The sequence below is a fragment of the Dipodomys spectabilis genome, unplaced genomic scaffold (assembly GCF_019054845.1).
Source record: "Dipodomys spectabilis isolate Male_0828 unplaced genomic scaffold, ASM1905484v1 ptg000187l, whole genome shotgun sequence".
NCBI lineage: Eukaryota > Metazoa > Chordata > Mammalia > Rodentia > Heteromyidae > Dipodomys > Dipodomys spectabilis.
This window is the reverse complement of record NW_024870864.1, coordinates 292996-365084: the sequence shown is the minus strand read 5'-3', so window position 1 is coordinate 365084 and position 72089 is coordinate 292996. Positions and strand designations below refer to the sequence as shown.

Sequence of the window (72089 nt, the reverse complement as noted above, 5' to 3'; positions counted from 1 at the left end):
TCCTGAGTTTAAGTCCCAGGACTGGCACACATATAGAAATTCTTTTTTTTTTTGGGGGGGGGGGTCAGGTTGTGGGGCCTGAACTCTGGGCTTTGGCGCTGTCCCTCAGCTCTTCAGCTCAAGGCTAGTGCTCTACCACTTGAGCCACAGCGCCACTTCTGGCTTTTTTTCTTTTTGCTTATGTGGTGCTGAGGAATCGAACCCAGGGCCTCATGCATGCAAGGCAAGCGCTCTACCACTGAGCCACATTCCCAGCCCCACATATACAAATTCTTGATCAACTTCTGTGCTGGTTTTTGGCTAAGATGAAGTAAATAAAGTTCATTTTCATAATATCACAGGTATGATAATGTAACTTCATTAGTAAATATATTATATTTGGATGTTTGGTACATAGCCAAATTTCCAATAATATCTTTCTATTTTTTAGTTCTTTACATCATATATTTTGTCTACCTTTATAAAACTTACTAAATCTTCCTATCAATCATGTATGATATACCACTTTTATTCATTATTTCTTTTTCATATTTTTATTATCATTATAAAGGTGGTATACAGAAGGGTTACATTTATATGTCAGGTAAAGAGTACATTTGTTTTTGAACAATGTCATCCCTTCCCTTGCTTTCTCCCAGTTTTTCCTTCCCATCCCCACTAAAAGTTGTATAGTTCATTTTCAACGTAGTGTCTAGTGAGTACCACTGTTCACCCTTTGTACCTCCATTTCTGTGTCCCCTTTCCCCTCCCAAAGACAGATGAGCAAGCAAGACAAAAGGAAAAGAGAACAAAAATAGCAACAAAAAAAACCTCGTTTCCATTTTCTGTTTATTTTGATAAATATTATTTTAAATGATCAGATGCACGTAGGTATTGTACCTTTGTGTTCCTCTCTTAAGAATATCTTCCTTTGGGCTGGGAAGGTGGCTCAGTGGTAAAGTGCTCGCCTTGCATGCATGAGGCCCTGGGTTTGATTTCTCAGCACCACATAAGCAAAAAGATAAAAGCCAGAAGTGGCGCTGTGGCTCAAGTGGTAGAGCGCTAGCCTTGAGCTGAAGAGCTGAAGGACAGCACTCAGGCCCAGAGTTCAGGCCCCACGACTGGAGCCAAAAAAAAAAGAATATCTTCCTTTGGTTTCACTGTGCATAAATGCCCAGAGATCTGTGTAATTTACCATATTCCAGTGTATTTTTTAAAAAACCATCCAGTGTGCTTGCTTATAGATTTTCAGGCACATTCTAGAAATTCCGCCTCACCTCAGTTAGAATGGCCAATATCAAGAAAACTAACAAGAAATGCTGGCATGGATGTGGCCAAAAAGGGAACTCTTATACTTTTGGTGGGAATGTAAACTTGTTCAACCACTATGGAAAACAGTGTGGAGGCTCCTCAAAACACTAAACATAAAGCTTCCCTATGACTGAGCAATTCCACTCCTGGGCATTTACCCAATAGAACACCAACAAGGCCACACTAAAGCTACCAGCACAACCATGTTGCGCACTATTTACCATAGTCAAGATATGGAATTAGCCCAGATGCCCTTCAGTGGACAGATAAATCAAGAAAATGCGGTATATACAAACAAAGGAATTCTACTCATCCATCAGAAAAAATGCTAATGTACCATTTCTAAGGAAATGGAAAGACTTGGGAAAAAATATATTAAGCAAAGTAAGCCAGACCCAGAGAAACACATGATCACGTATCCATTATTTCTGGTATTGTTTTTATTATCATCATGACAATGATTATATTTAATGCATTACTGATGAGTGAGTAGATGCATAGAAAGTTTAACATTTTTCTTCCAAAAAGCACTTCTGGAGAAGCTGTTAGGTAGTCATTGTGACTTTGGATCAGAAATCAGAACTGAAAGGATAAATATTATTTAGCATTTTACAAGTGAATTCTCCAAAATGTGAATTCTCCACAAGGGCATGGGACTTGCATAAGATCAGACACAAACAATAACACAGCAGTACTGTTTTCTATTGAAGAACATCAAGTGACCTATATGAAAAGTTCAGTTCCTCCCAGTTTCTGGTCTTTCCTTAGAGCACAGAGTCCTGGAAAAGGAGTCAGGCCTTCTAACCTGATGCTGAAACTTACATGATGGGATTACCTGAACCCATCAGCCTGACCTCTGACCCTCAATTTCCTCATTCCTGAAGTGCTGATGTTGCAAGTTCTCTAAGGATATCCTAGTTCTGAAATGCTTCCATGCGGATACAATTATGAGTTAGTACAAGTGCAGACTCTGGGAAAGACAGATTATGGCACTAACATATGAACTAGACCATGTTAGGGCTTCAGTGGGCCAGCTTGGGCAAGTTCATTAGAAGAATGTCAAATGGCTTCAACACTTATAACCATTGGAGACTGATGATTGCTGTGTCTGTGATTGTTGGTATTAAAGGGTTCTTGAGCATAGCAACCTAAAATACCTCTGTTCCTCAAATAAAGTGAAATTTTGGAAACCACATATATTTTTCCACCACCCTCTTGCTGCTTATGATTTCCACAATCCATCTTGACTTGGAGCTGTAAACTCTGCATCTCTCTCTTCCTGTGGTGAGCAATGCCATTTCTCTAGAAGGCAGTGTCTGCAACTTTTCCAGTCTCAGTTTCAGCTGTCACATAAGCAGTGCTACTGCTATTAACCTATGGCACTGCTTTCCAGCAACTCTTTGGTAGTGCCTTGCTTTGCCAACATTCTAGTACAAACATGTTGTCAAGGGTTACTGGACAGAACCAGACCTCCACTTCAGCTGTCCCCTGGATGAGATATCACAGGAAACAAAGGGAAGTCATCTGCACCTGGAGACTTCACTGTGACTCTTATTGAGAAAATGTTGTCCATAAAAATATACTAAGAAGAGCATTTTCAGATTAGGAATCTGATTTTTTATATTTATGTATTTTTTTGGATTGTGAGAATACTGGGGCTTTAACTCAAGTAAGTGTTGCCTCTCAGCATTTTATCTCATGGCAAGCACTCTACCATTGAGCCATAGCATCACTTCCAGTTTGCTTGTAGTTAATTGGAGACAAGTATTCTGGGCTGGCTTCAAACTTCAGTCCTCAGATCTCAGCCTCCTGAGTATGTGGGATTACAAATATTAGCCACAGGTGCCTGAGATGTTTTTTGTTGTTTTTGTTGTGTTTTTGTAATGAAATATTCTAAGTTCCATTAAAAGTTGGTTTTATCTAAAAGTTGCTTTTTATCATTACTCTTTTTAGACCCCAAACACAAAAAGACTTCTAAGAATAAAAAGTTAATCTCCATATCTAAAATTATTTTGAAGTTCATTGTGATTTCCTATAATTAAAGAGTTTTGGGGGCTGGGATGCTGCTCAGTGTCACAGTTCATGCTTAAAATATAAAAGGTCTTGGTTCTATCCCCAGTACAGAAAATAATAATAATAATAATAAAGCCGTTTGAATTGGATTCCAATAGGGATTATTTTTTCAGACCTTTGTGGTGATATTTTCCTCAAGCTTAAAATGATTACTAGCTAGGTTTTCAAAATAAGTAAGAAAACTTTCCCAATATTAAAAAAATTTGCTGCTTCTGTGTATGGCTATATTAATGAAAATACCTACTTTAAATGGCTGATATCTATCTAGAAATTACTGGGTAATACTCAAGATATATGAATGCATACAATAATAGGATTCTGATTTGCTATCTACTGTACTACTTTATTAGTTTTTTCTTGGCTTTAATTTTGTTTTTATGCTATGTTACCTAAACTGGTCTCAAACAGCCTGATACAGCTGATTCTCATACCTTGGCATACTTTGTGCTAGAAAGACATATATGCATAACTTCCTATTCATTTTTATCAAAATATCAGTCTATAAGAATCATAACTGCTTAATATGGGCATTTACTGTATTTGGTAATTTATTTTATTTTTATTTTTTTGTCAGTCATGGGCCTGAACTCTGGGCCTGGCTGCTGTCCTTCAGCTTTTCAACTCAAGGCTAGTGCTCTACCACTTGAGCTACAGTGCCACTTCCTGCTTATGTGGTTCTGAGGAATCGAACCCAGGGCCTCATGCATTCGAGGCAAGCACTCTACCACTGAGCCACCTTCCCAGCTCCTTGGCTGCTTTCTATATAGCAAATCTTATTCTCATTTTTTACAGAATAAGATTTCCTGTAAGTTGGTGCTGGCAAGAAACTCATTTAAAAACAGGCCAAGTGAGGTGGCTTATAATTATAATCTACTTGGAAATCCAGCTACTTCACAGGTTGAGGTGGAAGATTTCAAGATTGATGTCAGCCTTGGAAACTTATGACAAACTGTCTCAAAAAAAAGTTCTTAGCTAGGCACCAGTGGATCATGCTTGTAATCCTAGCTACTCAGGTACCAGTAGCTCAAGCCTCCTGAATAGGAAGCTGAGATCTGCAGATCCCAGTGTGAAGCCAGCCAAGACAGGAAAGTCTGTGAGACCTTTATCTTCTGTTAACCACCAAAACACCAGAAGGGTTCTGTGGCATAAGTGGTAGAATGCTACTCCTGAGTGAAAAAGCTAAGGGACAGTGTTCAGGCTCTGAATTCAAGTCTCAGGTTCCAAATCATCTTCTATTTGTGTGCTGTTTTGGGCTAACATGAAGTAAAGTTCATTTCTATAATATTGAGTGTATTATAACAAAACTTCATTTATTAGTAAACATACTATACTTGGATGCTTGACATAGATTCAAATTTTCATTAATATCTCTATTTTTACTTCTTGAAGTCATATATTCAATTTTGTCTTTTGTCTTTTTTTTTTTTTTTTTTGTCGGTCACGGGGCTTAAACTCTGGGCTTAGGCACTGTCCCTACACTCTCCAGCTCAAGGCAAGTGTTCTACTGCTTGAGCTACAGCGCCACTTCTGGTTTTCTGGTGGTTTATTGGAGATAAGAGTCTCACGGACTTTCCTGCCCTGCCTGGCTTTGAACCATGATCCTCAGATCTCAGCCTCCTGAGTAGCTAGGATTACAGGCATGAGCCAACAGCACCTATTTTTTCTACCTTTACCAAACTTACACAATATCTTCCTCCATGTCAATCATGTATAATATACCATTTTTATTTGTTATTCCTGGTATTATTTTTATTATTATCACTATTACTATGATTATATATAAATATATTCTCCCCATTTCTGGTCTTTCCTCCAAGCACAGAGTCCTGGCAAGGGAGTCGGGATTTGTAACTTGGTGTTGATACTAAGAGGATGGAAGTACTTGAACCAATCAGGCTGACCTGTAACCCTGTTTCCTCCTCCTGAAATGCTGATAGTACAAGTATCTAGGGATAGCCTCATTCTAAAATGCACATATACTAGGACATGGCTACAAGTTAGTAAGAGAGCAAACTCAGGAGATAACAGAGCAGGAGAGGAGAAGACTGCTTCTAGCCCATTCTTCATGAGAAGAATGCCAAATGGCTTCAGCATGTATAGCCATTCTAAACTGATTGTTGGTACATAGATGATTATTGGTATTAGAGGGTTCCTGATCATAGCAACCTAAAATAATACTATGAGACTTTGTCAACCTCATCCATTTTTCCACTACTCTCTTGCTTCTTACAAATTCCATCATCTATCTTTACTTGGAGCTACAAACTCTCTATAGTTCCCTCTTCCTGTGGTGAGCAATGCTACTTCTCTAACAGGCAGGTCTACAACTTCTCAGTCTCAGCGCTAGCTAGCCATTACATCAGCATGTTTACTGACATTAACCTCTGGCACTGCTTTCCAGCAACTCTTGGGTAGTGCCTTGCTTTGCCAACATTCTAGCACAATCATGTTGTCAAGGGTTACTGGCCAGAACCAGATCTCTACTTCAGCTGCTTCCTATCACAGTTGTTTTGAATGATTATCTCAGGAAATATATCTGACTTGGAGACTTCATTGTGACCCTCATGGACCAGGGCAAACAGTCTCTTCAGTGATTATGACATCATAGTGATAAAACTACAGATATCAATGCAGGTATTAATAGTCCTTCTGTATCCATCACCGTCTGCCATCCTGGTTTAGGGGACAGCATCTCATTCTAAACCCAGTACTGAGCCTCTCTCATTTCCTTGAGAGGAGGGTGATTAGGTCTATTTCTATAATCAAAATACACTGTTAGCCCTTATCTAGAAAACTTGGTCCTGCCCTCAATTTTGTGGCTCTGTGTCATACACTGAGCAGAAATGGTGATGATGTTTAAAGAGGTTCAGTACAGGGCTGGGAAGGTGGCTCAGTGGTAGAATGCTTGCCTTGCATGCATGAATGCCCTGGGTTTAATTCCTCAGCACCACATAAGCAGAAAAAGCTAGAAGTGGTGCTGTGGCTCAAGTGGTAGAGTGCTAGCCTTAAGCTGAAAAGCTGAGGGATAGCACCCGGCCCAGAGCCCAGGCTCCATGACGGACAAAAATAAAAATAATAAAAAAAAAGAGGTTCAGTCCACAAATGTCCTAATACTGGTATACACCTCTGGAATCTAGTTCTCTATTCAATGTATCATAGAGACAAATTTTCATAAGTACACACAATAAAAAAGGAATAAAGTTGGAGGCATACAAAAGAGGCATCAAATCTGCAGCTGAGCAGTGGTGATCTACCGATGGGTAGAGTTTAATTCCTGTGCCTGAACCAATACCCTTACTTGGTACTCTCCAATTGCAGACTTGACTTAAGGAATAGAAGTCTGATGGATCAAATGGTACAGCATACACTTCAGTTCAAATGGTAGTACTACCATAAAATGAATTTAATAAATAAGTAAATGAGGAAAAATGGAACAGTATAATATCCATCTGTACTGCACTTAAGTGACCACCCAAGCACAAAGAGTGAGGCCATGCTTTTCCATTTCTTCAAAATCCAATCCCTATAATTAAACCACTTCCTTGAGTTCCTTTGCTTTCTTTGGAAAATATTTCAAAAAGTTTTGTAAGAGGTAAATTTTTCTTTATTTTCTTGTGTTCAGAGATACTGTCTAAAGAAAGCAGGCTCAAAGCCAGGAACAGAAAATAAGGATTTGGATGAAATTCAAAACAAGCTTTGAAAGCCTCTGGCTCCCTTCCAGATAACCACAGAAAGCCAAGACCCTCCACTACTCCCTTTAGAAACTCCTGACATTGACCATCTTCAAGTCTACATTAATTCTTAAGGCCATGAGGTCTACTCGTGATAGGCCCATTTGAAATACAGCAGCCTGAGTCTTGAGAACCAAGGAACACTTGAAAGGGGAACTGAGGGTAGCAATAGTCTTGCTTTGCTGGTGGAGGACATTCACTTTAACCAGATTTTGACTCACTGACAGATCATGACCAAAGGATAGTTTCTACAACAATGTAAGCCAAAAACATGTGAACTATCAATATAACTCAGTTGCAGGAAACTCAAGTGTTACCAATATTCCCAGTGAACACATTAGAAAGAACCAGCAAGAAGCTTTTGGGATTGTCAATGGAGCTTTAAGGCCAAAATCAGCATCAGAACCCCCAGGGCCTGTTGGAGGAAGAAGTGATTATGTACACTGCCTTCACCAGTGACCAGGCTCCTATGCACACTGCCAAGCACTTTTCCAGCCAACCTCCAAAAGCCTTGCCTTTCAGATAACCACAGAAAGCAAAGATCCTCTGATACTCCCATTAGAAACTCGACATTGACCATGTTCAGGTCTACACGAATCCTTAGGGCCATGAGGAAAAGTCTACTTGTGATATGCCAGGGTCAGACAAACTAAGAGTCACTGGCAAGACAAGACCAAAAGAGTCAGAGAAAATAACCTCAAGAAATGTGAAGAAGCCAAGCAGTCATAGAACAAAGTCAAAACAGAAATCAACCTGAGCTTAGCCAAGAGTTCTTCAAAAGACTTCCATTCACCCTAGACAGCTCATGTTGGAGACAGGGCAGGTTTGTCCTGTACTGGGGAAGAAGAATGATAAGTGAGCTGTCTTTCTCCAGGGCTTTGGGAAATGTAAGCAGCACCAAAGACAGCAAGTTTCCCTCAGATGTCACATCATGGCTGGATACTCCATAGAAGGGTAAAAGATCTAAGGAAACTCAGATCAAGAAAATATAGTGGTGATGAAAACAAGCATCCATCAGCATCGTAGGATAAGATGCTTCTATCTGGGAAGGTCAGGTTGGTTCCTTTGCCTTTTCTAGCCCCAGAGAAGCCTTAAGCTTGACCAACTTCTCACAGGCCAAAGCCTCTGGCCTCCTAGTGTCCCACTGTAGCTTACCCCCTTCCTGGCTTCATTCTAGTGTGTGGCTCAGCCTACTGCAGTCATCTTATCTCAACCAGCTCTACTGCCAGCACATGTTTGACCCACTAAAACATGTCAGCCAAATCAACCAATGCAATCCAGTCTAGTGTGTTTCAGTCTGCCTTTACTAGGTCTGTACCCTACAATGTATCTTCTTTCACTTCTCTCCAGTACAAGTCTGTTTCTCCTGATTGTACCAAGATGCAGTCACTGACTAAGCCTCCAAATCCTTTCACCCTCCAACATTTAAGTTTCCAATCAGTTCAATGGAGGAAATCTGATATTCCCGGTCCAGTTCTATGAAATCCCATCACCGAGGAACAGACACTGAAGTGTGTTGGAAAGGCACAAGAATGATGCTAAATATCTCTTTTGGGGGAGAGAAAAATATACAGAAATTGCTCAATGCTATGACTATGTAATATAAGAGCTTCTAAGACTGTAAATACTTTGAGTACTGTATGTCTATCCACATATATATGAAGATATAGACACTAATATAAACATAAAGATATATAGACATATTGGTATAAATATACAAATGATAGGAAAAGCCTATTTTCATATTTTAAAATAAGTGTGAATAATGGAATGTAATGAAATTGATATTTGATTAATAATCCATTTCAGTTCTCTGATATTGCTAACATTGGATTTTTTAATAGAGGTGTGTATAAAAGGCTGCACTGGAAAGAAGAAACTGAAAGTTGTGTGGGATAACAGGGTAGAAGATGGAGAAAAATTAAGGATAGAGGAAGGGTATGGTCCAGGAATAGGCAGGACAAAAAGGAGAGATTATACAGGCTTACTAGGAGAATCACAAAGGGGCAAAATTGCACAAGTAAGATATGAAATCTGAAGGTCAAGTTCAAAGAAAACAATATGTTAAAAAGGGAAGAAGGTCTAATTTGACTTGAAAAAATGTAAGCTATCTCTCATAGAGAATAGCCTTATGACTCACAAGCAGACATAGATGCCTCATCTATTCAGGAGGCTGAAAAATGAGTTTCCAAGTTCAATGCCAGGTAGAACAGACTAATCACTGAGACATTTACATGTAATTAGCCAGCCCCAAACTAGATTTTTGTGCTGTGATTACGGTAGTGGAGCACCAGCCTTGAGCAGATAAGCTAAATGATAACACCAGTCTGGACCTGACATATATCCTCACTATTGACACACTTCATACACATACACTAAAATTTAGTACACAGTTCCAAGAGTTATATACCATTAGAAGTGAGCAAGGCAATACATAATATGGGGAAAATCTATCACAGAAAAGTGGAGGGTTCATGGTTATCCTGGGGACAGTGGCAAACCTGGGATATAAACAAGTAAACTACAGCACCATATGGACCACTCAGAACATGGCCAGACTTTTTGTTTACTCAGTACCCATGCCTAGGGCAGCAAAGATGTTTTAGTTCAATTAGCCTTCAAACACACAAGGCCAATATCACTTTCTACTTGACTAGTGATTTTTAGCTGGGAGCTAGGATCCCATTATATGCAAAGGTTCAAGGCCTTCATGGAGGCCTATGTCTCAAGTTCTCAGAGATTTCAAGTGCTCATAGGTGTCCAACCTAGCTTCCTGAGCAGAGTAACTGGAGCTTATAGGTGGACAAGACCAAATATCTGAATACAAAATGAAGTGCTGCTCCCAGTGTCCATTCCTGGTCAGGGAAAACACATTGGCACATGTGCAGTGAGTTGCCCTCCAAGCTGCATGTGTTTATGCCCAAATGTAGAAGCAACTTGAGACACAGTTCGAGGGAGACTGAATGGTGAGTACTAAGGGAGGACTGGGAAGCTTTATAGACTAGTAGATAGGGTGAAGGGTCATGATGGACCTTTACTAAATTGCATTTAACACCTAATTCTTAAGATATAATTAATCAAATTCACCATTTCAAGTGTATGATTGATATAGTAGTACATTCCCCAAAAGAAAACACGTGTGTGTGTGTGTGTGTGTGTGTGTGTGTGTGTGTGTGTGTGTGTGTACACTTGTATGAGGCATAGATTCAGCACCTGGGGCCTGTCCTTTAGCTTTTTCACTCAAGGCCAGCGTCCTTCCATTACTGGCATTTTATTGGAGATAAGAGTCTCAAGAATTTGTCTATGCAACCTGGCATGGAATAGTGACCCTCAGATCTCAGCCTCTTGAGGAGCTAGGATTACAGCCATGAGCCACTGTGCCTGGCTACTCTTTCTTTTCTTTTTTGCCAGTCCTTGGGTCTGGGCACTATTCCTGAGCTGCTTTTGCTCAACACTAGCACTCTACCACTTAAACCACAGTGCCATGTCTAACTTTTTTGTTTATGTGGTACAAACCAGCTTGGATTTCCTACATTTTATACAGTTGTAAAATCCTCGTCAAGATTACTAACATTGAATATGAAGTACATTCAGAAGTCAGAAAGTGAGCTGAGAATGTGGCTGAGTGGTAAAGTGCTTGCCTAGCATGCATGAAGCCCTAAGTTTGATTCCTCAGTCCCATATAAACAGAAAAAGCTGGAAGTGGTGCTATGGCTCAAGGCTAGCACTCTACCACTTGAGCAAAAGGACAGTTCTATTGCAACCAACCATAAATCCACAAAGTTACAACTTCTGAAAAATTTCTCCTAATTCAAAAATGCTTATATTAATAAGTTGCTAATTAGACAATGAAAAGATAGAGTTTGTTTGACATAATTAGGCACAGTCAGAGCTATACTGTATATTATAAATTAATCTTCTGGAATCTATAAGAGTTGATAGTCACATCCTGGCCCAAAAGAACAAAGGGTCACAATGTTTATAAACATGGTTGAAGTAGGCTGGGAATGTGGCTCAGTGGTAGAGTGTTTGCCTTACATGCATGAGGCTCTGGGTTCGATTCCTCAGTACCACATAAGCAGAAAAAGCTGGACGTGGCACTGTGGCTCAAGTGGTAGAGTGCTAGCTTCGAGATGAAGAGCTGAGGGACAGTGCCCAGAGTTCAGGCCCCATGACCAACCAAAAAACAACCACAACCAAAAACATGGCTGAAGTATATGAAATATGACATTTACCCACCAGAAATTAGAAGAAATTGGTTTTGCCCTTCAAATTTGCTAAAAAGTTACAAATGCAGGGTAAGAACACTCTCAATTATGGTTGACATAAGAAATCCAGACCTAGGCAGAATATAGAGTTTCTAAAAATTATGGCAAAAAGCAAGCCTTTGTATGGGAGTAGGTCCACTAAGAGATAAAAGAATGCCTCCACAATTCCACAGTACTGTACTGAATAGAAGATTCAATAACAATGGCTATTTGGAGCAGCGACCCATACAATGGTTTATACTAACAAAAATTTGTTCATCATTGATTTAGTTCCCCATACCATATAGAGAGATTGGGGGGGGTTCCAGTCTTGAATTAAAACCAAAAACAATAAGGAAGGGGGCTGGGAATGTGGCTCAGTGTTAGAGTGCTTGCCTAGCATGCATGAAGCACTGGGTTCAATTCCTCAGTACCACATAAACAGAAAAATCCAGAAGTGGCTCTGTAGTTCAAGTGATAGAGTGCTCGCCTTGAGCAAAAGCAGCTCAGGCAGAGTGCCAGGCCAAGTTCAAATCCCAGGACTGGTCAAAAACCAAAATAAAATAAAATAAGGGTCTCAGGAATAAATGATCTGGGTATGTTATACTAATGCAATTTGCAATTATCCTGAAGGATAAAACATACAAATGGGCATCCCTGGGAAGCAGAGGTATGGCTCAAGTGGTAGAACACTACTCTTGAGCGATAAAGGTGAAGGCCATCACTTGGAGGCATGACTCTGGTTATAGAGTGCCAGGCACTGAATGAAACTATCAGATACCAAGTTCAAGTCCTGGTCTGTAACAAAAACAAAACAGTTAAAAGCAAAAACAAAAACACCTAAAACACTGGATTCTTAAAGAAGAGGCAACAACCAACAAAACAGACAATTATCTGGTACAATTAATGCTACAGTGAAAAGGTAGCATAATTATAAATCAATAGATATAAAAAAGCTGCCAATAAAATACTAACTATAATTTGAAAATCTCAGCATGGGCAACTATTTTAAGAATTTATATAAATATTCATCTATACATAATGTATACTTTCTAAAATGCAGTAGTGGTACTCACTAGCCACTATGTTGAAGATGAACTATTCAACTTGTGGGTGGGCATGGAACAGAAAAACTAGGAGCCAGTGAAGGAAGAATTTTTTATTAAAAAAAAATTTTTTTAAAGGTTAGCACCAGGCATGGTGGTACATGCCTGTATCCCCAACATTGGGAGACAAAAGGTGGAGGATTATTAGTTTGAGACCAATCTGGGCTACATAGAAAGACTTTGTCTCAAAACAAATGGAAAAAGATTCTCTTTGCATCCTTTTCTTTCCATTTACCACCTTCGCTGTTGGGTAAAATAATACATACTAAGGTATTTGTTTATTTGCCTGGTTCTGAATGTCATGTTGTTTTGTTATAACTTTGTAATAAGTTATTGTATCAAGCATTTCCACCCTTCTCAAGTTGTTCTAATTGAACTATCCACTTGTTTTATTATGCTACCAAAAAAGTAAATTCCATGTATTGTCATCAGCTAATTTCAAAAGAATTTTGATCTAAACTCTCTAAGTTCCAACGTAGACAACTGGTTATACTTTATTTTTTAACCTTTGTCTTAAAAATAAATTAAAATTAAAACAAAAAGAACAAACCTCTTTTGAATATTTCTGAAACTAGTTAATTGAAGCAATGATTTGAAAAATCTTTCCAGAATGGAAACGTAATGTTCAAAGCTCTACTTGCAAATTCTTCTCCACCTTCCCAGGAATGGAACATCTCTAGCCAGTCTCTTTCAAATGATCAAAATAATAAAAAAAAAGACACATTCTCCATTTCATTCTATAAACTACAAAGCCTGGTGGTGGTGGTGGCTCATGGCTGTAATCCTCCCTGCCCAGAAGGCTGAGATGCGCGGGAAAGCCCAGGGGACTGTTACTCCAATTAACCTCCACAAGGCCGCAAGTGGAGCTGTGGTTAGCTTTCAGCAAAGTAACCCAGGGGCAGCGCTTAGGCCGAGTTAAGCCCCGGGACTGGCACACGCACGCGCAGACACGTAATAACTGCTCGACAAGCTATTTCCCTGAAAAATGCAAACGAGCACCAAACATGATGGAGGCAATCGCCACACCCTGGCTGTTTCAGCAGCAAAGGTTTTCTTTTCTTAGAAGAACTGACAGTGGTGCGAACCGTGTTAGCCCAACCCTGTCACTGATATGGGGGACGCCTGATTTCCCAGGCATTCCTTGGCCAAGGCCCGCGGACTACCTACCACCCTCCCTCCCCCAGAAGCTGCGCGAAGAACCAACCGGTCGCGTCCCTCACCGCCGGGTCTCAGAACCAGGCTGCCGCCTCCGCCGCGGCACCCAGCGGGAAGAAGGCTCGCCCCCCCCAGGGATGATTGACAGGCAGTCTCCTCCAATAGACTTCGCGCTCAGCCCCGGAGGGCTGGGCAAGGGCCCTGGCTCGCGGAGGAATCTCCCTTGCCCTTTAGTCCCGGGCTAGGTGTTGCGGCGGGCGCCATTTTGTGGAGTCGCTTGTTTCGGGTGCCGCCATGTTGGTGAAGAGAAATCACCGTTACGGCCACTGTCCAAATCCCCGCGTCGCCGCACGCCGCCCGGCCGCTCCCACGCCTCAGCCACCAGCGGCGAATAGAGACTAGAGCGGCAGCGCCGGCAGCGCGGGGCCGTGGCCCAGTGTTTGCAGTTAGAGCCCCACCTCTCTGGCGTGGTTGTTAATAGACTGGAAAGTCTGTGTCTGTGTCGCTCACTAGTAACCGTGAGTTTTTACCACCTCGTCACCCGTCGGCGGCGGCCGGGGCAGGCTCCCGCGGGCGGCGCCGGGCTGCTCCCCGCGCCCCGCCGCCGCCGGCCTGCAGACCTGCCCTCCAGCCCCGCCCCGTTCTTGACCAAACATGACAGACTGTGAACATGCAGGGCACGACAGGTCGGGAACCCTTCTTGTCTGTCTTTCTGTCGGATGAGAGGAGGGGGCGGGCGGCGGGAGGGCCGGGGCCGGGCGCCTCCTGCATGACTTAGACGTCTCTGTGTGGCTCCATCACTTCCTTCCAGGACGCGCACCTTCGGAAGCCTTGGCCTGGCCGGCGGCCGCGGGGGAGGGAAGGTCGCCCGCCGCCGTCCCTTCTACCCCCTCCCACCCTCCCCCCACGCCTTCCCTCCCGCGCCCCGCCGCTCCCCGGAGCCGGGGTCGCCGCTCGCCGTTGCCGCCCCGCCCCCCGCGGGCACGAACGAGCCCCCGGGCCAGCCGGGCTTCCGCTTTCCTGGCCTACATCTGCTATTCGCGCCCCCCCCCCCCCTCCCGCGGGACCTGCCGCGGAGTTTTCAGTGTCGGGCGCCTGGATGGTGGACTGCTACCTGAGTACACCACCTCTGAAAATAAACATATTTAGTTTTTAGGGGAAAAAAAAATAATTTCCCGCCTCCCCCTGCCACGTGTTAGCTGCTGTCTGACCCCCACCCCCCCTAGAATTGGATCTGGCAAGTCAAGTACGGGAACATGAAATACTTTCCTTCTTAAAGTAAATAAACTCCATGGGTGGTTAAGTGTAGTCCGGTTTCCTAGGTGGTAGGTAGCAATCACTTGTACATTGAATCTGAAATTCTGATGATTTTCTGTTACTTTTGATTTTGATGTGCCTTGAACTTCACATTTGGGGCATTTATAGTTTAGCATCTGTTAAGGTGGCTAGATTTCAAATAGGAGCTTTCATTTATTAAAATTCCTGTAACAAAAATCCCTTGCATCGGATTCTAAGAATATAAAATTTGTAAATCGAGAACCTCACAATTACCCTTTGCAAATAGAAGTAGTCAAAAGTATAAAAGTATACATTGTATACTAGTATAGACCATAACACTAAGAGCTGCTGGAGTTACATCAGAGGAGTAAGGTGATCTGCTTTTGATAAAGCATGATGGACGCTTTTTTTGAACCTAGAAACCAAACAAGCAAAAAATCCACAAACGTTGAGATTTGAAGTATCTAAATATCTGGCAGTTTTGAGAGGGGGGTGGTGGGAAACAATATCAGTACTTCAGTAATAAAGTAGTTACCTTGAAAGCAAGTCAATCAAAATGTAATTTTTAGAAAGCAAAATATACTCTCAAAATCATAGGTGCTTGCACCTAACATGTTTTTCATGATAAAAAAAAAAGTATCTGTGTGTGTGTTGCCTGAGATTGAACCCAGGGCCTCATGCGTGGTAGTCAAAGTAATCTTATCACTGAGCCCCTAGAATTTTTTTTTTTTTAAATTAAAAGACAATTCTTAGAGTGGGTAAACTAGTGTCTTGAGAAGTCTGTGGAGAAACCAATGGTGGGGTTTTGCAAAGTCAGTATATAGTTCATCCTTTTGTATGTAGAGGGAAATCTGTTCTCACCTGTGAGTAGATAGTAACTTCAATATGTGGAGTTATATTAAGGGAGAAGCCTGGTTACAAATTTGGCATATTATTTTATATAATTTTTTTTTTTTTTGGTCATGGAGCTTGAACTCTGGGCGTGGACGCTCTCTCCGCTCTGCAGCTCAAGGCTGGTGCTCTGCCACTTGAGCCACAGTGCCACTTCCAGTTTTCTGGCAGTTTATTGGAGAGTCTCAAGGACTTTCCTGCCTGGGCTGGCTTTGAACTGTGTTCATTAGATCTTAGCCACCTGCGCACCTAGGAGTACAGGCATAAGCCACAGGCACCCAGCTTTATTTTATATAATTATGCTAGTCAGGATCTATGATATCAGATTTTTTTAAAAAACTGAGGCAAAACATGGTGGTGAAGGTCTATAATCCCAGAACTCCTCAGGCTGAGGCAGAAAGAAATGAGTTCAAGCCACCCTGGCTTACAACAGAGACTCTTTCAATAATACTTTGTTTTGCAATCTATTTTAATAGTTTAGTTGGATCTGAACAGTAGTGATATTTAGTCTACTTTTAGATTAGGGCTAAAAATATTTTCCACTTAGCTCCATTTTAACATCCTTTTTTTCCTTCGGTACTTGGGTTTGTTATAACCTTGTACTAGTTAGGCAGGTGTTTTATTATTGAGTCACACCTTCACCCCTGAACTTATTCAGTTATTAAGTGGCAGTATTAATCTGAGATAAAAGACGAGGTGGGTTGTTGTTGTTGTTTGTTTTTTGTATTTTTTTCTTGTCAAATCACATAAAAATTATATCACCAAACAGTGAAATAGGAGTCAAAGCTGGAATAGCTCCAGCTTTGTAACACCTTAGCTTATTAACAAGCCTTCTTAACTTGATAAAAAGGTTCTATGAGAAATTCTCAAATTCTTCCAAATTGGTGGTTCTGAACCTTCTCTGGAGAGTCTTTTAAGCTGGATACATTGGCCCAAGTTGTAAGTTTTCAGGGTTCCCCAGGTAATTATAAAATGTGACAAATTGTGCAAATGACTAGAGCAAATGAAGCAGAATTTCTAGGGTAAATGTGGTAATCTGTAGTTTTAGTAGGTTTCTAGATGATTCTTAGGAAGTTTGAGGGAGAACTTGAGACTCATTAGATATTATACCAGTGTCTGAATTAGGTTGAGAAAAATATATGAAATTTGATATACAGAGATAGATATTGTCTCAAGGATATTTTTCCTGTGCATACAGAAAAAATGAAATCTATTATTTACATTTACAACAGCTTTGGTTTTATACTAATTAAAGTATTACTATTATAATTTATATGAGATTAAAATTCTAAATATAAATGGAATTTACAGAATGCATAATTTTTTTCTGTAAAATATTACCTTTCTGTACTCAATGTTCTACATTAGATTTGTTTGCCAAATAATTAACTTTTTTTTTTTTTTTTTTTTGTCGTGGGGCTTGAACTCTGGGCCTAGACACTGTCCCTGAGATCTTCAGATCAAGGCTAGGTACCACTTAGCTACACTGCCACTTCCCGGTTGCTCATGGTTAATTGAAGAGTCTCATGGACTTTCCTAAAGCCCAGGCTGGCTTTGAACCATGATCCTCAGATCTCTGCCTCCTGAGTAGCTAGGATTACAGGTGTGAGCCACTGGTGTCCTGCAAACTTTTTTTTTTTTTTAAGTGGTCATGGGGCTTAAACTTAGGGCCTAGGCACTGTCCCTGAGCTTTTTTGCTCGACTAGTGTTCTACCACTTGAAGCACATCTCCAGCTGTTTTGGTTCCTCATTGAAGATAAGGGTCTTCAGGACTTTCTTGCCTTGGCTGGCTTCCAACTGCAGTCCTCAAATCTCAGCCTTTTGGGGTTGGGAAGGTGACAGTGGTAGAGCACTTGCCTTGCATGCCTGAGGCCATCCTGGGTTCGATTCCTCAGCACCACATAAGCAAAAAGAAAAAAGCCAGAAGTGGCACTGTGGCTCAAGTGGTAGAGTGCCAGCCTTGAGCTGAATTGCTGAGGGACAGTGCCCAGGCCCAGAGTTCAGCTCCCCCCCACCAAAAAAAAAAGAAATCTCAGCCTCTTGAGTAGCTAGGATTACAGAAGTGAGCCAGCAGCACCTGGCCAAGATTAACTTGTAAAACATATTCATTTGATATACTTTAATATTTTTAATACCTGAAGCAAAGTTGTGTTTTAAAAACTTGTTACTGTAATGATACCTACGATTATACCTATAATAATACCTATGAAAACACTTGAGACAGAGAGAAAGAAATTGGAGGAAGTGTCAATGTTAGGAATAACCTCTCTTTTCACTCAATTCTTTGCCTTTTTACTTCTTTGAGAAACAGCTCAAACAACCTAGATTTGTGTTTTCAGCTGGCTCTTGTCCGGTCCTCTCTCCTTCCCCCCAACCCCTGCCCCTACATAGGGCTTCATGCATATTTGTGCTGTACCACTATCCCACACGTAATTTTTGAAGATTAAGTACTGAGTCCCTATTTAAACACATCTCCATCAGAACAGCAATGTTTATTTGTGTATATGTGAATATATATACATATATATATACACATATATATCCCAAATAACCATGATAAAATTTATTGAAATACGCCAGTAGTAAAAAGTCTTATAGAACCTGCAGTATAGGAGAAAACAATAGCATGAATTATAAAGAGTTTGTGTTTATAAAGATTATATTATGAAGATTATAAAGAACTTAATTATAAAGAGCTTGTGATTATTTAATTACAGGTATGGATTTTTTTAGGTGGAGTTTATTTGACCACTAAACAACTTATCTTTTCCTCTTCTTTCTGCTTTCTTGGTCCTGTAAAACGAGAACAAAACTCCCATTAGTCATAATTGCAGTGGTTTTAACAGTTCCTATGGCTCCTACAGATGGATTGAAATCTTCCCAAGACACAGCACTGGAGAATCTGACATGATGAGAATGGAGATGATCACAGTTTCCATTTGTAACAGAACTTTCATTTGGCTCTTGCATTAATTGCAATTGGTGGGAAATGATGGTAGAGTAGTATGATGTTCAGTGATTGTCCAAGATCCCACAAAGGCAGCTTAGCTAAGAACACATGTATTCAAACTTCTTTGAATTTTCATTCTTTAAATTTGCACGGGTAAGTAATGGAATAAGTTTTGAAAAATTTGGCATTGTGTTGTGGTACATTTGTGAGGCCCTTCATTTTTAATAAAACCTGATCTGATCCTAATCTTCCTGTAAACTTGGTTAATCTCTTCTTCATTATTTTTCTCATTTGTAAAATAAGATAGTTGACCTAGATTATCTCCAATTTCCCTCCTTACTTTAAAAAGTTTCACATTTTAAAAATTTAAAGACCTATTTTCTCTTGATTATAGTGCACTTTATTTATTTATTTATTTTTGGGTCCGGTCATGGGGCCTGAACTCTGGCCTGGGCACTGTCCCTCAGCTCTTCAGCTCAAGGCTAGCGCTCTACCACTTGAGCCACAGCGCCATTTCCGGCTTTTTTCTTTTTGCATATGTGGTGCTGAGGAATCGAACCCAGGGCCTTGAGCATGCAAGGCAAGCGCTCTACCACTGAGCCACCTCCCCAGCCCCAGTGCACTTTATTTTGTATTCAACATATGACCCCAAAATTAGTATGTTTAGTGGAGTAATTACCTTTCCTGACTAGTCACTAACTTATTTTTAATTTCTGAATACACTGACTTGACTTGCTGAAATGATCAGATTTTGTTTAGCAAGTACAAATTATATGTCAGATTTATGTTTGGTGTTGGAAAGCATTGTGGCTCATAAGAAGATATATTTTTTTCTCAGTGTTGAATAAGGAAAGCCCTTCACATTCTAAGAAGTTTCATTCTGCTGAATTTTCTTTCAGCAGGCTTAACTGTTTCCTCTCTGCTAAGAGTAATGTTTAAAACTAGCAAAAAAAAAAAAAAACCCAAAACAAAAAACTTGCTCTCCAGGATTGTAAAGTCTTGTTAGAGGAACAGATTTGTCAGTGCATAGTTGTGTCACAAATATGATGGAAGAGATACAAACAGAGGTGCTGATGAGAGCCATAAGGGAGCCATAATGGAATAACTAGGTCTACAGGATGCTGAGGTACTTGTATGGAAAGCACAGAAAAGGAAACAGCATAGTAGCTTTAGAGATCATTAAAGAATTAATTATGTAGAGAATATACAACTATTCAGAGATAATTAAAGGGTAAGAATATAGACTATATAACTTTTGAGAAATGGGGAAAAAAGGCTTAAGTAAATTTGGGGTCAGACCCATTTTTGATGAGATGTGATGATCCTATAAAAAATTTTATAACAGGATAATGATTATATATATATATATATATATATATATATTTGTTGTTGGTGGTGGTGGTCGTGGGGCTTGAACTCTGGGCCTGGACACTGTCCCTCAGCTCTTCAGTTCAAGGTTAGCTCTCTACTACTTGAGCCACACCACCACTTCTGGTTTTCTGTGGTTTATTGTAGTTAAGAGTCTTTCCTGCCCAGGCTGGCTTTGAGATCCTCAACCTCAGCCTCCTGAATAGCTAGGATTACAGGTGTGAGCCACCAGTACCTGGCTTAAACTGGGAGACCAGACGAAGTGGATTATAGAAGGGGAGGTCAGTAGAAGGAAAATTAATGAGGAGCCTTTTCAATATTTTTTCAAAAATTATACACCTAATATATGTACTGTTCCTGACATGGAGAATACAGCAATAAAAATATTCTTACTGGGCTAGAAATATGGCTTAATGGTAGAGTGCTTGACTAGCATGCATGAAGCCCTGGGTTCAATTCCTAAGTACTACATAAACAGAAAAAGCTGAAAATAATGCTGTGGCTCAAGTGGTAGAGTGCTAGCTTTGAGCAAAAAGCATTTCAGGGAGAGTGCCCAGGCCCTGAGTTCAAGCCCCAGTACTAGCCAAAAAAAAAAAAAAAAGGTTTTTCCTGAAATGGACATTACATTATCTTGGAGAGAGCAAAAACAAACATCTGTCCACATTTACGCATTAGATGATGAAGTAGAAAAGGGTAGGATATTTCTCTTTTCAGTAGGGTATTTTTAGGGAACACTTACTAGAAGTAAGATTTGTATAGCCCTGAAAGTAGATCAAAGTCAATCCAAGTCCAGGATATTTGTGAAATCAGAATTCCAGATTAGGGAATGGGAATTACAAAAGACCTAGAGAGCCAGGAATTAATTTAGTATGATTATGGAAAAGACAAAGCAACAATGTGGCAGAGAGGAGTAAGAATAAGCAAGGAAGATGAACTTAGGGAGGTATAGGCCTTGTAAGTTATTTTAAAAAAGGACTTATATTTCACTCTTGAGTGATAATGGGAGCCACCGGGGGTGAACAGAAGAGGGAAAGGATGAGTCTAATAACTAAATGGAAAAAAGTAATCTGGGTGATTGGTGATGATACTGTTGTCCAGCGGTGAACGTGGATGGATTTAGATGTGGAGAGTATACAGCTATTTTTAGAAATGGAAATAGAAAGTTTAAAACTTGAAAAATTTAAATTTGAGGACAGGTCTATCCCTGCTGTGATGTGGGGAATCAAAGTTTTTTTTTAAAGTAAAAATGATGACCAGCTGCATATTTTGAGTATGATATAGAAGAAGTTTGATTGTAGGTAGAACATGGAATTTGTTGGTGGATGGGAGTACAATAGGAGAGAAATGAGCCAAAACTACTGTAAAAATCTAGAAATTGGTTGATAAAAACCTGATCAAGGCAATGGCAATAAGGAAGCAAACAAGGTAAAATGAGTTATTTATTAATATTGGTAGAGTTAGAGTGCCAGAAGTATTAGTTGACATGAATGAGATCACTCAGTATTATTGGTCATGGAGAAAAGTACAGAGGATTTTAAAAGCTAAAGAAAGTAACAGTTTCAAAGAAAGGGTGATACTAGAGCAATAATGGAAAATAAGAGTTAAAAACAAGTTCCTGGATTTACATTCTCCTAATTAGAACATTTTAATATTTAGAAGGATCCTGGAGAAAAGGTTTGCAAACAGTTCCTTAAGGCTCAAAAATCTGCCCATTGGTATGCTATTTGAATATATTAAGGATTAACTTTTATTCTCTACCCTCTAGTCTTAGCACTTACACATATTCTGCAAATTTACCACCCAATGTGTGCTTCACTCATTAGGTGACCTGCTTGATTACTACAGACCTTTACATTTGTGGCCCATTGTTATATATTAAGTAATTGTGTCCTCTCCCAACACCTCCCCCTCAAAAAAAAAAAAAAAAAAAAAAGCAAACCAGTCTCAAAACCTCAAAGAGTAGGTGACCATAAATTCACCAAGTTAAGACCAGTTCAGGAACTATCAGCATACTCTTTTTTTTTTTTTTTTATCAGCATACTCTTATGTGCACTAGTATTCCTTATCATGGTGTAACATAGTAGCCTTGCATTAATTTTTCAGATTTAGTAACTGACCTATCTCAGAGCTTTTCGGATTCAGAAATATTAACACATGCCAAAGGCTAGCAACATGGCAAATATTTATTTGTTACTGTTATATACAGGTAATGTTTTAATGGCTTCATAGAAATTAATTATTACAAAAATTGGTTCCCCTTTTGCAAATGAGGAAGGAAATAGATAAGAATACGTAATTATGTTTTCCAAGTCACAAAGAAGTCAGTAAGAACTCAAATAATGGAACTACATGGCCACACTTTGATCCAGTACTACAAGAAAATGTGTGTGTGCATGAGAATACCCATTTATGTAAAATTGAAGACTAAATATTTGCATCAGTGCATTCTTTCCATTTAGAATAAATGGTATATGGAATATAAAATTATCAAGCGTTGCCTAATGAATTAGAGCATAAGAGTTCTAAATGACTGATATTTCAGTGACATAGTTTAAGGAACATTAAGCTCTGATAAAGTGATATTCAGGTCCCTATAATATATCTGTCAGTTACCACAATCCATCTGCATTACAGGATATTTTTTCCCAGATACTGCTTTCATGGGCACTGCCCACATTCTTCATTGTCCTTCTTTTTCATTGAATCCATGGTTGACTAGCCCCTTCCTCGCTAATTACAGTTCTTTTCATTGCACGTTAATGTCTTCATCTTGCCATCTTTTAGTTGGTCTTATATGCCTAGCTTCTTAATCTCTATTATGGTTTATTTTCCTTTAGATTTTTTGGGGGGGTGGGTGCGAGGGAGCATATGGCTTGAACTTAAGGCCTGGGTGCTGTCCCTGAGCTTTTTTGGTCAGGGCTAGCACTTTACCACTTTGTGCAACAAGTGCCACTTCTGGTTTTCTGGTGGTTAATTGGAGATAAGAGTTTCACAGACTTTCCTTGTCCAGGCTGGCTTTGACCTTGATCCTTAGATCTCAGCCTCCTGAGAAGCTAGTATTAAGGCATAAGCCACCTTTCTGGGAATGCTACCAGAGCTTTTTTTTTTTTTTTTAAACTAAGTTAATCTGCTAGCTGGCTAAGAAACAAATTTGGTCTATCCAACCAAAAAGTAGAAATAAAGAGAAAAAAGTTCATTACATGTTGGGAAGGATTCTAATTTATTTTTTGCTAAGGTCACAAAGGCAAAGGTGTTACTTAAAAAGGAGGTTTGAAGGGTATATGAGTATCAGGCTCAAGGACGCATGATTGTCTTTGTACACACACAGTGGAATCTTGGTTTAATTTAAACAATCCCCAGCTTTTGATTTTCAATTCTATAATAATGTAACAAAAGGTTATATATTCATTGCTATGTAGCTCATAAGTTTGTAGATGAACTGATTACAGATCCTTTACTTTATGAAGAATAAGTTTCTGTGTCATCTGTAGTATAGCAAGTTGTAGCAGCATGTGTGACTCCTGAGACTAATAAAAGTAACTGACTTTTTTCTTTCTTTTTCATTGCTGGATTTGAGCTCAAGGCTTGCTTGCTTAGCTGGCATTCTACCACTTAAGCCACTCCTCCAGCTGAGGGATTTTTTTTGGTGTACTGTACTGGGGATTGAACTTGGGGTCTGAGCGCTGTTCCTGAGCTCTTTTGCTTAAGGCTAGTGTTCTATCACTTGAGCCACAGATCCACTTTTGGTGTGTTGGTGGTTAATCAGACATGCTGGTGGCTATTGGACCTAAAAGGCTTGCGGACTTTTCCTGCCTGGACTGGCTTTTGAACCAGGATCCTCAGATCGCAGCCTCCTGAGTAGCTAGAATTACAGGTGTGAGCCAATGGCTCCCAGCTCAGCGCGTGTGTGTGTGTGTGTGTGTGTGTGTGTGTGTGTGTGTGTGTGTGTGTGTGTGTGTGTGTGTGTGTGTTGAATTCTGCCAGCTCAAAGGGAGCACTTTACCACTTGAGCCACAGCGCCACTTCCGGTTTTCTGGTGGTTTATTGGAGATAAGAGTCTCACAGACTTTCCTGCCCGGGCTGCTTTGAACCGTGATCCTCAGATCTCAGCCTCCTGAGTTGCTAGGATTACAAGCAAGAGCCACTGGTGCCTGGCTTCAGCCTAGATTTTTTTTTGATTATTTTGGAGATGGTACTAGTAGATATTTATTCTCTGAGCTGATCTTGAACCACCATCTTCTGATTTCAGCCCCCTGAGTAGCTAGGATTATAAGCATGAGCCACTAGTACCTGATTATAATAACCATGACTCCTATATGGAGATACTGAAAAGCTTCTTAGATTGCCTACTAAAGAAAGACTCCCTTACTTTGACCAGGAATTGGAGTTGCTCTTTTCTTTTCTTTTTTTTTTTTGGGTCCGGTCGTGGAGCCTGAACTCTGGGCCTGGGCACTGTCCCTCAGTTCTTCAGCTCAAGGCTAGCGCTCTGCCACTTGAGCCACAGCGCCACTTCTGGCTTTTTTCTTTTTTCTTATGTGGTGCTGAAGAATCGAACCCAGGGCCTCATGCATGCAAGGCAAGCGCTCTACCGCTGAGCCACCTTCCCAGCCCCGGAGTTGCTCTTTTCTGTGTGTGCTTAAACTCAGTCTTTCTCCCTTGGCTGTTTTGGTCACAGCTAGTGCTCTACTACTTGAAGCATGTCTATGGTTTTGAATCATAATTCTCAGCATCCTGATTAGCTAGGATTTACAAGCATGAGCCACTGGTACCTGGTTCCTCAGTTACTTTTGATAGCCTAGTTGTCTTTTTTTTTTTTAGACTATAGGTTAGTCTTCTTTGTAGTATTATGCCACATACAACAGGAGTTATTAGTATTAGTATTTTGTCAGTCCTGGGGCTCGAACTCAGGGCCTGGGCACTATCCCGGAGCTAGCCTTCTTACCACTTGAGCCATAGTGCCATTTCTGGCTTTTTCTGTTTATGCAGTACTATGGAATCGAACCCCATGGCTTCATGCATGCTAGGAAAACCTCTACCATTAAGCAACATTCCCAGCCCCACAACAAGAATTATTACCAGTATTTTATATGCTTTCTTAGCATGCCAGTAAGAAATCTAGGGCTTCACTGTTTTCCATAGCCATATGTATCAATGATTTTATAGGTTGGTTGTATTTTTTTTTTTTTTCTTTTTTTTCCAGGGCTGAGGACCGAACCCAGGGCCTTGCGCGTGCTAGGCGGACGCCCTTCCGCTGGGCTAAACCCCCAGCCCCATTTGGTTGTATTTCTAGGACTAAATTTTATTTAGCTTTTCAGTCAATGTTATTAACAAAGTTTTGATAACTTTTCAAGATAATTGTTTGACCCATCCTAGAAGATAAAGTCCTTTAATACATTTTTATTTATTTATTTATTTATTTATTTTTGTTGGTCGTGGGGCGTGAATTCTGGGCCTGAGTGCTGTCCTTCAGCTCTTCAGCTCAAGGCTAGTGCTCTACCACTTGAGCGTTACTTCCGGTTTTCTGGTGGTTTATTGGAGATAAGAGTCTCACGGTCTTTCCTGCCCGGGCTGGCTTTGAACCAAGATCCTCAGATCTCAGCCTCCTGAGTAGCTAGGATTACCGGCATGAGCCACCAGCACTCAGCCTTTAATACATTTTTAGAGAAGCATGTTCTCCTAAAAATCTTCAGAAGAACATACTAAAATGGCTATTACATAGAATTACTATGTAAGAAGATATTATGCAAATTAGGTTTTGATGAGACAAATGAGTAAATGTGTTACTGATTTAGAAAATAAAGATTTGGAGGACCAGACTTTTTTTGTCATTTGTGTTTTATTGTGGAATAAGTATATACAGTAACATAATTTTTAAATGGGACTATTGGATAAATTTTTACAAAAACTTATTTATGTATATGTATCTACAGAATAGATCAATATACAGAATATTTCAACATCCTAAAAGTCTCTTAGTAACCTTTTATTGTCAGTTAAATTCTTCTAAGAGGTAATCACCATTCTGGTTTCTCTTGCTGTAAATTAGTTTTATCTGTTCTTGAGCTACATACAAATAGAATCATAGACTAGTATTTTGTGTATGGTTTTTAAAATTCATTGTGTCATTTTAATTCATCATATTATTCATCATTATTTATCTTCATCTGTAATGTTAATCCATGTTTTTTTTGTTACAACAGTTAATATTGTTATATAAATAAAGCATAATCAGTTTGTCTGTTGAGGATATGAGTTTATAGGGTTTTTTTTTAAACTGTTATGACATATTCAAATGTTGTTATACATTTCTTTTGGTGAATATATCATTGGTTTTCTTTTTCTTTTGATTCTAGTCATGGGGCTTGAACTCTGGGCCAGGGCACTGTCCCTCAGCTCTTTAGCTCAAGGCTAGCACTCTACCACTTGAGCCACAGCACCACTTCTGGCTTTTTCTGTTTATGTGGTGCTGATGAATCGAATCCAGGGCACATGGGTGCAAGGCCAGCACTCTACCACTGAGCCACCTTCCCAGCACTGCACTGGTTCTCTTGGGCATAAAGTTGCCTACTTGTCAAAAGTTTAGAACATTGTTTATTAAGATAGAATGCCAAGTCTATCTCACAAGAAATTATCAAGTTCTTTAATAACAATTATAGCCAGCTTAGGATGTTATCATTCACCTGTTTTATAGTGCAAGAGTAATGGAGATTATACATCTGTTCATTAAGTAAACAATAAAGTATCATGCTAGATGCTAGAAATACATCTCTAAAGGACAGTTATATACCCTGCTTTCACCAAGCAATAAACATATCATTTGAACTTGTACATGGTGCAATGATAAGAAAAGAGGTAGAAGAGTACTAGAATGAAGCATCTCACCTAAACTTGGGTTATAGGGATCAAGGAAGAAATAGCTAAATTGAGTCCTAAATATTGTTTTAGAATTAGTCAGGTGAAAGAAAATTGGTAGAGAAGGCATTAAGAGTTATTTTAAGACTATGTCTAAGGATTGGAAACTTGAAAAATTGCAAGTAGTTGTTTAAGCAGGGACTAAATTATAAAGGGCCTTTTGCTAATATCAAGATTTGATATTGGCTGAGTGCTGGTGCCTCATGCCTGTAATGCTAGCCACTCAAGAGGCTGAGATCTGAGGATTACAGATCAAAGCCAGCCCAGACAGAAAAGTCCATGAAATTCTTTACCACCAGAAAACCAGAAGTGGCTCTGTGGCTCAAGGGCACAAACCTTGAGCTGAAGAGCTGTGGGACAGAGCCTAGGCCCAGAGTTCAAGCCCCATGACCACCAAAAAAGAAAAAAAAAAAAGATTTGATATTGTCTTCATTCCAGAACAGAACTGTTAAAGATTATCTTTTTATTGTAGAAAGTTTTAAGCATATAAAGAATAGTAGAATTAGTCTTGGTACATAAGCTTTTTACAGTTTCAGTGATAATCAACTTATAGCCAATCTTTTTTTCTTCTGCTAGTGCTGAGGATAGAATTCAGGACATCACACTCTCAATTAGAGCTAGCACTCTACCACTTGAGTCACACTTCCACTCTGGCTTTTTGCTGGTTAATTGGCAACAAGAGTCTCACAGGTCGTTCTGCCTTGGCTAGCTTCAAACCATGATTCTTCAATCTCAGCTTCCTATGTAACTAGAATTAAAAGTATGAGTCACCAGTATTCAGCTCATGACCAGTCTTATAGAGACTCACTCCTTCCTGTATCCCCAGTGAACTATTTTGAAGCAAATTTAATATATTATTGAAGATTTTTAACAGGAGAGTAACGTGATCCATTTTGTATTTAACAAATCACATATTAGCTGGGTGCCTGTAATCTTAACTCCTTAGGAGGCTGAGATCTGAGGATTGAGATTTGAAGCCAGCATGCAGGAAAGTCTGTGAGACTCTTATATCCAGCTGACCACCAAAAATCCAGAAATAGAGGGATGGCTCAAGTATTAGGGCTTAGACTTGAACAAAAAAGCTCAGGGACCCTGAGTGTCAGGCTTAGGACTAGCATATGTGCGTGTGCGTGCACACCTACACACATACACAATCACATATTGTTGGTATTTTTTACTTTATTTTAAATGCACACATAATACATAGTTTGTTGTTTCCAATTTGCTGCTGTCTTTCTTGTAGTTTGAATTTTGAAAACTGTAGCTAGTGTTATGGAAACATTTAAATATTAAAATTATGTATTCTCTCATGTATACCATTTAGTTTATCTATATTTAACAATACTATCAAAGAATATTTTGGCTTCTTTAACTATAAAATGTCATAATAAATATAAAACTCAGTTTCTAGGATTCACCTTTTGTAATTAATAGCAAAACTAATATTTGCAACATGGATGTGTACTTTACTATGAAGGTTTTGTGGATTTTTTGTTGTTGGTGGTGATGGGGCTTGAACTCTGGGCTTGGATGCTGTCCCTGAGCTTTTCAGCTCAAGACTAGGGCTCTACCACTTGAGCCACAGTGCCACTTCTGGTTTTCTGGTGGTTAATTGGAGAGTCTCAGGACTTTCCTGCCCGGGTTGTCTTTGAACCGTGATCCTCAGATCTCAGCCTCCTGAGTAGCGAGGATTATAGGCGTGAGCCTATAATTAACCACCAGAAAACCAGAAGTGTTGCTGTGGCTCAAGTGATAAAGCTCTCGCCTTGAGCTGAAGAGCTGAGGGATAGCGCCCAGGCCCAGAGGTCAAGCCTCACAATCTACCAAAAAAATTATAATTTGGCCTGGGAATGTGCCTTAGTGGTAGAATGCTTGCCTAACATGTGTGAATCCCTGGGTAACCCATGAACAGAAAAAGCCAGAAGTGGCACTGTGGCTCAAATGGTAGAGTGCTAGTCTTGAGCACAGAAAGGCTCAAGGATAGTGCCCAGGCCCTCAGTTCAAGCTCCAGAACCAGCAAAAACAAACAAACAAACAAAAAAACAAAGAATCGGGCTGGGAAGGTGGCTCAGTGGTAGAGCGCTTGCCTTGCATGCTCGAGGCCCTGGGTTCGATTCCTCAGCACCACATAAAAAAAAAAAAAAAACCGGAAGTGGCGCTGTGGCTCAAGTGGTAGAGCGCTAGCCTTGAGCTGAAGAGCTGAGGGACAGTGCCCAGGCCCAGAGTTCAGGCCCCACGACCGGACCCAAAAAAAAAAAACAACAAAGAATCTCATGGACTTTTCTGCCCCTTGCAGGCTTCAAATTGTGATCATCTGATCTCAGCCACCTGAGTAGCTAGGATTACAGGTGTGAGCCACCGGGTTACTATTTTTTTTTTTTAAGGAAAAAATTTGTAACAGAAATTATAAATTGCCTGCAAATATAAAATATTTATTTTCTGGACCTTTGTAGAGAAAGTTTTGCACCTCCCTTCCCCTCTTCTTCCTCTGCTTTCCTTTTGTACTGGTGCTTGAATTTAGGGCCTTGTACTGGTTTGGCTTGGTTGCTCATAGCTGCTCTTTAACCCCGTAAGCTATGCCTCTAGACCTTGAAACAGTTTTTCAACTCCTTATATATACATGAGTGTAACTTAAATTCTGGGCACATGCCTTTATAACATTTCTCTAGTAATTGCTTTAGGAGGACATTTGATAGTTTAAATTTCTATTGTCTTCTACAGAGAAGATGGTGAATTAGAAGATGGTGAAATAGATGACACAGGATTTGAAGACACACAAGAACGGGAAGCAAAAGAAAATGAAAAACAGAAAAATGAAAAAGTTTACAGAAAATCAAGAAAAAAACACAAGAAGGAAAGAGAGAAGAAAAAATCCAAAAGGAGAAAACGTGAGAAACATAAGGTTAGTTAGAATCAACTTTCTACATGTTTTTTTGCAATCTAGAAATACAATATGCTGAAAATTAGTATAAGTGATTGCCTATTTTCTTAAAAAATATATGGATTGGTATTGATATTTAGGCGATTAGAAAATTTTCTAAGCATAAATATTATATAAACTATTTTAGGTTAGATTGAAAAATAATCAAGGGCTGGGAAGGTGGCTAGTGGTAGAATGCTTGCCTTGCATGCATGAGGCCCTGGGTTCGATTCCTCAGTACCACATAAGCAGAAAAAGCTGGAAGTGGTTCTGTGGCTCAAGTAGAGCGCTAGCCTTGAGCTGAAGAGCTGAGGGACAGTGCCCAGGCCCAGAATTCAGGCATGATGGACAAAAAAAAAAAAAAATCAAGAGCCAAGTGTTGGTGGCTCACACTTGTAATCCTAGCTATTCAGGAATCCTGAAATCTGAGAATCACAGTTCAAAGCCAGCTCTGGCAAGAAAGTTTGTGAGAATCTTATCTCCAACTAATCAGCAAAAAGTCAGAAGTAGACCTGTGGCTCAAGTGGTTGAGGACCAGCCATGAACAAAAAAGCACAAGGACAGTGCCCAGGCCCTAAGTTCAGACACCAGGACCAACACACACACACATACACACACACACACACACACACACACACCTCCCCTCCCCCCACACAAATGATCAAGGTACTCTCTATATCACCTTTATAATAAAAAAAAGTGCAGATTTCTCAAATAGCCTTTTATGGATGGAAAATTATAGGCGAGGAAATTAGAAGGTTAAGGTGAGTTTCATTCTCTAAAAACATAGGTTAACAGTATGGGCACTGTTCCATCCATTCATTTATTTACTCATTCATACATGTCCTCATATGCTTATTATGGAAACTTGTATGTTAAATGCTTGGAATCGTAGTAGTAGATAAAATAGTTTCATTTCTAGAAAATAAATAGAAATCGTGAATAAGTGAAAAACCAATAGTATCAAGAAAGCAATAGGGTGCTTGATGGAGAATAGTGTGAATTTGGGATAGGGAAGAAAGAGAACTATATTGACTGAAAAATCAGGGAAAAGTTGGCAGCAGCAGTGGTGAAACTTCCTTTTAATTGTCCCCATGGTTAGCAAAACAGAAAAACTCATGCTAACATCTGCAAAAAATATAACAACTGGTTATCTCCACAAACTTCAAAAATGGGAACCGATGGTTTAAATCTTAGATAGAAATATGACCAGTGTAGAATCAGCAACTATGTGAATGAAGCAAGGTAACCAATGAAAAAATGTAAATGAACCTCCAGAAACAATTAGCCAATAGAAAGTCATCTCAAATGGAGGAGTCCCATTCAACCGGAAATTCCTGCGGCCTCTTGAAAATAACAACAGAGGAGGCTTTATTAATTCTAGTTCATATTTGAGTCATATGGCCACAGAAAAGTTCTGGAATGAACTGTGCCTAGTGACCTCATCATATTAAGCAACTGAGGACTTAACTGCTGAGAATAGAATATAAATGGAGTCCTAAGCATACTAGGGCCAAGGAAAGAAATGATCAGGTAACAGATGAAGAAAGGAAACAGAAGAGGCATTATCTCAGAAGATAATAGCCATATTTTTGAATACTTCACTTTGACAACAGAAGACATAATCTTAGAGCCACTGGGCTAGAAAAGCTTTCCTGTCTTATTAATCAATCTTTTCCCCCCACATGTTAATCAAGATAGGACTATGGACATTCCAGAGAAGTTATTATAAGAATAGAATTGTAATAAAGTAACATTCCTCTAGCAAAGAAAGAATGCCCACAAACATGAAAAATGTAACCTAATAGTTCCAAGTCATAAAAAATTATGAAAAATACAAGCTATGATCTAACAGCCTCACACTTGCTAGGCAGACACTACCATTTCAGCTATCCCTCCAGCCCCTTGTTGTATTGACTACTTTGAAGCAGGGTATTGTTAACTTGTGATATTTACCATTATCAATTACTGTGGTTTTCTTTCATTCTTTATTAATTTTTTTTTTTTTTGGTCAGTCATGGGGCTTGAACTCTGAGCCTGGGTGCTGTCCCTCAGCTCTTCAGCTCAAGGCCAGCACTCTACCGCTTGAGCCACAGTGCTACTTCTGGTTTTCTTGTGGTTTACTGGCGATAAGAGTCTCACAGACTTTCCTGCCTGGGCTGACTTTGAACTGTGAGCCTCAGATTTGAGCCTCCTAGGTAGCTAGGATTACAGGCATGAGCCACTGACCTCCAGCTCATTTATCTAATTTTGTGGACTGGATTTATTTCTTATAAGCAATTTAGAATATTTTGGTATATTTTTGTTTTAGGATACCCATGCAATAGAATTAACTACTTGAAAGCCACTAGAAATTCACTTTTAGGTAAATGAATTATTGCATACCCTACTTGTGTTCTTCTACCCTTCTTGGTAGTGAGGAACCAGTTTTACTTCCTTTATTTGTAGCTTAAATGTAGGATCATTTTAGAGTCCGTGAGATTTCTATTTAAGTCCTGTGGATCAAAGGGATAATGAGAAACGTGCTTTAATAAAGTTCCTGAGTGCAGAGAAGTAACATTTCCTCCCAGAAAAACTGAAAAAGGTTGGCATGGTAAAGGCCTTTGCAGCAAAAATTTTTCTTAATTTATTGAGTTTGTGAGAATAATATGACTTACTGGTTGACACTCTGACTGCAAGATGCTTACTGGTTATAAGGTAAATTTCATCTTTTTGAAATGTAACATATTTTCCCTTCCCTTCAGCATAATTCTCCTAGCGGTGATAGTTCAGACTACAGCGTTGATTCAGATGTTGAACATATAGAAAGTTCCCATAAAAAAAGAACTGGTTTCTACAGGGATTATGACATTCCATTTTCTCAGGTATGGCATATTTTAATTGTGATAAAATATATAACAGAATTTGTCATTTTAGCCATTTTTAGTATGCAGTTTTGTAGCAGTGCTATATTCACAACGTTTAGTGATCACCACTATTAATCTCCAGAACTTCTTGTTTGTCTTAGACAGACATTTTATACCCATTAAGCAATAGCACCTCACTTCCCCTTGCTTTTAACCCCCCCCCCTCCTGCCCCGAGTAACCACTATTCTCATTTTCTGTCTATAAACTTGCCTATTCTAGTAACCTCATATATTTGAAGTCAAATAGTATTTTTCCTTTTATGTCTGCCTTATTTCACTTAACATATTTTCTTTTTTTCAATATATTTTTATTGTGAAAATACTGTACAGAGGGGTTACAATTACATGGGTAAGATAATGAGCACATTTCTTATCAAGCATTGTAGCCTCCTGCTTTGTTTCCCCTTCCCATCCCTTTGTATCCTCCCCCCCTCCCCCCGTCCCCTCCACCAAAGTTGTAAAGTTCGTTTTTCGATATAACGACTTGTACATCTCATTGTTGCAATGGGTCCTCCGGTATCCCTGTTTTAACAATTTGTTTTTTCCCTTCCCCTCCACATATACCAACATCATATATAGTGAAAGCAGGGGGTTGTACCATGGGGGAGGGACATACAAGGCAACAAAGACATAATCTTATAAATATCACTTAACATATTTTCAAGGCTCATCCATGTATCAGAATTTCATTCTAGGTCTGAATAATATCACATTGTATGTGCATACACACATTTGTTGTTTCATCTATTGTTATAGAGTTGGAGTGCCACCCTTTGGCTTTTGTAAATAATTATGCTTATGAATATAGGTGTACAAAATCACTTTAAAACCATTCTTCCAATTAATCGAGGCATATATTTAAGAGTGAAATTACTTGTAATTCTATATGTACTCTTTCTTTCCTTCCTCCCTCCCTTCCTCTTTGTTTCTTTTTTGTCTCTCCTTCCCCTCTCTCTGTCTCCTTCCGTCCTTCCTTCTTTTCTTTCCTTTTTTTCTTCTCTTTAATGTTACTGTTTCAACTCAGGGTCCTGTGCTTACAAGGCAAGCACTAAATCACTAAAGCCATGCCTCTAGTTCTTTGTACTATAGTTTTTTGTTTGTTTGTTTGTTTTTCTTAGTATAGGGTCTTGTGCTTTTGCCTGGGCTAGTCAGAACCAGGATCTTCCTACCTATGCCTCTGGTGTAGTTGTGTAACAAATGTGTACCACCACACTTGCTTCTTGATTGAGATGGTATCTTGCTAACATTCTTTCCAGGGTAGCCATGAGTTGCTATTCACTTATTCTCTGCCTCTCAATTAGCTGGGATTATAGGCACGAACAATACCACCGAACTTTCTAGATTTAACTTTTTGAGGAACAGCCAAGCTGTTTTGTAGAGGCTGCATCATTTTACAAACTCATCAGAAATGATTGAGATAATGCTTCCATATCTTTTTTACACTCGTTATTTTCCATATTTAGGAAGAAATGGTAAATGAGTGTGAAGAGATATATCATTATGGTTTTAGGTGCTGCCTTGTGTATGTGTTTATGTGAGTGTGTGTATGTGTGTGCCTGTGTGTGTGCATGCCCACACATGCATGCCTGCATCTGTGTGGCAATACTAGGGCTTTTACTCAGGGCCTGACACTCTCAGCTTTTTCCCTTAAGGTAGGTGCTCTGCTACTTGGGCCATGCCTCAGCTTATAACTTTTTGCTGGTCAATTGGAGATGAGTGTCTCAAATCTGTCTGCCCAGAAATATTTTGAGGTGCATTGGTGTTAGCTGTTCTTTAAAGGTCTGGTAAAGTACAGCATTGAATCTTTCTGGTTCTGGGGTTTTCTTAGTTGGGGAGCCTTCAGTCTCTTTGCTCATTATAGGTATGTTTAAGTGAGGTTTAACTTGGTTCAATTTAGGTAGGTCAGATGCATGTAAAAATCTATTCATTTCTTTTTGGTTTTCCAGTTTATTAGACCTTTTTTTTTTTTTTTTTTGCCAGTCCTGGGGCTTGAACTCATGGCCTGGACACTGTCCCTGAGCTTCTTTTGCTCAAGGCTAGCACTCTACCACTTAAGCCACAGCTCTACTTCCAGCTTTTTCTGTTTATGTGGTGTTGAGGAATCGAACTTAGGACTTCATGAACATGCTAGGCAAGAACTCTACCACTAAGCTACAGGGTTTTTTTTGTTTTGTTTTTCTTGTTGTTTTGTTTTGGTTTTGGTCAGTTGTGGGGCTTGAACTCTGGGCTTCGGTGCTGTGCATGTGCTCTTCAGCTCAAGGCTAGTGCTCTACTGCTTGAGCCACAGAGCCACTTCCGGTTTTCTAGTGGTTAATTGGAGATAAGAGTCTCATGGACTTTCCTGCCCGGGCTGGCTTTGAACCACGATCCTTAGATCTCAGCCTCCTGAGTAGCTAGGATTACAGGCGTGAGCCACCGGCACCCGGCTTGTTTTGTTTTGTTTTTGTTTGGCTTGGTTTTTTTCTGTCGATCATGGGGCTTGAACTCTGGGCCTGGGTGCTATCCCTCAGCTCTTCAGCTCAAGGTGAGTGCTCTACCACTTGAGCCACAGCACCACTTCTGGTTTTCTGGTGGTTAATTGGAGATGAGTCTCACAGACTTTCCTGCCTGGGCTGGCTTTGAACTGTGATCCTCAGATCTCAGCCTCCTTAGTAACTAGGATTACAGGCGTGAGCCACTGGCACCTGACATAAGCCACAGTTTTTAAAGTATTCCCTAATAATTCTCTGAGTTCACTTACATTGTTGTGATATTCCTCTTTTGTCTTTAATTTTATTAATTTTTCTTTTCCATCTTTTTGTTATTTTGGTTAAGGATTTTTCAATCTTGTTTACCCTTTCAGAAACTCAGTTCTTTGTTTCAGTGAGTCTTTGTATTATTCTCTTAGCCAAACTGTGTTCTATAGTTTCTCCTATTATTAATATCTAATTTCATTTTATTATCATAAGTTAAAATACAGGATATTTTTTCAGGTTTTTTTTACTATATTAAAATTTGCGTTATGTCCTAAATTGTGATCTATTTTGGAGAAAGTTCTGTAGACCACTGAGAAAAATATGTATTATGGCAGTTGTTGGCTAGACTACTCTGTAGATATATATTAAACCTGTTTGATCTATGGTACACTTTCTCAGTTGCCTTTGTTAAAATTTTGATCTAGACGATCTATCTATCAATATGAGTCATGTGTTGAAATTACCCACTATTATTGTATCTATAGCTGCCCCTATAAGTCTATAATGTCACTTTATGCATGCATGCATGCTGGTCCTGGGGCTTGAACTCAGAGCCTGAGCACTATCCCTGAGCTTCTTTTTGCTCAAGGCTAGCACTCACCACTTAAGCTACAATATCACTTCTAGCTTTTTCAGAGTAGTTTATTGGAGGTAAGAGTCTTAACAGACTTTTCTGTCTGGACTAGCTTTGAACTGTGATCCTCAGATCTCAGCCTCCGAATAGCTAGGATTACAGGTGTGAGCCACCAGTGCCCAGCTGTAATGTCTTATATTAGGTATACTTAACATTCATTATATACATGTTTACAGTCATATGTGTTTACAATCATAAAGTCTTGATGTATTATTCCCTAATATTTAGTGACTTTCTAACTAATTTTGGCTCGAAATTTCTTTAGTCAGATATGAGTAGAGGTATGCTTGGTTGGTTTTGACTTCACTTGCTTAGTGTATCCTGTGACTTTTAGTCTGTCTACGTCTTTGCTTATGAGGTTTTTTTCTTGTTGACAACAGTTTGATCTTGTTTATTAATGCAGTCAGCTAGGATTTTTTTTGTGTGCTAGTCTCAGGGCTTGAACTCTGCCTGGGTCTTCGTGCTGTCCCTGAGCTTTTCTGCTCATGGCTAGTACTCTACCACTTAAGCCACAGATTCACTTCCTTCTTTTTATGTTTTATTGGAGATAAGAGTCTCTCTAAGTTTTCTGCCCCAGGCAGATCTGAGGCAATCTTCAGATTTCAGTTTCTGAGTAGATAGGATTATAGGCTTGAGCCACTGGTACTTGGCTACCAATTTTGTTTTGTTTTGTTTGTTTGTGTTTTGTTTTGTTTTTTTTTTTGTCAGCCTGGGCCTAGGTACTGTCCCTCAGCTCTTCAGCCCAAGGATAGCGCTCTACTGCTTGAGCCACAGTGCCACTTCCGGTTTTCTAGTGATTTTTATTGGAGATAAGAGTCTCTCGGACTTTCCTGCCCAGGCTGGCTTGATCCTCAGATCTTAGCCTCCTGAGTAGCTAGGATTACAGGCGTGAGCCGCCACTGCCCGGCCAATTTGTATTTTTTTGAGTGAACAGTCAATACCCTTTACATTTAGAGTGATTATTGAGAGGTTTTATGGATTCTTGTATTTTGGGGTTGTTTTGTCTTTACCTATCTTGGGATTTTGTCGGTTTTCTAACTTGCACTAATTCTCTTGTTATAAATGAAGTTTTATTAAATTGACTTATTTTAAAATTTGAAAAGTATTCTAATTTAGTTATATAAATATTCAAATATAATACATTTAAAATGCATTAATGTAATGATTAGGCATACTCTTTTAAATTTTCAAGTTGTAATTATGTAAGCTTTTTCTTGGTGTTCTAAAAAATCAACATAGCATATGTGAATATTAAAAGTATTTCAATGACACTGTTATATATTACAGACTGTGGTAGACAATTTGCTCCAGGGAAGTTAGAATGAACTTGTGACTTTGAAATTATGTAATCATTTAATCACAATCAAAAAAAAAAAAAAAAAAAAGAACCTGGGGAAGGGAGGGAGGGAGTGGATGGTAGGGGGAAAACAATGGAGGGGGTAACAATGTTCAAGAGGAAGTGTACTCATAACCACACTCATGTAACTGTAACCCTCTGTATAGTAGCTTTACAATAAAAAAAAAAGGAAAAAAAAAAATAAAAGTATTTCAATGAAAAACTTTAATACTATAATTAAATTTAATAAACTTGTAGGACCAAATTGTATTTTTTGTTTCCCAACATCTTAGAAATGAAGAAATATAACTAATAATGTTTATTGTAATTAACAGTTTCTAATGAACAGTTTGTTCACTTGATGTTTTCCCCAATTTAAGAATATTTTCCTTTCTGTTAGAAAATGTAACATTCCTTGTCCATGTAATTGTAACCTCTCTATATGGTATTTTCATAATTTAAAAAAAAAAAGAATGAAAACACAACATTCAGGTTGGGAAGGTGGCTAAGTGGTAGAGTGCTTGTCTTGCATACATTAGGCCCTAGGTTCAATTTCTCAATGCTACATAAGAAGAACAAGCAAGAAGTGGCACTGTGGCTCAAGTGGTAGAGCACTAGCCTTGAGCTGAAGAGCTGAGGGACAGCACCCAGGCCCAGAGTTGAGGCCCCATGACTGACAAAAAGAAAAAAAAGAAAATATAATATTTCTTTTTCTAAAATGTTCCACATGTAATTTTTTTGTTAAATATAATACCATTTGAGAACTTCGCAATATCAGAGGAATATATACATACTTTTATATTTTCTCTCCACGCTGTTTACAATCTTATTTTCAAAAAGATAGTTTCATTTGTTTTGAAAAAAATTTTTATGGTGGTATGGAGTTTTAAGTAGTTCTATACATGTGAATATCAAGATATAGACCATGAAAAACAAAAGCTAAGGAATAAAGAATATAATGTTTAATATATCACAAATACATTTAACTTTATGAACTTAGTATTAAATAATGTAAGTACTGTGGGGCTGGGAATGTGGCTTAGTGGTAGAGTGCTTGCCTATCACTCTATTACCACATAAACAGAAAAAGCTCGAAATTGTACTATGGCTCAAGTGGTAGAGTGCTAGCCTTGAGCAGAAGCTCAGGGACAGTGCCTATGCCCTGAGTTCAAGCCCCAGGACTGGCAGAAAACAACAATAATGTAAGTACTTATGAATAGTTGAACTACTGACTTTTTTTTAATCCCATCTTTCTGTGTGTGGGCAGGAGGGAAGATATCCTATGTTTCTATCAGCTGCTGCATATAATTTTTAAATATCCTGAAAATAATTATCCCCCCCCCTTTTTTTTTAGCATCGACATATATCGGGAAGCTACATGACATCCAAGAAGAGTCAATATAACAAGAAATTTAAAAGTAAAGAATATGATGAGTACAGTAATTACAGTGATGACAATTTTGGTAATTATAGTGATGACAACTTTGGTAACTACAACATGGAAACTGAGGAAGATTATTCCAGTCAGTTGAAACATTACAGACAAGCTAATGAAACATCAAATAGTACTTTTGGGTCATCATATTCTAAAGAAATGGAGAAAAAACAGAGGATCAAAGGACCTCATCAAGGTAAGTTTGAAGTTAGTCTGCTTTAGAGTATGAGAAATTTATTAAAATACATCAGATCCTGAGTGCTGGTGCCTTATGCCTATATTCAAATCTAGCTACTCAGGAGCTGAGATCTGGGAGTTGCAGTTTGGAACCAGCCCAGGTAGACAAATTTTTTAGTAGTGGTTATGAATCCTTAAGATTCAAAATGAGAACATAAGTTTCTGTAGCTACCACCTGTTTACTTACTGTTGTGAGATACGTGGTCCATGGAAAGACTAACTTGCAAACTGGTATATCAGTCACTTACAACTCAAATTAATCTAATGTATGTAGTTCAAGAAAATTGGAGCAAGATGAGGCAAAGGTAGAGTAATGAGCTCCCATACATTAATTTTTTGTACTTGGGGCTTCAACTCAGGGCCTGAGTGCTGTCCCTGAGCTTTTTGCTCAAGGCTAGTGCTCTCCCACTTGAGCCAAATCTGCACTTCTGGCTTTTTTTGTTATGTTTGTGGTGGGGCTTGAACTCTAGGCCTGGGCACTATCCCTGAGTAAGTGCTCTACCACTTGAGCCACAGCACCACTTCTGGTTTTCTGGTGGTTAATTGGATATGATAACCTCACAGACTTTCCTGACTGGGCTGACTTTGAATCCAGATCCTCAGATCTCAGCCTCCTGAGTAGCTAGGATTACAGGTTTGAGCCACCAGCGCCCGGCATCACTTCTGGCTTTTAATTGGAGGTCAGAATCCATGGACTTCCTTCCCTGCTCATTGAACAACTGTGTTGTATTCCTCAGATCTCAGCATCCTGAGTAGCTAGCTAGGATTACAGGCATAAGCTACCTCTGCCTAACCCCTTTAATTATTTTTGAAAAAAAATTCAATTATGAGTAAATTTGATTATTTCTATGGATTTATTTTTTTCTTGATTTTTCTAATGAAATTCCTTTGAAAAGTAAGAATCTTGGCTTTGTCAACCCAGAGGAAAAATAATTTTTTACATATATGCTATTACAATGGGTAAATATGTCACTCGAGTCCATTTGTAGTGGTATCAGGGATAATTCCAGTTTGCTTGTTCTTTTCACGTGGGTTTTCTTCACAGATTGTTTCTTGTTTTTCCTTTTAAAAAGTTGAGTATTATTTATTTGTGCTGACACTGGGGTTTGAACTTAAGGCCTTGTGCTTTTGTTTAGATTATTCACTCATGGCTGATGCTCTACCATTTGAGCCATAGCTCCACTTCTGACTTTTTGCTAGTTAATTGGACAGTAGAGTGTCACAGATTTTTCTGCCAGAGCTACTTTGAGCCTCTTACCTTCAGATATCATCTTCCTGAGTGTCTAGGATTACAGGCAACATCTTTTATTTTTCACCTTTGTTTTTACTCCTCAGCTTATGAAACTGATGTATGATCAAATGCAGATAGCTTTTCCTGTGTAGAAAAGGTAATCTTGGAATGAACAAAGATAAAATAAAATTAATGTGATTCAAGATAATAATTATTAGTATTTTGGGTGAATGTTCTTTTAGAATTTTTCAGGCTGTTATTTTCAAAATGAAATATATTGTTTATAAATTATATCTCAGTTACTCTTAACTGCCTTCTATTTAACCAATAGAATACCTTCCAACAATACAGCAGGGTTCCCTTCTGGCCACATCCCCTCCAGCATCTGTTGTTAGAGTTCTTGATGATAGCCATTCTAACTGGGGTGAGGTGGAATCTCACTGTTGTTTTGATTTGATTTCTTTCATGGCTAGAGAGGTTGAGCATTTCTTCATGTGTCTATTGGTCATTCTTATTTCCTCTTCAGAGAAGTTTCTCTTTTTTTAACTTATTATTTATTTATTTATTTTGGGTCCGTTCGTGGGGCCTGAACTCTGGGCCTGGGCGCTGTCCCTCAGCTCTTCAGCTCAAGGCTCACTCTACCACTTGAGCCACAGTGCCACTTCCGGCTTTTTTTTTCCTGCTTATGTGGTGCTGAGGAATCAAACCTAGAGCCTCAAGCATGCAAGGCAAGCACTCTACCACTGAGCCACCTTCCCAGTCCAGAAGTTTCTCTTTAAGTCTTTAGCCCGCTTATTTATTGGGCATTTGTTTCTTTGAGGATTGTTACTGGGGGATTTAATTTTTTGAGTTCCAAATATTAAATTTGAGACCCTTGTAGATGAATGGATCAAGAAAATATGGTATATATACACAATGGAATTCTATGCCTCCATCAGAAAGAATGCCATTGCTTCATTTGTTACAAAATGGAAAGACTTGGAAAAAATTATATTAAGTGAACTAAGCCAGGCCCAAAGAAACATAGGTCCCATGGTTTCCCTTATTTGCAACAACTAGTATATGTCTGGGACAAGCATAAAAGGTCAGATAAGATAATGTTAGGCGAAATGGATCTCAAGATAGGGACACAAGTGGTTTTTTCTTTCTTGCTATTGTGTCTAACTTGCTATTGTTTCTAATGTATTTATAAGGTACCATGTGATTTTTTTTTTTTTTTGCTTTGTATGTCCCTCCCCCACAGTATAACCCCTGTTTTCACTGTATTCACTGTTGGTATAATTTGGGGAGGGGAAGGGAAAAAACAAATTGTTTAAATAGGGATACAGTTTGACCCATTGCAACAAGATGTACAAGATGCTATGTTGAAAAACGAACTTTATAATTTAGGCGTGGTGGGGGCAGGGGGGAGTGTAGTTGAGGAGGTGGGAGGGAAAGGATGGTAGGGGAAAAACAAAGGAGGAGATAACAATGCTTCATAAAAAAATGTACTCATTACCTTGCTCATGTAACTGTAACCCCTTTGTACAGTATTTTCACAATAAAAAACTTATTTAAAAAAGAATACCTTTTCATAACAAATTGTTAGTTTTTTTGGTAGGACAGTAATTATTTGGGATTTAAGTTGCACCAATCTTAATTCTGTGGTTTATCCTGTAATAACCATATTTATATTTATCTCAGAAAACATTAGATCAATAATCATTTTTTCTTAGGAGTAAATTATGACGAAGTGTGGCGCTTGGGCCATGATTTCAAACCCCCTTTTTAATTAAAAAAACAAGAAAAACTAGGTAGAGTTGGCTCATACCTATAATCTGAGCTACTCAAGTTTGGGAGAATTGTGGTTCAGGACCAGCTCGGGGAAAAGTTACTGAAATTCTATCTCAGTCAGTAAACTGGGCCTAATGGCATGAGGCTCTCATCCTAGCTATGTAGGAAATGATAGGTAAGATCATATTTTGAGTCTAGAAGTATAATACTCTGCCTGAAAAATAAATAAAGCCTGTATAGGATGGAGATATTGCTCAAGTGCTCTGCCTAGCAACTGTAAGACCCTGAGTTCAAAGCTCAGCACTGTCAATAAAAATTTATATATATGTATATACATATTTTTGAAACTCAAAAGACATAGACGTCACCTGAAAGTTGTTGATCCATACACAAAGTAGATACCCAAAAATATGTTGTCCTGTTTATGATTGCATTCCCTCCCCAGTATATAAAAACACAAAATTCTCTGTAAATCTCTGCCAAATGTTACCTTTTTTAGTGTCTTCGACTTATTTTGGTGAAGTGAAATTTATATATGCGTGTGTGTGTGTGTGTGTGTATGTATGTGTATTTGTTGGTCATTTTGTAGGTTTTAAGATTATTAGTGAGCTTATCAGTTCAGTGTGACTTTGGTAAAACGAGAATTCATTTGTATTGTAACTTACCACCCTAACATAATTTTTAAATTGAATATTTTTTAGGATTATTTTTTCTTCAATTTTTAAGTGCTGAGGATCCAATCCAGGGTCTCATGCATGCTAGGCAAGCATTCTACCATTGTGCTATATCACTCACTCATCTTTGTAGATTTTTTTTGAGACAGGGTCTTGTTATATAGCCCAGGCTGGCCCCAAACTCACAATATAATTCAGGTTATCTTCAAGCTTGCAGTCCTCCTGTTTCAGCCTCCTGAGTCCTGGGATCAGTTTCATAAGTACTTGGAAGATACTTAGAAATACCAAATTTTTCAAAAGCAAAAAGACAGTGTAATTTTACTTGTAGACACATGTATATGTATCTATTCAAAATTATCAATAGTAGCCAGGCACAGGTGGTTCACACCTGTAATCCTAGCTACTCAGGAGGCTGAGATATGAGGATCAAGTTCAAAACCAGTCAGAGTAGGAAAGTCCTTGTGACTCTTTTTTTTTTTTTAAGTAAGAAAACGTTTTATTCTTTTGTTTCTGTAAAGATGATGCTCAGAAGGGTTGCAGTTATATAACTCAACAAAAGAGTACATTTCTGTTCTCCTCCTTACACTCTCCCAAGCAGATAAACTTACAAACAACAGGTACAGAAGACAAAAAACAGCAACAAAGTAAAAAAAAGTCCCCATTTCTTGGAGTTCATTTCAATAAATATCATTTTAAATAATCATATGCGCATAGCTAGCTGCCCCTCAATGGACGAATGCATCAAGAAAATGTGGCATATATACACAAGAAAATGCATCAAGAAAATGTGGCATATATACACAATGGAATTCTATGCTTCTGTCATAAAGAATGATATTGTTCCTTGTGACTCTTATCTCCAATCAACCACCAGAAAACTGGAAGTGATGCTGTGTCTCAAAGTGGTAGAGGACTAGGCTTGTGCAAAAGAGCTCAGGGACAATGCCCACACCTTGAGTTCAAGCCCCATACTGACAAAATATGTATCAGTAGAAATCTTGTTTTCTATAAATTAACCATCAGTATTTGTGAATGTCTTCCTAGACATATAATGCTTAATTAAAAAAAAAAAAGGTGTGATTAACATTATCCTTATGGAAATTAAAAAAAAAAAAAAAGTTTTGGCTTCTGTGCCTGTGTGTACTTGCTCCTCGCCTCCTGTGTTTCCAATATCCCTTGTGAGAAAATCCCTTATTATAAGGGAAAGCAATACCCATGAAGTAATTTGTAGATTCAGTTAATTTTTAAAAATAAATATGAGGACAAAATGAAGGATAGATTTTATGGACTATTACAAATATACTATTCATTGCAAAATAACAGATGGATAGTTATTGTTGCTTTCTGTAATACTTTATATTTTTTATTTTTTTAGGTACCGAACAGAGGGTTAAAAGTTTTAATATTGGTCGGGGCCGTGGTTTGCAGAAGAAAATCAAACGAAAAGACCGTGGGGGAAGAGTCAATAAAGGGCCGAATGCCTTCTCAGGAATGGATGAATTTCAAGAGGTACTGAGAATTTTTATATAAGAAAAAGAGGACTTTTGCATCTTTTAAACCATTAGGTTGCAAAGAAAATGTTGTGTTTTCAATGCCACTTTCCTAGTAAATGAAAATTTTCTAGTTCAGATCAAATGAATATAAACTACAAAAGAATAATTTGTTTCAATGAATCATGATGTTAATATGGAGGTATAAATTTAGGTGACCTAGAAATAAAGTTGTCTGTCTTTCTGTCTGTCTGTCTATCTATCTATCCATCCATCTATCCATCCATCCTGTCAGTCCTGGAGCTTGAACTTAGAGCATGAGGACTCTCCTTGAGCATCCTTTCCAAAGGCTAGCGCTCCACTTCTGGCTTTTTGGTGGTTAATGGGAAATAAAAGTCTCATGGACTTTACTTTCTAAGCTGGATGTGAACTGTGTTCCTCAGATCTTAGCCTCCTGAGTAGCTAGGATTACAGACATGAGCCACTGGTGCCCAGCCTTATTTAATTTGTGCAGTCCTGGAGCTTGAACTCAGAACCTGGGCACTGTCCTTGAACTTTTTTGAACAAGGCTAACACTCTACCACCTGGAACCATAGCTTTATTTTCAGCTTTCTGGTAGTTTATTGCAGTTTCACAGACTTTCCTGCCAGGGCTGTATGTGAGCCACTTGGGACCATAACTCTGCTTAGACCATGATCCTCAGATCTCAGCCTCCTGAATAGCTAGAATTATGGACATGAGCCACCAATTCTCAGCTTAAAAAATGGTATTTTATTTTAAGGACAAAAATATCTATTAGTTCTCCACTGTGCTTTTCTAAAAGCCATCTTCTCTGTGTGCAGCAAAAGAACCTCAGGGACAGTGGCTCAAGCCCCAGGACCACCAAAAAAAAGGAAGTCATCCTTCATTGATGCAAAAGACAATGGGATTGTAATAGCTCAGTTTTGTAGTAGAGTCAAGAAGGGAGGCAGTGGTAAATTAATGTACTTATTAGAACTGAAAGCATTAAAAGAGAAGAAGAAGGAAAATAATTGCTTGGAAAAATATATATACCTACCATGTTGTAGAATATGTGGAATTGAAACTGAACATTTACATTTCAACCTTGTAGCAACTCTCTGGATTCATATGATCTAGTTCCTGTATTTTATCACTGTTCTAGTAATCGTTACCTGAATTGACAGAAGCAAGGGTGGTTATTTGAAGCTGCAACCTTGAGTAAACTAATTAATTTGAATATGGTTGCTTTTCTTATGGTTAAGTTTAGTGATAATGGGCAGAGATGTAATATGTACTCCATATTGAAGAAGATGTTAGCAGCTGTGATCTGAAGAAAACTCTGGCCCAGATAAATTTGTGAAACCTAGCACTAGCTGTTCTGCTTTTAGGGCTTCTCAATCAACATTAATGTATTAAAGGCTCTGAGATTAGGCATAACATTATGAGGTTAATCAACATCCATGTATTAAAGGTTATGTTAGGCATGGAAAAACTTACTTTGTCAAATCCATCATTTTCAAAATATACTTGACCACAAACTCCTGCTTCCAACTTTTTTTTTTGGAGGGGGGGGCCAGTTGTGGGCCTGAACTCTGGGCCTGGGTGCTGTCCCTCAGCTCTTCAGCTCTAGTGACCTACCACTTGAGCAACAGTGCCACTTCCAGCTTTTTCTCCTTATGTGGTGCTGAGGAATTGACCCCAGGGCCTCATGCATGCAAGGCAAGCACTCTACCACTGAGCCACCTCCCCAGCCCGCTTCCAACTTTTTAACATTTACTGATCTACCCCTTTTCCACAGGACAACAGCTTTAGCATGGTTGTAGTTATTATTTTAGACCCTAGATGATTATTAATTTCTATCCGCTCATATTTCTGGTTGCTTTTCTTCTAGAATATACTGCTTTCCCTAACCCAAACTAATATGAATACTTTCTAAATAAGCCAGCTCCATATATAATACCTTAAAAAGAGAAAAAGTAGCATCCAAGAAAGTAAGGAGATTACTACCTACAATCTTGACTTCCATCTGTAAACTGAGAGTATGGTATTAACTCTTAAGGACTCCTTCAAGCACTGACATTTAAATGTCTATAGATATAGGCTATAATTTAAAAAATAGTTTTTATCATATAATAGAAAAATGATTAAAATACATTATCAACTTTATCAGTTTGTTAACTGTAATGAGAGACATTTTTTATGACTCCAGAAACAACCAGGAGAATACCAGAGTCCATGAAAGTAGTTCATGTTCAGGAATGATCTGTGTATAGAGAACATACAGGCCACGTTAAAAGACACAAAAATAGATTTCTTTCCATCCTCATCCTTTCAGGGACTGAGAGATTCCCAGAAGACCAGGTAAATTCAGGGATACTTTCAGAACTACACTAATTTTCTTGGAAAGCCAAGCAAATTTGTCAGATTTTAAAGACTTACTTATTCTGATGGCTATATAATTTACATTTTTAGTGTTTATGGCAGCTATTAAATTTTCTGTGAATCCATTCTCTTTCTATATATTTTAACATTTTATAGTCTTGTGCCTAGCATGTTTTCTAAGTAAATAAATTTTAAAATGATCAGTTAGGTAGCCTAATTTTCCTCCCATTTTTTCCCTTTTCTGTCTTTTCTATTGCATTTTTATTAGTAATAGTAATAATACTATTTTATACTATACTATTATAATTGGAAGGCACAATTCCTAAGTTCTTTCCTAACTCTGGTAATTTTCATGTAACAGACAAATCACTAATTTCTCCAGTCATCATTTCTTGTATTTGTCCAGGAGGGTGATAGACTAGATTATCCCCATGTTTCTAGCTCTTACAAAAGCTCTTTAGAGTAAGAGAACACTTGTAGTTTCTCTTTAAGCTCAAACTTAAAAGGTCAGATTTATTTGTAAAGTTGCTTTAGATTCTTTAAAGTTACTTTTATTATATTATGGTCAATATTACTATAGTTATGAACAGTAAAATAACTTCTACTTGTTTAAGCTATACTAGCCTTCAAAACAAAATAATCTTCTCAGTTTTCTATTAAAATAAGACATTTTAGGAAGTATACAAGACAAAAAGTAAGTTAGTAGTGAAATACACATTAGTTTATTTTTAGAGGATTTTGTATATGTGAGTGTGATGCCTACTTTTTATGTTAAAATTTCAGAATTATATTTTTTTCTGTTGACTCATCAGCTTTGTATAATGTACTCTTCTTTTTCTTTTCTTGAATAATGCACTCTTGTTTTCTTTTTGTGCCAGTTCTGGGGCTTGAACTAAGGGCCTCATGCTCTCATTTGGCTTTTTCCACTCACAGCTGGTACTCTACCACTTCAGCCATACCTTCACTTCCAGCTTTTTTTTTTTTCCTTTGGTTAATTGGAGCTAAGAGTCTCACAAATTTTTCTGCCCAGGCTGGCTTTGAACCTCAATCCTCAGTTCTCAATCTCCTGAGTAGCTTACAGAAGCCACTGGTGTTTGGCACATGATGCATTCTTCATGTCTACTTACTTTTTTGCAATCACAAGTTTTGGCACAGAGGACTATGTGAGTTTAAATGAACCCATACATAATAATAACAACACTTGTGAATCAAAATTATGCAGCTCTATAATATATTAAATGATTCTGCCAGAGTATAAGTAATCTGATTGTGAATTCCTGGGCAGGTTGGATGTACTTACATTTTTGAAAAAAAATTTATATATTCATCTCAATTTTTGTCAGTCCTGGGGCTTGAATTCAGGACCTGAGCTCTGTCCCTGAGCTGCTTTTTGCTCAAGGCTAGAACTCTACTACTTGACCCACAGCCCCCACTTCTGGGTTTTTCTGAATAGTTTATTGGAGATAAGAGTCTCGTGGTCTCCTGCCTAGGCTGGCTTCAAACTGTGATTCTTAGATCTCTGCCTCTTTACTAGGTAGGATTATAAGTGTGAGCTACCAGTGCTGGCTACATTTATCTATTCTGTATTTTTGTACCTTTTTTATAATTCTTATAGTTGTGAGTGTTAAGGATAAAATTTTAGTCTGCCATCTATTGCCTAAAGTGTTACCTCTGAGGCAATTTTCTGTTTTCAGTAGATTGTACTTTGTGCTCCATCTAACAAAGTAATACAAAATCAGTCACAGCAGAAGGATAGTTATTGAGAGCAATGTGCAAGGCATAGTGCTGCATAATACCTCCTGATAAACAATGTTGTATAATAAAGTTTATAATGTAACTCATTACATAGCTCAGTGTCTTAGTTTCTCTTTCCTCATATTAGTAGCAGAGTTGAATAGAGCTATGAAGAAAACTACAGAAAACAGATAGGACTTGGAACTTCTTTTCTTAATGTATTTCTTTTTAATTTTTCAGATTTAGGAACTAATAGTAATATACATTTTCTTTTTTTTTTTTTTAATTTAATTTTATTTTATTTGAGAACATACTGTACAGAGGGGTTACAATTACATGGGCAGGATAATGCATACATTTCTTACCAAGCATTGCAGCCTCCTCCTTTGTTTACCCTTCACCTCCCTTCCCAGCTTCCCCCCTCCCCCCCAGTAATATACATTTTCTATTAAACATTTTTTCCCTTTAAGAGAATATAAAATGCTTGGTTGGTTTACACATTTAATCCTATCTACTCAGGAGGTCGAGATTTGAGGATAGCAATTCAAAGCCAGTCCAGGCAGAAAAAAGTGAGATTCTTTTCTTTTCTTTTTTTTGTTGGTTGTGGGGCTTGAACTCTGGGCCTGGGCGCTCTCCCTGCGCTCTTCAGCTCAAGGCTAGTGCTATACCACTTGAGCCACAGTATGACTTCCGGCCTTTTCTGTTTATGTGGTGCTGAAGAATAGAACTCAGGGCCTCATGCATGCAAGGCAAGCACTCTATCATTGAGCCACCTTCCCAGCCCATCAGTGAGATTCTTGTATCCATTTAACCACTAGAAAACTGGAAGTGGAGCTGTTGCTCAAAGTGGTAGAGTCTTAGCCCTGAGCAAAAGAGCTGAGGGACAGCAACCATGCTCTGAGATCAATCCTTAACGACTGACCACAAATAACTATCAACAAAATCTTTAATCTCATCATCCAAAGACATGCTAAAATGTGGAGATGTATTAATTTAGCTTTTTTCTTTGCCTTTATTATTTTAAAATTTGGATCAGTAGTTTATTTCATAAAGCAATATAAGCATTTTCTTATATCATAGGCACCTGTCACATGAATTTATTATGACTGTATAATATTCCACTACCTTAATGTATCACAATGTATTTGATCAGCCTCCTATTTGTAGAGTATTTCTAGTTTTGTTTGTCTTACTATGTAACTGTAGTAATTATTGCTGTGTGTAAATCTTTGTGTACTTCTCTGAGAATTTCTTCAGAATAATTCTGCATAGTAAAAGTTTTATGTCAAACAATATGGATATTTTGCTAGGCAAACTCTCTACCACTAAGCCACATACCCAGCCCCTATAGAGTGTTTTATATATAGTTTATATATGGTTTTATATATGGTGTTTAAAATAGCAAGAAATAAAAGCTTGGCAGCACCAGTGGTGCTGAGTCTTGTAATCCTAGCTACTTGAGAGGCTGATATCAAGAGATCAGTGTTTGAGGCCTACCCTGTCAGAAAAGTTCATGAAACTCCTTCTCAATCTATAGCTGAGGGCAGTGGCATTCACAAGCCTATGAAAGGGAGGTTGGGAGGATTGCCATTCCAGGCCAGCATAGGCAGAAAAGTTTGTAAGACTTCTCCACCAAAGGAAGCTGGAGAGTTGGTAGGCATCTATGGTCCCAGCAACAGCAGAAAGTTTAAAATAGGTAGATAGGAGCTCAGGTATGAATCTGAACAGGAAGCAAGATTTTATCTTGATAACTAGTGATGAACATGGCCAGAAGCCTGCCTGAGTGGTCTTGTGCCAGTCTAGCAAGCACTAGGCCCTGACTTCTAAAACCCCAGTAACAAAAAGGCTGCGGCAAATTGAAGGTGTATTTTGTTGGTATACCAGGTTCAAGCCCACTACTAATTTGGAAGTGAGATACTATCTCAACAAAAAACAGGGCTGGAAGTGGCACTGTGGCTCAAGTGGTAGAGTGCTCGCCTTGAGCTGAAGAGTGCAGGGACAGCGCCTAGGCCCTGAGTTCAAGACCCACAACCAACCACCAAAAAAAAAAAAAAAAAGAAAAGAAAAAGAAAAACAGGGTTATATCTTTGTTCAAATGGTAGAATGCTAACCTAGTAAGTGTGAAGCACTGAGTTCAAATTCCAGTATTGCAAAAATAAATACTCTTTTCTATTTGCTAATGGCAATAAACAAGATTAAGCAGAAGTGTATCTTTCTCTCCAGTTAAATATAGAGTATTAGAATGTCCAATATTGATTGATCTTAGTTGTCAATTTTTACTGCTTTTCAGATTTAACTGTATGTTTTAGTATCTGCTAATTTTCATGTTAAATTAAATTGAATTTTTTTTCTTGCAGTATAGTAAACCAGGGAAAAAATGGAAGGTTATGACTCAGGAATTTATTAGCCAGCACACAGTGGAACACAAAGGAAAACAAATCTGCAAATACTTCCTAGAAGGAAGATGTATTAAGGTAAATATATAAGGGGTATTAATAAATCACTCAAACTTCCAAAATAATCTTTGAATTTTCTTTTGGGATGGTACTTATTTTTTTCATTTCTCATGTAGGTGTAACAAAACTATTTAAAATGTACTTTGTATGAAATCCCTGAGCATTAAGGCTTGTTTAATTATATTACAGAACAATAACAATTTGCAAAAATCAGATTTTATTTAGCAAATATGTTAACATTTGTGGTAAATACTGTGTGTCAAACAATGTTTACAGTAGAGCTAACATACAGTGATTTAATCCTTGCAACTACCCTACTAAGTAGTTACTGTTATTATCCCTATTTTATACATGGCACCAAGAACTTAAAAAGTTGTTGTAGTATGTTGCTGTTTCCACAGCAGGATCTGGGAATGCATGTCTGGCTTAGGCAGGAAGGGACTACACCCTGCAGGTATAGACAAAGTTTATTAAAAATCACATGCTCACATACAGCACACAAGTAGGAGAAGTAAATCTTCAGTCTGGGGGCAGAGCGTTAAACAGTTTACGGGAGCACAGACAATTAGAGTTTAAGTCAGTAAGTAGGAAAAGCTAATCCTTGTCAACAAACGTGGAGTAGTTCCAGTAATCAAGGTTGTAAAAGTAGATAATGCACAAGTGAGTATACAAAGGGGGTATTGAGCCATTGTTCTACGAAGTTAACTAGGAGAAGCACGAATGACACTTCCCGCAAACCATCACTAAGTCTGGCACCAGGTACAAGACCCTTGCCCCACATGGAGGAAGGGGAATCCCCCTTTGTCCCCCAGAGGAATGCATGCCAGCATTCACCCTCACAGCACACAGAAGCTCAGATGAGGTTATGTGGGTTGATGCCTCCTACAGTGGTGTTCTAGCTAGATGTGATGAATGCTGATGGGATATGGGGAGGATCCTGTGAAGCTTTACTCATTCTGCAGCCTCACTGCATGTAGCCACATCTGCTTCAGCAGTTCTACAGTAATTTGTGTTATTATTGGCAAATTATTTAAAGTCTAAAGGTAAGGACTACAATTCACTGTGAAGCATCATAGAGAGAAAATATAATTCAATTATTTAATTTTTCTCTTCTTTCATTACCTTTCTTTACTTTTTCCTCCTTACTTTCCTTCCATTTCTCTCCTTTTCTCTTTCCCTTCCTTCCTTTCTTTTTTCCTGCCTGCCTCCTTCCCTCCCTTTTTTCCTCCCCCTACCCCCCCCCCCCCCCCCCGCCCTTCCCGGCTTCTTTCTTTCTACAGGGAGATCAGTGTAAATTTGATCATGATGCAGAGTTGGAGAAGAGAAAAGAGATCTGCAGATTTTATTTACAGGGATATTGTACCAAAGGCGAGAACTGTATTTACATGCATAATATCCTTTATTAAAAATGGGTGCTAACTCTACAAGTAAGGAGATTTCTACTTTTGTTACTGAAGTACTATAGTTTGAATGTGTCCCCTTCCAAAGTTCATGTCATGGAAACTTTACCTCCACATTTATAACTTAATAGTCTTTGGAAGATGGCTGTCAGGAGACAGGTGCACATGAGATCATTAAGGTGGGTCTACTGTGATAGTATCTTTCTTAAAAAAGGAAGATGTGCGCTAGCGTGCTTGCTCTTTATTCTCACGTGATACCCTCCATCTTTTTGTGAAGCAGCAAAGCCATCAGATGATGGATACATGCTAGCACTGTTGGACTTCCTATCCTCCATAACTCAGAGCTAAAAAAAACTGTTCTTTGTAATTTTTTAAAGGTGTGCTTAACCTGAATACTGAGGTTTTAAAGCATCATTGAATTTTTAAAATCATAAATATAACCTAGAAATATTAGCCTGGTTTTAAATTTGAAATAACATAATTTAAACCCAGTCTAGTCAGACTTTTATCTTCAAAAGAGTGAGCAAACTAACTTTCATTCTTTAGTAAACTGAGCTATCTTTTTGGAAAAATTTGTATAACATCAAGGAACTTTTCGTTTAATGTAATCAGCTTAACATATTTTAAGAGACTGTACTTCCTGAAGGAATAGTTGGAAAAATATTTCTTATGACTTAATTATTTTACTGAGGTTCATAAATAATAAGTTATCATTATTGAAAATTGAAAAGTAAATCTTACCAAATTGCCACTTTTTAGAAGTATATACATTTAAATTGTAGTTTCACTCTATCCAAATAGAGCATAGTGGTTCCTTTTTAAAGAAAAATATATTATCCATCTTTCCATGCTACTTCCACAAATATCCAACGGTTTGCTTACTAATAGAGCTTTTCCCATGGATTTTAACTTTTAGAGCTTTCCCCATGGATTTTTTAATAGACTGATTGTTTTACTTGTGTCTGCTTTTTTCTAGGGCTTTCCTACATTTCTTTGTCTTTATGTTTGTGTTGTTTTGCTATGTTGCCCACTGATAACTCAGTAGAATATCATATTTTTTTAGATAGATTTTAAAATCTTGTTAAGTTAAAAAATAATGTAAGGCCAGGCGCTGGTGGCTCACGGCTATAATCCTAGCACTCAGGAAGCTGAGATCTAGGATCACAGTTCAAAGCCAGCCTGGGCAGGAAAATCCATGAGACTCTTTTCTCCAATAAAAACCAATCAGAAAAACCAGCAGTGGGGCTGTGGCTCAAGTGGTAGAGTGCTTGCCTTGAGCTGAAGAGCTCAGGGATAGCACCTAGGTCCAGAATTCAAGCCCCACAACCAGCAAAAAGAAAAAAAGAAAAAGTAAAAAAGCAAAGTAAATAAAATGGAAAATGAAAAACTCTTATTATAAAAATCAGTGTTAAAGTGGAAACACACAAATGCCCATCAGTTCTTTTATGACCCAAGATCATGGAAAGCTTTTCTTTCTATGACTCAAAATCCAGAGGCAGTAAGAAAAAACATTGAAAATATGACTGCACAAATAATTAAAAATTTTCATACCAAAAATATCTTAAGTTAATAAAAGATAAAAACTAGGAAAAAGGGGCTGGGAAGGTGGCTCAGTGGTAGAGTGCTTGCCTTGCATGCCTGAGGCCCTGGGTTTGATTCCTCAGCACCACATAAGCAAAAAGAAAAAGGCTGGAAGTGGCGCTGTGGCTCAAATGGTAGAGCGCTAGCCTTGAGCTGAAGAGCTGAGGGACAGCGCTCAGGCCCAGAGTTCAGGCCCAACGACCGGACTCCCCCCCCCCCCCAAAAAAAAATGGGAAAAAGATAAATGTGTATAATTTACATAACCTATGAAGAAGTAACACTGGGGGGGGGGGGTCCCTGGGCCTTGAACTCAGGGCCTGAGTGCTGTCCCTGAGCTTCTTTGCTTAAGACTTGTGCTCTACCACTTCCAGTTCCACTTCTAGCTTTTTGGTGGCTAATTGGAGATAAAAGTCTCATGGACTTTCCTGTCTGGGCTGGCTTGGAACCAGTTCTCAGATCTTAGCCTCCTGAGTAGCTAGGATTAGAGGCATGAGCTGCCAGCATCTGGTAAGAAGTAACACTCTTAATGTATGAATCCCCAAAAGTTAAAAGGAAAAATGAAGAAGAGATACAGATAATTCAAAGAGAAATGTAAACATCCCCAAGTCAAATGGACAAATGTTTAATCTAGTTCACAATAAGAAGAATATAATTTAAGCAATATTAAGAGAATATTTGAGATTTTAACAAGATGACATGCTAAAATATTCAGTGCCTCTGATAGGGTGCAACAGGAACAATTGCATCAATACTAATAGGAAGTATTAGCCATCAATGGATAATATTAAAATTTATGTCATTTGTTAATGACATATAAAATAAAAGATCAAATCAATAAAAGAAACTAGAAATATATTAACTAGATAAATTATTAGATAATATTTGGATCCTCATTTGAATAAAACAATCATAAAAATACTTTTTTAAATTATTGCATTAATTTTGTCAGGTTCATAATTAAAAAGACAAAAAATCCCTTATCTGTTCATAATAGATATGGAAGTATTTAAAGATGAAATGTATTTGGAATATGTTTTAAAATACTTCATTCAGTGTTAGAGATGAGTCATGACAGGAATGTTGGGGTAATGTAGGTTTCACACAATTGCCAGAAGTGAAAATTATCCAGTCTACAATGAGAAATAAATCTACAGTGGTCTGTATAAGGGAGTGCATTTTAGTTCTACTTTGATATATGTTTAATAACCTTGAAACCTTATACATGTTAAGTAATTTTATTCTTTAGACAAAGCCTTTTGGGCTTTATGACATGAGAGAATGTACATATGTGTAAAAATACAGTTTTTATATAATTTTTCATAAAAAATGAGATCTATAATTGTGAAAATTTTATTTTTTCTTAACATTTACATTTTTAAGTCATATGGACTCTTAATGTATGACAGGTAGTAAGCATTTTTCTCTTTTCCAGATAGTAGGTTCATTGTAATCATCCATACTCTTAGTCTATAACTTTAATTATTTGACGTTCACCTTTAACATGACATATCATGCCCCTTTATTTTCTTTGTATACATATATTCTTGCTACAAAATTTATTTGGTTTGAGGTTAGTGACAGTGGCTCACACCTATAATCCTAGCTACTTAGGAAGCTGAGATTTGAGCATTACAGTTCAAAGACAACCTGGGCAGGAGGTCTGTGAGACTCGTAACTCCAATAAACTTATAAAAAAACAGAAGTGATGCTGTAGCTCAAGTGATAGAGGCAACCTTAAGCAAAAGAAGTTCAGGGACAATGCCCAGGTCCTGAGTTCAAGCTCCAGGACTGGCATACGCACAGATAAATTATTTGTTCTTTATATTTTGTTTTTTTAATGTAAAGTAAGATATATATTTGTATTTTGCTTTATTGTAGAAGGAAACATGATTTACTTAATTAAAATACACAATATGTGCTATACAATTATGGCTTCTTTTATACAATTATGACTTCTTCCAATTTTAAGAGTAAGAGAGCTTAAAAACTTTTGAAAGCTTCTGAATTAAAATTTTAGTCTAAAATATAAATAATCTGATGTTGTTATAGGTTCCAGTACAGTATGTAACAATACTGTCCTAAAAGGTACACTATGGAATTGTTGACTATAGAAAAATATTGTAAAGTAGAACTCTAGAATTCAATCATTTGGGTGACACTTATTGTTTTTGGTTTTAAGAAAACTAGATCTTGGTTTACTTGGTCTGTTCCTTAATAATTTTGTTTACATGAGTTTCCCTGCAAGTTCTATCATAGTGGAGCAAAATGTTACCAAGGAGACAACTGTAAATTTTCCCATGATGATCTGACTAAAGAAACAAGGAAGCTTTTGGACAAAGTAAGTAGCATTTTTGTACATTTTGTTAGGTCTGTCCTCGTATTTATTTGACTCATACTTTATAAAGCACATTTTATTCAGTTCTGCTAAAACTGAGGAGTAGTTATTGGTTTTAGTTTATTAATATAGTATATTGGAAAAGCTTAGAATCATTAGACCCTTAGGAGTTAGGAATATTTTGGTCTTATTCCTGCTCTGCCATTAAGAGTATTAACTTACTTTAAACCTTACCCTTTGCCTCTTTAAACCTCATTCCCTTTATTTAAAATGAAGAATTAACCATCTCTGACCCACTTCAACTTTAATATTGTACTTTTTTATTAGGAAAACTATTAAAGACTTACCAGTTCTAAATGTGAAAAAAGGAATTTATTTTGAGTTAGTAATTTCTACCATTTTTTAGGTATTGAATACTGATGAAGAACTTATAAATGAAGATGAAAGAGAATTAGAAGAACTGAGAAAGCGCGGTATAACACCTCTTCCCAAACCACCTCCTGGAGTTGGGCTTTTGCCCACCCCACCTGAGCATTTTCCCTTTTCTGATCCTGAAGATGATTTTCAGACAGATCTCTCTGATGATTTCAGGAAGATTCCATCTCTCTTTGAGATAGTTGTAAAACCTACTGTGGATTTAGCACATAAAATTGGGAAAAAGTAAGTTAAAACCTGCAACAATTGCAGCAAAACATTTCCCTAAAATTTATATTAAGATACCAAGTTGTATTTCAGGTTAATAATTCAATTAAGCTTAGAGCTGGATGCTCGTGCCTTACACCTAGAATCCTAGCTAGAGGCTTAGATTTGAGGATTCCAGTTCAAAGCCAGCTCGGGCAGAAAAGTCCATAAGACCCTTATCTCCAATTAATCAGAAGTGGAGCTGTGGCTCAAGTGGTAGAGCCTTGAACAAAAAAGCGGAATAGCATCCAGTCTCTGAGTTCAAGCCCCAGAGTGTACATACACATACATACACACCCCTTAGGTAGAAATAACAGTTATCTGACACGCACTCAGATTACTGCTTCCTTTTTACTTTTTGGTCTTTACCCTCTGCTGCCTGCCTTCAGTGTTTTTATCTAGAAAATCCTTGCACAGCTCCAGAAAGTTCTCGACATACTAATCTCAAAAGATGCTTTCAGGTGCATGGATTTAGCATTCCTTCCACTGATTATAAACTTGGATGTTCATTCAGACAGTGATGTCTCCCATAGTGGTTCATATGTCTCCAGTATATTTGGTTTTTTTTTTTTTTGAAAAAAATGTTTCCTAAGGCTCTAAGAGAAAGATTATCAGGTTAGCTATATCCAAACTTTATGTCCAGTAATCTCATTCTAGCCTTGCTTCTGTTGTTGATTATAATTACTTTTTGCCAGTCCTGGGGCTTAAACTCAGGCCTCGGGTGTTGCCCCTGAGTTAGGTGCTCAAGGCTAACACTCTATGACTTGAGTCACAGCTCCACTTCCAGAACTTTTTGTCTTAATTGGAGATAAGACTCTCAAGAATTTTGAACTGTGATCCTCAGATTTCAGCTTCCTAGTAGTGAGCCACAGGTGTCTGGCTTGATTATTAATTTTTGGTTATTCTTTTTTGTTTGCTTGTTTTTTAGTACCAGTCCTGGGGCTTGAACTCAGGGCCTTGGCACTGTCCCGGAGATTTGGGGCTCACACTTAACCACTTGAACCACAGCTCTACTTCTGGCTTTTTGGAGATAAGAGTCTCACAGACTTTCCTTCCTGGCTTTGAGCCATTAAAGGTGTGAGCCACCAGCTTTGTTTAGTCACTAGAACTTGAGAAGTCTGATTCAGGATAACCTTGAGTTAGTTCATAGCCAACCTGAACTACATAGTAAACAACAACAAAAAGTTAATGTCATATATCAGATCTAGTCAGTGAAATAAAAAAAGTTATAGGAAGTAGAGCTGTGGCTCAAAGTGGCAGAGTGCTAGCCCTGAGCAAAAAGAGCTTAGGTACCGTGCCCAGGCTCCAAGTTCAACGAAAAAAGTTATTCAAAATGAACTATACCACTTTTGAGCGAGGATGGGCAGTAAAAACTAAGAGAATGCAAGAGAAAGGTGACATTGAAAAAGAACTGTACTCTTTACCTGACTTATGTAACTGTAACCCCTCTGTACATCACCTTTATAATAATTAAAAAAATTTAAGGTATAAAGAATAGAAATGGAAAGGTGGGCATAATGGCCTATGATCCCAGTATATGGGAGGCTAAAGCAGGAGGATCATGAATTGAAACCAGCCTTGGCTCCAGAAAGTCCTTCTTGCATAAAACTAAAAGAAAAGAAATGGGGAGGCAGACTGATTATTTGGGCACTTTCCCCCATCTCAAACCCAAAGGAATCAACTAACAAAACTATCAGAAAAAATATATTATTAGCATTGTGTCCAGAAAGCAAAGCAACATTCAACAAAAAATATTTTGGTATTACATAATGGCACATTAGATAATATAATTTAAAAGTTGTATGTATAATATGTTAGAAAATAGATTCTAATTTTGTTGTAAAAAAGTGGCAGGGGAGGGGGTGCGGGTAGGCTGGGAATATTTCTTAGTAGAGTGCGTGTCCAACATGCATAAACAGAAAAAGCCGGAAGTGACACTGAGGCTTAAGTGGTAGAGTGCTAGCCTTGTACAAAAAGCAGTCTGGGACAGTGCCCAGGCCCTGAGTTCAAGCCCCAGGATTGGCAAAAAACAAAGTGTTTACGTGCTTTGGAAAAGGTTTGAGAAGCTGGGCGTCAGTGGCTCACGCCTGTAATCCTAGCTACCCAGAAGGCTGAGATCTGAGGATCATTGTTCAAAGCCAGTCCAGGCAGGAAAGTCTGTGAGACTGTTCTCTCCAGTTAACCATCAGAAAACCAAAAATGGCACTGTGATTCAAAGTAGTAGAGCACTAGCCTTGGGCAAAAGAGCTCAGAGACAGCGCCCAGGCCCTGAGTTCAAGACCCATGACCAATAAAACAACAACAAAAAGTCTGGGAAAACAACCAAACAAACTTTCTTTGCATGGTGGGATAGAGATTAACCTTGTCTTTTTAATTTGTATTTTTATTATCTTTTAAGTAGTTGTACAAAGGAGCTATCGTTCAACAAATCAGTTTATGAATACAATACATCTTGATTGATGTTACTTCGTTCATCATTCTCTCTTATTTATCTATGTAGTTTTCTGTATTTTCTAAATATTTGTAATGAGTAAGTTTTAGAACTCCTGGTTAATGAGTTTTTACAGCATTGAGAGCTGAGCACACATGGCTCAATCTGTAATCCTAACAACTCAGGATGTTGTGTGGTGTGAGGACAAAGGCTCAAAGCCAGATCAGGTAGGAAAGTCTATGAGATTCTTACCTGCAAAAAGCTGGATGTAGAACTGTCGCTCAAGTGATAGAGTGCTAGCCTTGGCACAAAAAGCTCAGGGACAGCTCCCAAACCCTGAGTGCAAGCATCAGGTCTGGCATACACACGCATACACACGCACACGCACACACACACACACACACACACACACACACAAAAGCAGCAAGAAAGAAAACTATAGCTAAAATGAAAGTAAGAAGTAAGAGGGTATGGAAAAATTAGTTTCTTAAACATATATTCTTGTATTCAGCTATAAAAAAATTGTATTTACCCAATAATCTGTTTAGCAGTGCAACATCCTTGGTTTTCTGTTTTCTTTGAACTAATAAATACTCTTTCTATCTACAGGCCACCAGCATTTTATAACAGTGCCTCACCACCAGGACCACAATTTCAAGGAAGCAGTCCACATACCCAGCATATCTATAGTTCTGGGGCAAGTCCAGGTTCTGGGCCCAATATGTCTCAAGAATGCAGTAGTCCTGTGATGCACCCAGGCTCTCCTGGACATCACCCATGTGCAGAAGCTCCTGGGGTACCAATGCCACAGAGCCCACCATTGCCACCTGGTCCTCCTGAAATGTTAAGCCCTCACAGTCAAGCTGGAGGACTTCTTCAAGCAGATACTCCTTTGACACCACAGAGTATGGGTGGAACTTACCACTCCCCAGGCTTTCCAGGACATGTAATGAAGGGACCCAGAGAAAATCCCTGCTCTCCAGGTTCTTCATACCAGCAAATCCCTGGTGAAATGCAGCTGAGCACCGATTATGACTCCCTACAGAACTCAGCTGAATTTTATGATAATTACTATTTACAACATGATGTACATAATTTTCAGCCACTCAATAACTCTGGTGGTAAGTTTATCTTGTAAAATAATTCACTTCTAATTTTTTTTCCTTTTTTTCCCCAGTCCTGAGGCTTGAACTCAAGGCCTGAGCACTGTCCCTGAGCTGCTTTTTGCTCAAGGCTAGCTCTTTGCCACTTGAGCCACAGCTCCACTTGTGGCTTTTTCTGTTTATGTGATACTGAGCAATCAAACCCAAGCCTTTATGCATGCTAGGCAAGTACTCTACCACGAAGCCATATTTCTAGCCCTCTCTTCTAATTTTAAACTACTTTAGCACTGCTTTTCATTAAAGGCATGATGAGAATGTCTTTTTTTTTTCCTGTGTCAGTCCTAGTGCTTGAACTCAGAACTTCGGCTTAGCCCCAAGAGCTTTTTTTGCCCAAGACTAGCCCTGTACCACTTGAGCCACAGCTCTACTTCCCAGTTTTTGATGGTTAATTGGAGATGAGGGTCTCATGAATTTTCCTCCCTGGGGTTGCTTCAAATTGCAGTCCTCAACTCAGTCCTCCTGAGTACTTAGGATTGCAGGTGTGAGCCACTGGTACCTGGAGGAATGAATGTCAAATAAAGCTAAATTAGACCAATTAGACCTTGTAATGTACAGAATAATAATAAAACATGATTGTTATAAGTAATATCATTTGACCATTAGAATCAATTTTTCTACAATTAATGTTTACCATGAAGTCTTCAATATGCTTATGAATAAAACATTTCTACCTTTGTGACATATAACTCTAATAGTAGAACATAGAAGACAAATAAGCATAATAAAAGGTATATACAAATAAAGAAATATGCTAAAAAAGCTAAATATAAGTTATGAAATTGAAACCTTGAAGTACAATTTTGTCATAAGAATAGAAGACTTTAGATAATGTTTGAAATAATTGAAATTTAGGTCATTATAAATACTTAAAATTACATAACAATTTGAGAAATCAGTGTTAATTATTAAAGTTTTAGTTTCTTACATCTTTGGTGGAGTTTGTGTTCACTCAGTATTTGTCTCTTCTTCTATTATGTGTATAGATGGGATGTGGCATGAGGAATTTGCCCAAGAGCAGCTACCCATTGGTCAGGATTCACCTACCCTTGAAAATGAGCCTGACACTAGCAGCAATATGACAGCCCATGGCCCTCTGCCTGTTCCAGGGCTCCTCCCTGCAGTGCAGAGAGCTCTGTTTGCTCGACTTACTCAAAGGTACCAAGAAGATGAAGAACAAGCTAGCACCCAATCTCAAAGAACACCAAGCAAAGAAGAAGGTGAGTCAGTGTTTAATAGCATCCTATTTCAGTAAGTTAAAATGTGAAAATGAGTTCCTCTATTCTATTTCCAATCAACCTGATAGTCTCCTTTCAGGATTGCTTATGGTTTCAGTAATAAGTAATTGCAAAATGTTCTTTTCACTCAGTGATTAGAGATGAAGCTGGGACTTAAGACCCACATGAACAGAGTTATAAGCAATTAAAGCCTTTTCTTCTTTTCTTTTTAGGGTGCTGAGGTTTGTACTCAGGGTCTCATGTTTGCTAGACAGGTTCTCTACCACTTGAACCCTGTTCCTAACCTTTTTTACTTCTAGTGATTTTAGAGTCTCTTGCTTATGCCAGGGACTGTGATCCTATTTGTAAATGGGATGACAGTTGCCCAGTTTTTTGTTTTGTTTTTTAGTTGGGCAAAGGGAAATCTCTCAGACTTTCTGCCCTGACTTAGATTGATCATCCTGATCTCCATTTCCCAAGAGTAGCATTATAGGCATGAGCCATTGTGCCTGGCTGAGCTTTTTCTATTTTTAGGAAGAAATAAAACAACAAAAAGGATACTTCCAGTTAGGGATTTTGAGTTCTGTCCTACTCTAGAATTTACTGCACATAGTGTATATATTTCTGCTATATTATTTAAGAAATACTATTCTTTTAGGGAGGCAGTCCTAAGGTTTTTAATTCAGAGCCTTTTGCTTACTAGTTAGATGCTCTCTCCACTTGAGCCATGATGGTTCAGCCCTTTTGTGCTTTAGTTATTTTTTTGGATAAGGTCTTTTGAGTTGTCATGAGTTGGTCTTGATTCTCCTATATATGCCTCTCAGTAGCTTTGATTACAGGTGCACACCAGATTTCCTGGCTTATTGGTTGAAATGAAGTCATACTTTTTGCCTAACCTGGCTTTAAATAACAATCCTAATCTCCACTTTCTAAGTAGCCAGGATTTACCAGCATGTATACCACATTCAGCCTAAGAAATATAGTTCTTAATATGAAAAGATTATATAGAAGAATTTAAGTTTACCTTAATTTTTTTTTCTGTCATGGGACTTGAACTCTAGGCCTGAGTGCTGTCCCTGAGCTTTTATGGTCAAGGTTAGTGCTCTATCACTTTGAGGCACAGCACCACTTCTACTTATCTGGTAGTTAATTGGAGATAAGAATCTTAAGGACTTTCCTGCTTGGGCTGGTTTTGAAATGGGATCCTCACACCTCAGCCTCCTAAGTAGCTAGGATCACAGGCATGAGCCACCAGTGCTCCTTAATTTTTTTTCTTTTTCCCGGTCATGGGGCTTGAACTTTGGGTCTAGGTGTTGTTCCTGAGCTCTTCAGCTCATGGCTAGCACTCTACCACTTGAACTGCTATGCGACTTTTGGCTTTTTCTGTTTATATGGTACTGAAGAATCAAACCCAGGGCTTCATGCATGCTAGACAAGGACTCTACCACTGAGTCACATTCCCAGCCTCCTTAAAATTTATGTTGATAAGTGTACAGCTATTAGATAGCTAAGGATGAGAAAAGTTTAAAACATGCACTTCTTTGTGTGAATTACAAAATTAGTATGTTTTGTTAACATGAATAATCGTGTAAAACTATGTAACACTAGATAGCTACAACCTATTATAGGAACATTATATTTTATGTTTTCAAAGAACATATCAACTTTTCTTTTATCTAACATCGCAGAAAAATTAGGGATTCCTAATAAATGAATTTTCTGTACACTTTAAATATACTTCTTTAAGTGCTAAAAGGTAATTTAACATAATCATTTTTAAATGATGATAGTTCTATAAAATCTTACAGACTTTTATGTTTTCATAAACACAATTTAAACTTTTAGATGATAGGAAATTATGTGCTATAATATATAATTGGTGATATTCTTTCTAGGATATTTGCCGTATATACAAAAATCTTGAATACTTAAGTTTCTTTGTGTTTGTGTTCATTTTTTTCCCTGTCTTTTTTTTTTTTGATTCTGGGGCTCAAACCCAGGATATTGTACTTGCTAGGCAAGTGCTTTGCCACTGAACTATATCCCAGCCCTGTGTTCATTTTTATAAATCTTAATGATCTTTTGATAAAAATCTGGTAGCTATACTCCTTACATAATATCTGTTTTCTAATTGGGCTATCTTCTACTTTAAAAAATTTTTATTTATATTTACTCCAAAAAGATACAAGACTAGTTATAAAATATATTGATATGAAAATGAAATAAGAATAGCAATGAGAAATCATGCGATGAGTTAAATTTCTGTATAGAAACAGTTAAAATAATTTACAGGTAAAAGTGAATTACAAATTGAGCTCTAGACTTCATTATGTCTAAGAAAAAGAGATCTAATGCCTAGAAATAGTTTTTTTAGGCACTGATATCTGTGTAAAAGCATTTTGCTTTTATAATACAGATACTGTTTTAAACCACATCCTATCTATCTAAATACTACTGCTTGTTTTGTAAGCACTGTTCTGTAAAACAATGAATGCTGTGATAATATAGTTTCATACATTGGTACACAGTAAGATTAGTAAAAACAAAAATATTTAGGATATTCTACTACTATGTTATAGGATGGATATATATGTATATATTATATGTGCTATGTATATATAATATATATATATATATGCTGTGTTCTGAATGAATATGAAGAGCATATACTTGGAGGACAGCTCAGAACCATCTTATAGGGTGCTTTAATGAAAAAGAAGGAGAATCACCCTCCTGAAGCACCAGTTTAGCCAGTTTTCCTAAAATTATATATAACATGGGTTGGAGGCATGGCTCAAGTAGTGGAGATTCTATCTCCCCACCAAACATGAAACTCAAGAGTTCAAAATCCAAGTACCACAAAAAATGGGCATAACACACTTGGGTAAAATAATGTTTATAAGTAATGCTCAAAATGTTCCCATGGAGTTTAAGAATATAAATTTTATTATGTTAGTTTTATTGTTTTTAACTTAATGTTTGAATAGCTAATTTACTTAGTTCAAACATCTAAAAATCTAATGAAGTATAAATAAAATCTCCACCCTATTCCTCATTTTTATTGCTCCCTGAACAGTCTTTTATTAGTGATTTTTTTTTCTTTTCAATCTCTTGCTGTCCTGATAAATGCAGAACAATGCAGGTCAAAGATTGCTTTAATCGAAGAGATCCAAAAGAGTTTTAGAATGCCTTTCCAAAAGTATTTTCCCTTCTTCTCGACACTCATCTATCCCACACATACCTCTGAGTTCCCTTTATCCAAATGCAACGAAAGGTCCTGATTTTTCTTATAACTGGAATGCTGCCTTTATATTCCAATAATTTACCTCTTCCTTTATAGAGTGTAATAACTAAATAATTACCTCACTATATTTCATCCTGTTCAGTTGAACCTTGATAATAGATTTTCTTGAAGTTATACTACAGTTATCTCAGAAATAATATATTATGTTAATTAAGGCCAAATATGAATGGTTCATTCTTTATCATAAGGGTTTTTTTCTACATTTAGATGATACAGTTAACTGGTATTCCAGTAGTGAAGAGGAAGAAGGAAGCAGTGTCAAATCAATACTGAAAACATTACAGAAACAAGCAGGAGTGTTAAGGAATCAGCAGCAACCTTCTACCGAACATACTACTCCTACTGATCCAAGACTTGCTAAAGAGAAAAGGAAAGGAAATCAGGTGGTTGACCCTAGACTTAGGACTATCCCAAGGCAAGACATTAGAAAACCTTCTGAATCTGTCCCAGTGGATCTTAGACTTTCGTGGGATCCCAGAAAATTAAGAGGAAGTGGAAGTGGCCATGTTGGCTCTGTAGTTAGGGGAACAAAGTTTGATATACACCATTCAAGTGCTAGTGCTAATATCAAACACAAAAGAGGAGATGATGATGAAGAAGAAACAGAAAGAGAACTGAGAGAAAAAGCTTTCTTAATACCTTTGGATTCTTCGCCTGGTGTAGTACTCCAGGATCCAAGGTCACAATTGAGACAATTCAGTCACATTAAAATGGACATTATCCTAACCAAACCCAACTTTGCAAAACATATTGTGTGGGCGCCAGAAGATTTACTTCCAGTACCTTTACCTAAACCTGATCCCGTATCTTCAATCAATTTACCTCTGCCCCCTCTTATAGCTGACCAGAGGCTCAATAGGTTATGGAATACAAAAGATGATCTTCATCAAAACACAGTACCCACTGATCCAAAACTAACAGCCAAAGCCAAAATTAATCCAACAAACAGAGATGTTTACCTCGAACAATTTGGAGACTTACATAGTTCAGGAAGTAAATTAGGAGATCCTAGGCTACAAAAGAATTTTGATCCTAGGCTTCACAGACTGTCCAGTACAGAGTCTTATCAAGTGGCTATGAAGGAATCACATACATCAAAGAGTACACCTCATTTAGCCAGATCAAATGCTGGTTCATCACAGTCCTTGGGGGCAATCACTACCAGTGCTAGTCCTGAGGCGCTGCCTCCATATGCCCCTAAACTTTCATCTTCAGCTGGCCTTTCTCTGGGAACTCCAAGTTCAGTTCTCGGTGGTATTAGTTTGTATGACCCTAGAGAGCAAGGTTTGTCATCTCCATCAGAACTAGCAACAGTTTCTTTAAGAGAAAATTTAGAGAACCAGAAAAGCAGTAGTTTAAAAAATAGTGACAAAAATGAACCTTCTTCTGGAGAAGCAGTCCTACCACAGAAAAACACTCCAGATGTGGAAGGCACTGTTGATGGGGCAGCTGACACACCAGTAGATAGTGTCAAGAGTCCTACCAAGGGTCAGGTCTCAGCCGTGCACAGTCTTCCTATTCAGACTTTAGCAGGCTTAATCAGACCCCCATATGGTGATCCAAGGCAGGCAAAGCAGCCTGGACAGGTGAGCCCAATACCAGATAATGATCCCAGTAAAGAAACAGATGATAAATCTCTAAAAGAGGTTTTTAAAACTTTTGACCCAACTGCTTCACCATTTTGTTAGCTCTCATGTAATTAAGCAGTTCTTTTCACTGTTGTGATTTTTTGCAGTCCTCTGCTGTTTTGTAACTGGTTTACCTCTATAGTTTATTTATTTTTAAATTATAAACACTTTTCAGCTGCTAGTATCAGAACCACATGAAATTATATCCTCTAAAGCCTGTGGTATTTTATATAATATTTTTATAACTTTAAGAGTAGTAATTGACATAGAATTGCATATCATGTTAGTAAAGTACTTTTATTGTAAATAAATCACCAGAACTCAACACTCTGCCTGAACTTATGCCATGAACTTATGTTGTTCATAATCAATGTTTAGATAAATGATTACCACTTTTATATGGTTGTTTAGTTTTAAGCAATATGATATATATTACTTTTGAGAAACAGTATTTTGACTAGGATCCTCTCTATTTGTCAGCATAGAACTGATTAGTATGTAATTGCCAGCTACTAACTAAAATGTATAATGAAGTAAAAAAAATTTTAAATCTTAATTAGCATAGCAGTTCATGATTAAGGGCATCACTTTTATTAGTATTGGCAATATTATTGTGTAAATGAAGCATTTGAATGTCATATCTTTTTAAAGTATTGTATACTGTATCATAGATGTTGGAGATATATAAACAGAATGTTTTGCTAAAGTGAAATATTCCCAAGTTCTCTAACATAACTTTTTAAATTTAATTTTCCTATCAAATAACAATGAATTATGGCTGTATTACATTGTGATGTTCATGTATTTCAATGTCTTGTTTTGTCTTTCGTAGCATAATTTATATTATTTTTCAAATAATGTAGCTACAATAATTGTGTTCATCATGATATTGGCAATTTTTAAGAAAAATTTCAAAAGAACCAGTGAGTCTGTAGTGATTATTACATTGATAGTGTATTTTAAATGGTCTATATTCTTTTCTTAAACAGCAAGAAAACACCAAGATGACAGGTATAGTCAACTGTATGTGGCTACCAATAAAGAATCTCTTTCAGATTTCACTGACTGGTGTTCTATAAGAGAGAGGATTACTTTGTGTCTTAATATTTAATGTTCTCATAACTTAGAATTCTGAATTTGAAATTGCATTTTATTAAAAATAACTTGTATTCATTCTTATGTATTTACTTCAGTATATAAAATAATGGTATATTTTATGCATATATAATTTATAACAAAATATTACACGTATGATACACATATCTTGAGCTGCCAGCTATATGAAAATATTTGCTGGTAGCAGCTCTAATAAGTAACCTGCAAAGGAGAATTTCATTATAAAACATAAAGTAGGTAATAAAAGTAGACCTTGGATAAAAACATCTACGCTTGAGAAGTGATTTTAAAAATACACAGTAAAATATTTTTGCATCTATTTGTTGCCTAAAATAATTCTGTAAAACATTTTCAGGTAAAGAGATACTGTTTAAAGCTATCATAGAAAGCATTTTTTTTGGGGGTCCAGTCGTGGAGCCTGAACTCTGGGCCTAGGCGCTGTCCCTCAGCTCTTCAGCTCAAGGCTAGTGCTCTACCATTTGAGCCACAGCGCCACTTCCGGCTTTTTTCTTTTTGCTTATGTGGTGCTGAGGAATCAAACCCAGGGCCTCAGGCATGCAAGGCAAGCGCTCTACCACTGAGCCACCTTCCCAGCCCCATAGAAAGCATTTTTTAATCTAGTATCCAAATTAACTTTATTCTTCTTCTTTTTTTTTTTTTGGTCGGTCATGGGGCTTGAACAAATTAACTTTATTCTTAATAAAAGTCAATAAAATAGATAAAATGGTAGAAGAAAAATATTACAAAGTAGTATAATTTTCCTTTATCAGGATGAAAATCAGTAAAATTGATGAATTTTAGTAACTTGAAACTTCAGCAGATCTTAAATTCCATACATGTATTTTTTTTTTTTTTTGGTTGGTCGTGGAGGCTGAACTCTGGGCTGTCCCACAGGTCTTCAGCTCAAAGCTAGAACCCTACCACTTGAGCCACAGTGCCATTTCTGGCTTTTTTCTCTATGTGGTGCTGAAGAATTGAACCCAGGGCCTCATGCACACAAGGCAAGCACTCTACCACTGAGCCACCTTCCCAGCCCCATTCATGTATTTTTATCAATGTATTTTATCATATATTTTAAGCAGTGTTACTTATATTTTAAATATCATACTAAAAAAGATATTTTGGTTTATTAAAACTCAAACTCTTGTTGTTTGGGTTTTTTTTTTAACTGTATTTTTTTGTCTTTTCTTTTTTGGTACTGGGGATTGAACCCAGGACGTTGCACTTGCTAGGCAAGCGCTTTGCCACTGAGCTACATCCCAGCCCTAAAACTCAAACTCTTTAACAAAAGTTGTGTGTGTGTGTGTGTGTCTGTGTCTGTGTCTGTGTAGGTCTGGGGTTTGAAGTCAGGGCTTTTTTTGCTCATGGCTAGCACTCTGCCACTAGAACCACAGCTCCACTTCTGGATATTTGGTAATTAATTGGAGGTAACATTCTCACAAACTTTCCTACCCAGGCTGGCTTTAACCTGTAACCTTCAGCTCTTAGCCTCCTAAGTAGGTAGGGCACCTGGCTCAAAGGTTCATTTTTTTTTTTTTAACTACTAAAAGAGACGTTAAAAATGTTGTTTACAAAGCAGCGTTTAAAATTATTGATACAAATTATGCAGTATTCAGTATTGTGAAAGCTATTTTATAAGAAAATTTAGTGTTTTCAAACTTAACAAAATATTTTATGTGTTTAATGACTAATTTACCATATAGTTTTAAAATTAAGACAATATCTTGGTATATCTGTCAGAAACTATTGATATAGATTACTGTAATATTCTTCTTTTTCACTGTTTTCTCATAAAAAATTAACAAATGTCTATTCCTCCATTGAAAAAGTTCTTTAAGATGGATTGGTGTTTTTAGAATCCATGAAGTTTATATGTTCACACTGAAAAGTAAATTATATCTTATTTTTAGAAGCTATACATTTAGAAATAATAGAAGTTACTTGTGTCTTAAAAGAATATGAATAGTCCCATCAATTGAAATGTCAGTTAACCAACAATTGTACACTGTTTAAACAATTGGATCTGTTTCTATATGGACTCTTCCTTTTCCTGGCCTAAGGCTCCAAATCTCAGAATTGGGATGTAGTTAAAGAAGCCTTAATTGTAAAATGCTGTCTGCTTAAGTTTGTTTTCTTAACTTGCCATGGAACTAAATTGTATTATTCCTTGCTAATCCTACTTATTTTAAGAGCAAGGGAATAGTTGATTAGTAGAGATACTTTGTGTACATTGAATTAATTGCTGGAGAGAAATTCAAGAGCTAGAAATTTAAAGACTTGTTCTGAGTTGATTTTATTCAGTGTATAGATTTCAATGTTTAGTTTCTTACTTGTGAAATGGAAATAATTTGATTATAATTTTCCTATAAGGAAGGAAATTGTAAAGGCTTGTAAATATAAAATTGTTTTGCAGCTTTCACAAAATAATCTTTATATATTAAGTTATACAAACTCCAAAGTAACTGATATGGTTTGTGTAGCTTATCGTTTTTATGAACTTTTGATGTTGTGTACTACAGTCTGACAATAGAATTGCCTAAGAAGTAGTTTCAGAGAATAGTAACACATCAAATTAACATTGTCTTTGAATATTGGCATATCAAAAAGACAGAAAGGTGTATAGACTTGTATCTTTCCAAGATCTAACTTTTCTACCTCTTTTTTATATAGGTTGTATATTGTTTAAGGGTTAAATTCTATAACAGTCCATGTTGCATGATGTGTTTGTTTAAATTATTGCATGTATGAGCAGAACAGCTAACTCACTAAATATAAGAGCCTTTGATTCTTAGAAACAACAGGTACATTAACTCCTACCCATATATATATATATATATATATATATATGTATATATATGTATATATATATACATATATATATATATATACAATATGTATGTATTCCTGCAGGCATGCAGGAAATACCAAGGTATTTGCTGGTGATGGCTTGCTTGGTAAAAGGAATCATTTTCCTTTGGCTACAGGCAACTAGAAATTTAGAAGTTCCAGCAACCTAGATATGAGGTCTTAGAATAGCTGCCAGAATCTTTACATTTGCACAGTATAGAATATGATGGTAGAATTGTTTTCCATGTGCTCATCATCTGTGCTATATCTTGGAGGATTAGTCTATTGTCAAGCAGTCCAGTTATGGAGCCCTGGTAAGCCTTTATACTTGGTCTTTCTGTAAATATGTAAAATGAAGAGTAATTATGTGTTCAAATATTATTTGGTGTAGTACTTGACAATATGATCAGAACTAAGTCTGGTGGAATACATATGCACTATTAAAACCACATTAAAGAGTTTAAGAAATCAAATCTTAGGACATACAAATTCTAAGTATTTTAAGTTGTTTCACCTATTAGGATTTAGCATTTATGTAGTTTAACGTTATTTTTCATTGTGCAGTTTAATGTTATTTTTCAAAACCAGTGTCAGTGACCACCAATTGCATATTGCTAGGAGTTTGTATTTGAATGTGTTATTTATCAGCAGTATCTGAAAACTAACTTGCATTTCTATGAAGGATACAGAGACTTAGAAAGGACTTTTGGTTAATATCAACATAGTATTTAGAATTTCTAATTTTTAAATAAAAATGCATATTTAAAACCATATTTTATGCTCTTTGAGGCAAGACCTCTCTGTGTTTCCTTATTTCTATGTTTCTCCTTAGCAGTAAGTCTGGTTCTGGGCACACAGTAATTGCTTTGTTAACTGCTTGTTGATTGCTTCCTGACTTCATGCGAACCTAAATTTTGTAGGGGCTGTGAGAACAGGTAAGGCAAAAATATTTTATGATTATTTTAGAAAGATTGTAACTTACCAATTGTCACTCTTTCCACAGACAAAGGAAACCCACTCCCTTTTGTTGTCCCAGTTCTCCCCTCTAAGAAATTAAAGGCAGAGTTATGGTAACTTCACATTGAATTTATTTGTATGATAATTCATAGCTTTAAGAGGCCTCCTGACTTACAGGATAACTTTTTACTCCACAATGTAAGTTTTCATAGATCACTAAATAATTTATTAGAGCTATGAAGGATTTTCTTATAACCAGAAAAGGAAATATATAATTGGAGTTTATAATTGGAGTTTCACATTTTTACTTTAAAATATGTCTCCAAATTGCCTATGCCCATTTCCTTCAAAATATCAACCAAAATTATGAAGATAAGCCTAACCTAGTGAATTATCAGCAGCATTTAAAATTCCTTTCATAAGGATACAGGTGGACCTGTTGCAACAATGAGAAGTACAAGTTGTCATGTCCAAAACGAGCTCTACAA

The 72089-nt window shown here is 37.7% G+C and overlaps 1 protein-coding gene across 1 annotated transcript; it reads left to right on the top strand.

Annotated features, from left to right (window-relative positions):
• The first annotated feature begins 13841 nt into the window (after positions 1 to 13841).
• On the top strand, positions 13842 to 67742 carry Zc3h6 (zinc finger CCCH-type containing 6). The gene is made up of 12 exons (XM_042695453.1): positions 13842 to 14288; positions 29723 to 29903; positions 32666 to 32785; positions 38887 to 39163; positions 44258 to 44391; positions 50846 to 50962; positions 52225 to 52336; positions 56154 to 56263; positions 56667 to 56920; positions 59982 to 60493; positions 61519 to 61752; positions 65261 to 67742. The coding sequence occupies exons 1-12, from the start codon at positions 14257 to 14259 to the stop codon at positions 66739 to 66741; spliced, it is 3564 nt and encodes a 1187-aa protein (XP_042551387.1). The 5' UTR covers positions 13842 to 14256; the 3' UTR covers positions 66742 to 67742.
• The last annotated feature ends 4347 nt before the right edge of the window (positions 67743 to 72089 follow it).

Coding starts and splice junctions, on each gene's coding strand:
- Zc3h6 (XM_042695453.1), top strand. CDS start 14,257: ATGACAGACTGTGAACATGCAGGGCACGACAG. Junction 52,337..56,153: donor GAACTGTATTTACATGCATA/ATATCCTTTATT, acceptor AATTTTGTTTAC/ATGAGTTTCCCTGCAAGTTC. Junction 56,264..56,666: donor CAAGGAAGCTTTTGGACAAA/GTAAGTAGCATT, acceptor ACCATTTTTTAG/GTATTGAATACTGATGAAGA.